Source organism: Podarcis melisellensis, assembly GCF_964234715.1.
Source record: "Podarcis melisellensis genome assembly, chromosome: 17".
NCBI lineage: Eukaryota > Metazoa > Chordata > Lepidosauria > Squamata > Lacertidae > Podarcis > Podarcis melisellensis.
In genome coordinates this window covers 12,096,949-12,150,527 of record NC_138534.1, presented here as the reverse complement: position 1 = coordinate 12,150,527, position 53,579 = coordinate 12,096,949, and the positions used below count along the sequence as shown (strand labels likewise).

Genomic DNA, 53,579 nt, shown 5'->3' with positions numbered 1-53,579 from the left:
TGGAAGATGGGGAAAGAGCAAGAGCAAATAGCCATGCTTCTTGAACTCATTGGCTATGCCCCCAGGATTACCTAGCAACTCTGCCAAGTACCCTGGGCAACAACCACCACTGCGTTGGAACGCCATGACTTTTGACTGTGAGCAGAGAGCACGGAACACATTATGTCAGGTTATGTCATTATGTCAGCAGAGACATCACCTTGCCAACAAAGGTCCGTATAGTTAAAGCTATGGTTTTCCTAGTAGTGATGTATGGAAGTGAGAGCTGGACCATAAAGAAGGCTGATCACTGAAGATTTGATGCTTTTGAATTATGGTGCTGGAGGAGACTCTTGAGAGTCCCATGGACTGCAAGAAGATCAAACCTCTCCATTCTGAAGGAAATCAGCCCTGAGTGCTCACTGGAAGGACAGATCGTGAAGCTGAGGCTCCAAGACTTTGGCCACCTCATGAGAAGAGAAGACTCCCTGGAAAAGACCCTGATGTTGGCCATACATCTGGAGTTAAGGATTGCATCATTGGAGACGGTCATCTGGAAGCGAGTCTTTGGCTATTGGCTGTCCGGCTGGCATAGGCTTCCCGACCATTACCTCTTTCAGTGCCTCTGGCGGGATGACTTTGTTAACCCGTGGGTAGGAAAAATCCATGCCAAACTTTTGAGCATCGGAATTTCCCCAGCGGACTCCTTAAAGATGAACCTACGCTCAGCCAAAAGCCTTATCGAGCAAAGATTAGCAGACATTGAAAATCAACACAACCTCTCCAGGGGTGGGGGTGTCTGCTCTCCCAGGTATCACAGAATAACCCCACCACTTGGCCTTCCATCATACATGTCATCTCTTTCATCTGCACCACACCAACTTGCATTTATTCGTGCAAGGTTCAATGTTTTTCCATCGAACCTGTTGAGCTACAGATTTTCCAAGGGTTTGGTGTCTCCGCTATGCGAGTGTGACGGGAAAACAGTTGAATCTCTTCCTCATATAATGTTCAACTGTCCCTTACATAGCATAGCTAGGACTAAATTCCTGGGTCCTGCTTTACTGCGCTTGGTTGGCAGGCCTGTTGAGTCGCATGCCGCACTGCTCTTGCAGTCCCTCTGTGAACCGTCCCTTGGATCTTTCCGGGCCCCAAGCCGTTACTGTCACTGTTCAATGACCACCCTTGCATCGTGGTGTTCCCCTTCTGTTGTTAGATGTACCAGTTTTTATGCTTCTGTGCTTTTATGTTTGTACATATTTTATGGGCTAATAGCCGTAAATAAATAAAATTGGAAAAAAAATTAAATTGACCCTGATGTTGGGAAAGATGGAGGGCACAAGGATAAGGGGACGACAGAGGACGAGATGGTTGGACTGTGTTCTCGAAGCTACCAGCATGAGTTTGACCAAACTGCGGGAGGCAGTGGAAGACAGGAGTGCCTGGCATGCTCTGGTCCATGGGGTCACAAAGAGTCGGACACAACTAAACGACTAAACAACAACAGGACATCATCATGTCCCCTTCAGGACAGAGTAGTCATTGGTTGATTGCAAGAGGGGTCAGTCATGGCCACTTGCAAATATGCCTCAAGACTTGCTTTTGAATTAGCGTTGGTATCTGGCATTTTGGGTGGGCTTTAGCAAAATCATCCAAACTTAATTCAGCATTTGGCAGGAGTGCATAAAGGCTTGCAGGAGCCTAAGGTAAAGGTAAAGGTACCCCTGCCCGTACGGGCCAGTCTTGACAGACTCTGGGGTTGTGCGCCCATCTCACTTAAGAGGCCAGGGGCCAGCGCTGTCCGGAGACACTTCCGGGTCACATGGCCAGTGTGACATCGCTGCTCTGGTGAGCCAGAGCCGCACACGGAAACGCCGTTTACCTTCCTGCTGGTAAGCGGTCCCTATTTATCTACTTGCACCCGGAGGTGCTTTCGAACTGCTAGGTTGGCAGTCGCTGGGGCCGAGCAGCGGGAGCGCACCCCGCAGCAGGGATTCGAACCGCCGACCTTTCGATCAGCAAGTCCTAGGCGCTGAGGCTTTTAACCCACAGCGCCACCTGTGTCCCTGACCTGCAGGAGCCTAGCTCTCCCCTAACCTACCGGACCTTGGCTTTACAATGCTTTTATGAACAATACATTCAACAGGAATAGGGATAAATATATGTCAATGGTTTTCAAACGTTGAGAGAGCCTTTCCTATACCAAGGAACCACTTCATGCCTGCCACAGAATTTCAGAGATTTCTGCAGCACTCAGTTCTTGCAAAGCACTATCTAGGCCTGCTGAGCCTCATCATGTTTCAAGGAAGTTTGCCAGTCATTATTGATCTAGCTGAAGAATTTGGTGGTTTCACAGAGTACTGTTCAAAAATGACTGGCACATACAATTTTTCAAGCACGAATGTTTTCCTGCTCATCAAATATTGACTACAAAAGCCCCATAATTCAGCCAAATTTATTTAATGAATATGTGTTTCAAAACAAAAATATAAAGGCACACACTGTAATTCTTTTAAACAACACTTTGCAAAATTAAGGCACCTTGATGAAATGTTGTTACTCCCTTCACAAAGATTCTTGCCTAGTTGACATACAAGTATGGGAGAAGACGCAAATAAACTAGTTATAAAAACGACAATTTACAAACAAGGCCCACATCAATAATGGAAATTGGTAGGGCTTCCTTTATGCAAAGACTTCTTGACCAAGTACCAGTTGATATATATCTTTCTGAACAAGAATAATTTGTTGCATGCATTTCATTGATTGTTTTAGAATTCAACAATTCAGAGCAGGCTTTTTAAAGGCTAATGTTTCACAAACCTTACAATTGTCTCCTGTACTTATACGCTATAGTGGAGATATATTTCTTTTGATTTTTAGATTCATGTGGGTTACTTAGTACAATGGCTCATGAATAAGACCTGCTGAATTCACCAGGGCTCACTATCTCCACAGGAATACACATTCCATAAAGCAGAGGACTTCAGCGAGAGAGTCAAATTCACAAATCAGACAAGCCAAAGTTCTTAAATATAAATTGTTTTAGTCTCACTGAAGTCAATAGCATATCTTTTTCCAAATTCAAAGCTATCAAATAATCATACCACAGGTCAAACGTTCTGTTTCTCAGGTTTAGTTTCAACCAGAGGGAAGTGGCGTCAACTATAAGCATGCCTAAAAGCTAATTCAGTTAACATCCCTGGAATGAAGGGCCACTTCATATTCTGTACTCAGCTACAGAAAGTACAAAATGTAAATGAATGTTGCTTCATTGGGGATATGGGGAACGTACATATAAACAACTGTTTTCTCCAATAAAATACATACGAGGCTAACCCCACTTGCTTATGGATAAGCTCCATTGAATTCTGTAAGTCAGGAAAGGCTCTGCCCCCCATTTCTATACATTTTAACAAAAAATAAGTGTTTTTTTTCCAAATTCAGTCTGCCCTTATCAATGAAAGGAAGGTGCATGTATTTTATACTTTGGTATCAGTATGTGAGTACACTGTTTAAAACAAAAGAGCATCTCTTGCTTCTAATCAAATTAGCCTGACTCATAAACAGATTTTGCAATCTGGTTTCGGGCTGGTTCCTATATGTACAAAAAATGATAGTACAAAAGAATATACAAAAGGTAGAACCCACATTCAACATCCCCACATGTACACAGTTGAAAATATGGGGAGTTTAAATTCATACAATGTCCGCCACCTTTTGCACCTTGAACAGGTGAACGGTAGCACTGGTGTTTAAGTATGTAGTGTCTGCTTCTTCATTCAAGCATCTCTGAATGGAAGCTAATGTGTTTACTGTATTTTAATTTGGGACTTTAGATAGCCAGTACAGTAATCGATCCAAGAACATTCCTGAACGCTCGCGTTTGGAGAGAGTTATCTTTGGAGAGTGCAGGAGAGAGAATCTATCAGCTTCGCTAGCAAATGTTTTACGTAGTGATGAAAACCAAGATCCTATGTCATTGCTTAAAGTTTATTATGATTTCTAAGGTAACGTCTGTGTCATAATAGTATTTAATAACATAAATCACATGATTTTGCTGATCTAAAGGTGATACATTTACATAGCTTACACTCTTGGATTTTCTCACTTTAAAGCTTATTTACTTGCAGGTGGAATGCATTTAAATTATAGAGTTCGGATTCATAGAAAAGGGGTACATTTTGAGTTGCTCCCTGCTCTTTAGGGTCGTACCAGCTAATGCATCTTTTAGGAAGTGCTTTCCTCCCATATATACTCCCATCTGCTTTTATGGGGTAGAGGATGTTAATGGGAACAAGTGATTTGGTTAATGTTTTTCCTTATGATTTTTCTTTTTGCTTTTCTTCAGAGCTTCAGTTCTCTTTCTGTACAGTCTGCTTTTTCGCAGGTCTGACGAGCCTTGTTCTTCTCCGTGGTGAGCCTGTGGACCAAAAAAGTGAACAGATGTTATTAAGGTAAACTTTCCTTTCCTATATGTTGTTGTTGCTGCTGCTATTTTAAAATTTTGCATACAGCCCTTCATCTGAAGATCCCAAGGGGGTTCACAACAGAAAAATACAAAAGGAGAACACAAAATACACAATAAAACAAAAGCAAAAACAAACCATCGCAAACTACCCCAAAGACACAATTGATTGCACACAATATAAATGCCTAAATAATTAAGAAATAAATACGACAGTGTTATGTTCCTCCTCATACCTTGTGTTCTTCTGGATGTTTGTACTTTTCTAACAGGTGCTTCTGAAAAGAAGAAACAGAAAACAGTGTTGCGATCTTGCATTATTTATTGTAGAGGTTTGAAACAGCGCAGTAGGTATCTTCCGAAATGTCAGAAATTTAAAGCTGATGAATTCTTTTTCAGTTTAAGACACTGGATGAATAATAAAAGCTTTTTACTATGCAATATATTTCACATGCTCTATAGATCACTTGCTGTTTTGATGGCAGATATTATTCAGTGATCAGAGTACAGTACTCTCCAAAACATGTTATCATCTGCACACAGAAAAAAATGGCATGTCAGGCAGAAGAGCTCTAGCCTAGTTTTGTCCCTGATAAGCAACATTTCTACGTGTAGGGTTCCCCTCCCTCCACCAAGGAACACTCAGTGATTTTGAGGTCTCTGCCTCCTGGCATGAGGGGATGCTGCTTCAGAAATACACACACACACACACACACACACACACACACACACACACAATAGTACATGGCACTAGTTGACCAGAGCTTTGGGTTCTCTATCCACCACAGTCCTAGAAAGTTGAGATACGGAGCTATGAGCCAAACAACGTTAAACACCTGTAAATCACTCCGAATGGAAGAGACCATAATTTGGAAGAAGAAAACAAGATACAATGAAGTGGAAGCCAGTGCTTTTAAGTTACTGCAAGCAGGAGTGTGAGTACATGCAGTTTCACACTGTAGCATCCAAGTATTGTAGGGGCAGATTGCTACAGTTTTAACCGGCTGATATTAGAAATAAAAATTTATCAATGGCGATGCTGTCAAAAATACCAATTGCCCACTCGTAATGCTGAGACTCCCCCCCCCCCTTCACAGTACTGTGAAAGTTCCCACATTCCCCCCACCCATCCTTTCTGGGTACCAGCTCCAATGTTTCTAGTTGGTTTAGGCTTATGAAACACCGGCATATTTTTGAACAGGCATTCTGCATAAGTTTCAAATAAGACCTGGTCCCCACCCCCCCAAAAAAGCAATTAGTATTCTGTTTAATCATGCAATATCTTGAACAAATCCGTGACATGACATATTCAGTGAGCACAACTTAATATACACAGTAAAGTAGATGACAGGTATGCTGTAGTCTTGTTGGAAGTTTAAAAGGAAAGGAACTATGAGAAATGCTTAACATCCCTTTATGGTGGTTAGAATCATTGAAACGGATTTTTGTTTGTTTGTTAATGACTAATAAATTATTCAAGTTGTAAATATACGGAACACTGCAACTTTAAACTGGTGAACAAAACAAAGTCATTTCATGCCAATAGGTTACATAAATAACTGGGTTAGAAAGTATAGGGTGGAAATAAACAATTCTGTATTCTCTAGGTCTGGTCCTGATTTCCATGCAAGTAATTCACTCACAACAATTGTTTGGATAAGAGGGCGGTTCCATATTACTGCATAACTAACCTTCCAGATGAATTTTCTTTATTTCTGTCTCGATAATCTGTGGCTCTGCCTCAATTACTTTAGTAACTTTAGTGTACTCAGATCCAGCTACAACAGGCATTAAAAACAATTGCCAGTTAAAAGTGGGTAGGTTTTTTTTTAAAACAGGAAAGTGGTCCATATTTGAAAGAGGCTGTGGATGGGTACAACATGAGCAAATTCCGAAATATTTTCTTAGAAGTGACAAATCCTCTGTTCTGTGGCTGGTAGCCAAGCATTGCCTCAACACCTGGGATGTTCTCCCAAATGTGCAACCAGCACGCACTGTTGTTAGTTTACATTGCAATAATCTTAACAGTGCGGTTCACAACTTGCTGTGTTACCATAGGCAATGGAAGAATTTTTGTACCAGTTTGAACTGGGGAAAGACATCTCCGGTTAATGTCCAGAATATCTGTGGAGCCATCGCCATCATGATCGCAGTGTGCAAATCATGTGTTTTTTTATATCTGTGTATGGGGGTGGGGTGGGTGGGGGTCTAGGCAAGTCTCAAAGAATTATATGGGTCTCTCATGGCAGTCAAAGGAAAAGAAGGGCTGGAATAAACGAAGCAAAGTGAGAAAAATAAAAAATAAAAACAAAGACAAATAAACGAGTCAAGGGTTCTGTTTCCAGTAGCCACTTCACAATTGCAAGAAGAACAGGAAAGAAGAATTCAGTGGATCACTTTTTGATATTTCAGGTTTTATGCCAGAGATTCTAGCTACTTTCATGTGGTCTGAGACTCACTGCTTGACCATCTGACCCAGGACCCTATTCTGACTATCAGAAGTTTCCCAGGTCCCAGACAGGGACCATTTCTCAGCCCTGTTACTGGAGATGATTTTAAATTGAGATTCTGTGGAATGTGTCTGAGATCTTCAGCACCCATCGCATGCACTCTCCCACTGAGCTAATTGTACTCATGATTTATCACTTGGAATATTTGAAGAAGAAAAATGGCAAAGAATTGAGATTAGAAACAATGGATTGCACTGTTGTTGTTGTTTTTTTAAAAAATTACAGCGTAAGTTTGAATAAGCCATATCAACTCCATGAAAAGTGGATTAGGCAATTCTTACGTTACAGTTTGAAGGCTATTGTCTTCAAATGCCTGCTTGCTGTTAGATCCACATCCTGCAACCTACAGCTACTTATCCTACAGTTTTTTTTTAAAAAAATGGGAGATTCCAGTCTTCCAGATGCTACTCTTCTCAAATGCACAATTGTGAAACCACTATTGGAGTCACCTTTTGGTTTATGGAATGCCATAAAAATGGATGCTTTTCAGTATTTCTTTTCTCTACAGTTAGGTCCCTTAGATAAAATTAATATGTTATCACCCGTTCTTATAGTTTTATTAAACTAAAGCTATAACCCTAATCCCACTTCCCTGAGAATGAGCCCCATTGAATTCAATGGGACTTTCACAGCTGGATTTTTGTGCTCTAAGATGACATTTGCTAAATGCTTTCTGAGTTCTTTAGGCAAGAAAGGCTTTCCTGGTTAACTTCATTATATAAGGATTTCAAACTGTAATCCAATGTAGAGCCAGTTGGACTGTAATTCTGTGAGGTAATCATAGCAGAAGCTGATGTGGTCTCACTTTAACTTGAGCAAGAATAAAAATATATAGTTTGGATTTAGCGGTCGGGGTTACTGTTAACTTTGTCCAGATACTTGAATTCTTTTTTCCCTTCACTTCTTAAATATCCCACAACAAGCAAAACCATTCAATCGAGGTATACAGATTAATAACATAAGCATTCGATTTTTTAAAAGTTGCCCGTCAGTTTCTTCTGGTTATTTCTTGGCGATCAGTAGATTATTAAGGAGAATAGAGAGGATCAGAATGTCATTTCTGGCAATACAGTGCACCCGACTAATACTGTATGGCAGTTTATTATGCTCAGACGCAATTGGCTGGCTGGCAACCATATGGTGGCGAAATCCTCATCCTACAAATGGGCACCCCCAGGATTGGGCACAAAACAGCATGCTGTGAGTTGAACATCCATTGAAAGGTGTTACTTGTATCTCTCAAACACATGGGATTGTCACAGCACCAAATTGGTTGCCTCTGTAGTGTAGCACACATTTTCCTACTTCTAGGAATCACTGCCCAATTCTACTGCAGTCATTCCTGATTTGAACCAACCATATAGCCATTTTGCATGACATTTGTATGCCATATCTGGCAATAGTACCTGCTACTTCCACAGTTGCACTGAGAACTGCTTTGCTGGCTAGCATTAAGTTGGCCAGTGGCGCCAGGTCAAGATGGTGCTGCACATTATTGCAATAGGTGTTCAGACTGCGAATTCTGCACCTTTTTATTATTAACTGAAATGAGTTTGCATCAACATGCTCATCAGTACAAAGATGAGTGCACTGTACTCTTGAAGATAATTACAAAGCTTTAATGCACAGAACCAAAAGTCATTTCAAAAGAAGGATGCTGTACATGCCTTTGACAGTTAAATAGTGAGCAATGAATATTCATTTTTAAATGAGCAATGCAAAAAGATTTGGACTTTTCTCACGTGTTGCACTTCTTTTGGAAGAATATCTTAAAATTCAAAAGTGATCACAGAATATTTATAATGCAAATAAATCTTCATTGCTCATTTGGAACTTTTTAAAGACTGGACAGATTCACACAAATAAAGCTTTATTGTACTCCAACATGTGTGGAGGCAATTGGATTGCTCAAAGTTCATCATTTCATGCATTGGGCTTGGTTTTTCTTCCATAAATTTGGCTTAATTGAATCAGTCTTTAAAAAGTTTAAAAGATCAGTTTGTCAGCTCTTGGCACTCATTACGATGAGGTTAGTTGTCTCACACTCACTAACCTCCCTTGAGGAGTCTTTTGATTTCTTCATCTTCAAGTAAATGACCGTCACCTTCAATGAATTTGGTCACCTTGGTCACCTCTGACAGAATACATGTTTATGGCATGATGCGGAACATTGAGAAATTGGTAGTTGCAGCACATTTAACGAGCTTACTTTATAATTACACAATTATCTATTGCAGTGAAAAGCCTCCTGCCAAACATCTGGTTGTTTTCATTAAAAGAAATAAATGGTTGCAGTGTGTTCCTGATCTATAATATACAGTATATTGGCTGTTTCACTTGAACAAGAATTAAAATATCAATGTAGTACATACTGAATTCAAGACAGATTACAGCTAAGATATGCCTTCCATTGAAACCAGATAGCAGACTAGAAAGTCAATTTTGAATACTGCCAATTCCAGATGGATTTTGCTAATTTCTAAATGCTTCAGAAATTTGCAAATGAATGCTGAAAATCTTGTTTAGGTGACTGCCAACATTAAATGGATGTGTATCTGAGTTTTCAGACATTCACAAAATTCATTTTAGACATTTGAAATCCTGTTAATCATATTTAGAAACTGAAATCCTGTTAATTTTGTGCATATCATTCCCATGGTCAAATGTTCAGATCTAGTCATTTCCAGACTCTGCCTTATATAACCGCTATTCATGTTATGGAGCTGCTAAAATGAGCATTTTTATCCTTAGAAAATAAACCCTTGAGCGTGCCAGATCACAGTCCATACTTCCCCCTTTGACATAGAATACTAACCTTCTTCCAGCAATTTCTTAAGCGTCTCCTCAGTATCTGCCCCACCTCCTGTAGTGATTCGAGTATATTTCAGTTCAGGACCTGAAGTGAAAAAGATCCAGTTAGGTACATGCGAGGTGGGGGGGGGACCCTCCCAAATTATCGTTGTTGTGCTGTAGGTAACCATATCTTCCTGTTCAAAGTAATGATCTCAGAGAGTAATAAAAAAAGTCATGGTGGAATAAGGTCTGAGTAGAAGCTTAGGTGCGCTGAGCGTAACTTACAGGAGGGTGGCATGTTTGGTGGACGGTTTGACAGACACATAGCTTACAACAAAGAGAGCAGGGCGGCTTTTGAAAGTGCAGGGAAATATGTTGCAAGAAGTGCTACAAGTATCCGACCAATACACACAACCACATTCTTCTCAGACGCTGATTTTTCACACAGATTTCCTGAATTTGTGATGTGGTTTGAAAGTGCCATGCAGAGGGAGCTTGGGGGCAAGGTGCTGTCGCTATGCTGAAGAGACTCAGCTCTATTTTTCAATAACATTTGGATCAGGAGAGGCTCTGCAGGCCCTGAACTGATGCCTGGATGCAATGGTAGGATGGATGAGGCCAGGGCTGGATTTAGGTTTGATGAGGCCCTAAGCTACTGAAGGTAATGGGGCCCTTTATATGGCCAGCTGTCCTTTGCCAACAACAAATTGACGCTGCTTTTTGTGAATATATGCCATATGGTAATTTGTGGACCCAATAGGTATCTAAAGCCATTTGCACATAACAAAATATGTATTTTATCAAAGTAATGGTTGAACTTATCTTATATTTTGGAAATGTACATCCAGTTTTTTCCCCTTTAATTTTTTTTGGGGGGCCCCAAGAGAGTGGGACCCTAAGCTATAGTTTGTTTAGCTTATAATGGGCAGGTACAAATAATACATTACAATTATACATAAATCTGGCACTGGATGAGGCGGTTGCTGCCAGGGGTAAGGTCCTGTCAGCATAGTACATCTCTGCTCAGAGAACTACACTGATTTGTTGACTTACAGTGGTGCCCCGCAAGACGAACGCCTCGCAAGACGGAAAACCCGCTAGACAAAAGGGTTTTCCGTTTTGGAGGCGCTTCGCAAAACGAATTTCTTTATGGGCTTGCTTCGCAAGACGAAAATGTCTTGCGAGTTCCTGCGAGTTTTTTCCCCTTCCCCCCTTTTCCTAAGCCGCTAAGCCGCTTATCAGCTGATCCGCTGATAAGCCACTTAACAGCTGATCGCTAAAAGCCGCTAAACCGCTAATAGCGCTAATCCGCTAAGCTGTCAATGGGCTTGCTTCGCAAGACGAAAAAACCGCTATACGAAGAGCCTCACGGAACGGATTAATTTCGTCTTGCGAGGCACCACTGTACTACCATGCCAAGTTCAAAATGTTACTATCAGTGCTTTCTTTCTGATGGTACGCAATGGTACCCAGTGCAGCGACTTTTGGGAGGGAAGGAGGCAGGGGGGCTCTCGGATCCTGTCAGAGCATCGCACCTCCTTCCCCCAATCCGGAAAGTGTTTGCCCAACTTAGGGAAGGAGGTGCGATGCTCTGAAAGTCCTGGAGTCCGTCTGCCTCCTTCCCAAAGCAGGGGAGAGGCCTCTTCACTGGGGCAGCAGTGCCCTGATACTTGGGTAAGTGGGCGAGGGAGCATCAAGCAGCTAACCCACCCTTGCCACCCAGCTTTGGCATTAGGTCTTCCCCCCACATGCTGGACACTTCCCCTGCTTGTTGGTGAGCGCCAGCACTTTTTGCCTAGGAAAAAAGCACTGGTCTGTATTCATATATAAAGTCCTTAACAGCTTGGGGCCAATTTACCTCCAGCATAGTATTACCCTATACATGCTCATTGGACCTCTTCGTTCTGCAGAAATGGCACTGTTAGAGGTGCCACGTAACGCTTGTTCTGCAAATAGTATGAAATTAAGCTTTTAGTGAAGCGCAGCCTACACTTTGGAACTCCTTGAAGGTTGAAATTAGCCAAGCACTGTCACTGAACACTCTTTAAATATTTACTTTAATATTTACTTGAATACCTACTTTAAATATTTTTGTTTAGGCAAGCCACGCCTGACATATCTAAGTTGGATGTGCTTGCATCTGTTTTTACTTTATTGATGTTTTTAATTAGTTTTTGAATGTTTTTCAGTATCAGTTTTCAACTATCTTTTTTAAAAAAAACTGTTTTTTTAAAAAAATTAAGCTACTTTAAGGTTTTATTATAATCAAGTGGTATATAATTTTTTTTATACAAACAAACGAACAAATATGCAGCAAACAGATAACAAATAAGAGGAACATGAGATGGCAATGATGGAAAATGGCAATGAACGTTAAGGTGGGAATGGAATTCCTTGACTGAGGGCTGTTTCTTCCTCCTCCTCAGGTATTTTCTCAAGAACTGAGATTATATGGCCATTCTATGAAAAGGTTTGTTCTGCTTCTGGTAACCATCTCAAATGGCCCAGAATCAGAAGTGAACTCCATCAGGAAACCTTTAAAACTGTGCATATTATTTTCATTATAAAGCTTTTGTTTTCAAAACCGGGCGTATTTTTGACGCATGTTATCTTTTTTTACCTTGAATGATTCTTTCTTCAGTCACTTCTTTTTCAGTCACTTCCACAGGGTAACCATCAATTATTTTCGTGTATTTTTTAATTTTAGGCTCTATAAAGATGTTTTAAAAAGTTAGAGACGGTCAAATCACTGGATCATTTCGATGTTTCCCCATTGTCTCCTTTATGCAGCCATTGGGGCAAGAGGGTCAATGTTAGAAATGGTTAGATTCAAAGTTCTCACTCAGGGCCTTGCAGAAGAGTGCAAAGAAAGTCATTTACATTCCCAAGCATGCCCATGTCAAATATTCACCATCTCAAGCTATGAACATAATGTATTATTTAAAAATAAATAAATATTTAGTTGAGCCTTTGGGTAGACTGGCAGGTAGTTTTCATTGACAAAACATCAACTTTCTTCAGGCTCATTCATGATTCTGAGAAACATGCTACCTATGTTAGAATACAAAGGAATCGAAAGAGCTGGCAAAAGAATTTTTCCACATTTCATCTCATGGGTACAATTCAGAGGGCAAGGTGTGAAAAAATAGAGAAAGCAAAAATTCAGTGCACAAAATGAAAAAGAGAGAGAAAACATTCCAAGAAGAAGGGAAAGCAAGGCAAAGGGTTTAATAATAAAACCGTATAGTTGCAATACATCATTATAACACATGCTAAGAACAAATCCAGTAGTTTAAGAGAACTGGGAACTGCCTCTTCCAAACCATTCTGGTTAGTAATGCACAGTCCATGAGACATATTCACCTCCATGAATAACTTTAGTGACTGTCTCGCCTTCCCTGACCAGCTTAAATTCTGGGTCCCCTTCAATCACTTTGGTGAGCCTTGTAATAGTTGGCCCTAGAAAGCATTATTTCAAAATGGGAAGGTGTGTTATAAATATGACGTACAAAGCGAACAATGCTTAATGAAAATGCCTCTGACAAAATTAACTCCTACTCATTTGTGTCAGAGCCAATCCTAAAGCTATTGGGACTAGGGTATATAATTATTCAGAGTGATGCACCATATCTCGAATGGACTCTTGTATCTAGTGGTTTTTTTCTGGGGGTATGCATACCCCTAAACATTTTGTGAATTTAATTTTGGCCTCATTGAGGGGCAGTATTTCAATATGAGTAGGAAAAGTACCCCTAAACATTTTTAAAGGAAAAAACACACGACTTATATCACTTTCACAGTCATGGCTTCCCCAAAAGAATACTGGGAACTCTAGTTTGTTAAGGGTGCTGAGGGTTGTTCAGAGACTCCTGTTCTTCTCACAGAGTTACAATGTCCCTCTTTCCAGAGAACTCTGTGAGAAGTCTCCTAGTAGCTCTCAACACTGTTAACAATGTACAGTTAACCGCCTACACCTTTAACGGTCTATATTTCTTTAGGGGAAGCCATGACTGGTACATATGAGGCCGCTGTTGTGGACTGGGTTGGGATTCCAGAGCATGAATATGTAAAGGTAAAAAAGGTAAAGGACCCCTGGACAGTTAAGTCCAGTCAAAAGCGACTATGGGGTTGTGGCACTCATCTCGCTTTCAGGCCGAGGGAGCCGGTGTTTGTCCACAGCTTTCCGGGTCATGTGACCAGCATGACTAAACTGCTTCTGGCGCAACGAAACACCGTGACAGAAACCAGAGTGCACGGAAATGCTGTTTACCTTCTCGCCTATTTATCTACTTGCACTGGTGTGCTGTCAAACTGCTAGGTTGGCAGGAGCTGGGGCAGAGCAACGGGAGCTCACCCCGTTGCACGGATTCAAACTGCCGACCTTCTGATTGGCAAGCCCAAGAGGCTCAGTGGTTTAGACCACAGCGCCACCCGCGTCCCGAAATATGTAGAGTGTTTGATCCTGGTGTGAATTGATATACATTCAATGCAACTGTGTAATCCAATGTGTCGTGGATTAAGTAGGCCTGCAAAAATAGGAATATATGGAACATGGGAGATATCTGTTTGCAATAGCTGTGCAGGCGGGTTCAAGGTTTTGACATTTCTGATTCCCATCTGCTGCTTTTGTACCTCTGCTCTTTCGTGGCTATAATATTTTGGCTGCAAACTCAACAGAAGCACATTGGCCACTTGATGATGTCATAGAATCATAGAGTGTACAGCTGGAAGGGACCACAAGAGTCATCTAGTCCAACCCTCTGCACTTCAGGAATCTTTTGCCCACTGTGGAGCTCGAACCCACAACCCTGAGGTTTAGAGTCTTGTGCTCTCTTGACTGAGCCATCCCAGAAGTCTTACATCAAAAGTGGCAGCGGCCATTTAAAGAACATTAATAGGAAATAAGGAAGGAAGCATTTCCCTCTTCGAGGTCAAATGAAGTACAAAGATTCTGTTTTCCAAATTGCTCAAGGACCAAATTGCTCTTGGTCCCTGGCTCCCTGACTTTGTGATTTTTCTGCCCTAAAAATATATTTTTTTGGGGGGGGGGAAGGCTTGCTGCTTTGCTTCATAGCTGGATATTATGAAAAGTCTATTAGTTATCCTCTTTCATGATACATTACCTTCAATCTCTTTTCGAACTGTGGTGCCACCAACTACTTTTATTTCTGTGATAATGATAAGAAATATTTCAAGAGAATCAGATGGTTGAAGTTTTTAAAACACTTTTACGTTGTGCTAGGCTACATAATCTAAACATAAGAAAACATTTGACCAACTCTGATAAAAAGCTAAGGGCATAATCTAATCCCATTTAAGTACCAGGACCTGTTGAGTTAAACACATGCCCAACTTTTCCAGTGAAGTCAGTGGTGCTTAAAAGTGCCTAACTATACTTGAATTGTATCCACCGTTGGCTTATTTGCTTATTCATGCTAGCTGTAAAATCTCTTCTGTGTTTCCACAGCATTGTGTCTAAAATACATGTTGAAATACAGAGCCAGAGCAGAACAACCGCTGAAACCAGTGTTGTCCCGTTATAACCGCTGCCTTTTCCTTTCAGCTGTCAGAAACAAAACAGAAGTAAAGTTGAGGGGAAACATGGCGCCCCAGAAACATCACCAGAACCTCCTTACACAGTGTGTTCACAGCCATGTAGCATTTCGTATTAGGTTTACTTTCCCTCTTTGGGTTGCCAGTTGGATGAGAAGAACATCATGCACACAACACAAATTAAATGGGAAGGCGAACAGCAGCACGTACACATTCGGCACTGGTGTGGACAAGCCCTTTCCTTTTGAATGAATGATTGGAATATGGCTTCCTAAGACATTTCCTGGCCCAAGTACCTTCTGGTCTCTCCACACATTTGGGAGGCCCTGTGAAGAATGCTTCTGTGTTCTTTTGTGGCTGCCAATGTTGCAATTGTTGGCATATAAAGAAAAGCTGGAATTGGCTTCTAAAGAGGACTGTTCTTGAGTCATCAGAGGTGGGATAGTGAGCAACGTCGAGAAGCCTGCCCAACACAAATCATACCCTGGGGCGAAGCCAGCGGTAGGATGACGAGTCTGGCAGCCAATGACAAGTTGGCTGCATAGAGGGCGTGATTAGCACTCACTATTTTCTCTGCTTATTTAATCTCCACTCGGGGAACTGCTTTTCTAACCTATAAGCCTGGCATTACTGAACGTTAGTCATTGCCTTTGGCATAACTCAATGTGAGTCACTGCTTTTGGCATCTTTCTAGAATCCTGGGATCTGCATTTAAGGCTTGTAACAATTGTAGACCTTTGAGGGGTCTCCTAACAGCCCCCATAACTAGCTACAGTTTCCTGCACTCTTGGAGAAAAGCCATGGCTGTTAAAGTGGTATCAGAGTGCTTTAAATACATGGCATGGATGCGACCGTGTGATGAAGCAGACTTACTCTTTCAAGCCACAAATACAATCATTACAGAACTTAAAGGAGAACGGTAATAAAGAACATGCTTTTTCGGTTAAGTTATACCTCTATATGACCCAGTCTGTGCTTGCGGCAACGTATTATTAAGCCCACTCTATATTCCCCTTTTAGAACACAAAATGAGCATGGACTTGGTTGCCTAAGTAACCCTGATCTTATTAAGTTTCCCCTGCATTCTTTCATCGCCAGTCTGTAAAGTCACACATTGAATTCAAGGTTAGAGCATTTAAAACATTTAAAACATTTTTTCCTCAGTGTTCTTCTAAGGTAAAAATTGGAAGTGGATTTGTTGAGAGTTGCAGCTCGGGAAGTCCAATCCATTGTTATAATCATTTGTTATTTGTACTGACAAATTTTAAAAACCCACGCGATCCACTTGCAAAAGTAGCAGGAAGTTCTCCAATAGATACCATCAGGTAAAGGGAGCGTAGCGGTTGTTGCCTCCACCTCAAACTCAAAACAGATTGTTTTCAAATGGGTTATGTGGATGTTCTTCTAAATTAATCTGTTTTAATTGGCCTCTTTCTGATTTGGATAGGCAAAGGCCCACCCAGCACTAATTTTTTCAATTGATTAAATTTTGGTGGCATCTCTCGCTTTTACCTCACAATTTCAACACGTTGTGGGCTTTTTTTCCTTTCAGCAAACTTAAAGTTTCTGAGTTTTATTTGGCTATATCTGCTATTATTCATATTACTCCTTCCAACCAACCACTTTTACCTTTTCGGATGCTGGGCTCAAAGCTGCTCTCAATTACTTTAGTCCCGGGGTCAACAACTTTAATAATTCGGGTGGCTGAAAGTAAAAGAAAGCAAAAACTGGTGGATTTAGAAACGGCTACCCTATACTGTCCTTTTTAATGGGATTGGGGAACTTACTGGGATTGAATGAGTTTCATGGGAGATCGCCAAAACAGGAAAGCGATGCCCTCAAGAGGTGCAGACTGTACATGCTTTTTGTTCCAGAGAACAAAAAACAATCTTCTTCAGAGTTGAACTAAACATGTGGGGAGGGGAGGGGGACAGCCATGCTATTTCTTCTCCCTGCCACTGTTCTGATCACCCTCCACACATTGGAGGGAGAATTTCTGAAGGAAGGAGCTTCCTGTACTTGTGGAAGTTCCCCGTGAACGAACTCTGAAAAAGAATCTGTGAAGAGAGTTCCTGACACATATACAGTGGTACTCCCATTAGCAAGACAACTGATGTGGTATCAGTAAACCTGTGGCCACCAAAGTCCTTTTTTAATTTTAAAAAAGTGATAGCTCAGTTGTTAGAGCATGAGCCTCTTGATCTCTGGGTCGTGGGTTTGAGCCCCACATTGGGCAAAAGTTTTCTGCATTTCAGGGGGTGGACTAGATGAGCCTCATGGTCCCTTCCAACTCTAAAATTCTGTGATTCTGTGATGCTATACCAATTAAGCCCTTTGCTAACAGATACCACCTTTCTGACTGAAAGACAACTCCGTACCACATATATATATATATATATATATATATATATATATATATATATATATATATATTTGCTTTCGTAGATTTTCACGGGTACAGGAATGTAGGTTTTGGTGTCCTCGGGTGTCTTCCCGTGTAAAAGTTGGGGTGTCTAGGCGACGTTTCGACGAGGTCTCACTCGTCATCTTCAGGCTGGTGCTTTCGGCTTCTTGTTACTGGAACAGAGCTCTGTTCCAGTAACAAGAAGCCGAAAGCACCAGCCTGAAGATGACGAGTGAGACCTCGTCGAAACGTCGCCTAGACACCCCAACTTTTACACGGGAAGACACCCGAGGACACCAAAACCTACATATATATATATATATATATATAGACGCGGGTGGCAGTGTGGGTTAAACCACAGAGCCTAGGCATTGCCGATCAGAAGGTTGGAGGTTCGAATCCCCATGATGGGGTGAGCTCCCGTTGCTCTGTCCCAGCTCCTGCCACCCTAGCAGTTCGAAAGCACGTCAAAGTGCAAGTAGATAAATAGGTACCACTGTGGCGGGAAGGTAAATGGAGTTTCCGTGCGCTGCTCTGGTTTGCCAGAAGTGGCTTAGTCATGCTGGCCACATGACCCGGAAGCTGTACGCCGGCTCCCTCGGCCAATAAAGCGAGATGAGCCCCGCAATCCCAGAGTCTAATGGTCAGGGGTCCCTTTACCTTTACCATATATATATATCCTTTTTAGACTGAAAGCAATAATTTAAGCTATATTTTCCAGAATTATTTGTGCTTCTTTCACCAGCACAATAACTATATAATTGGGTGAAAGAAATGCAGGGCACGATCCTGCCGAATTTCAGTACTTCCAAGTCCCATGTATTCTGACTGCCTTTGCTTTTCCACATTAAAAGTCCAGTTGCACCTTTTAGGAAACGATTTTGCTGAAGGAGTCAGCTGAAATCTCTGGTTTGCATCTCACAGTAGCAACAACAGCAACTCTTTTTCAAGCCATGAACATCCATGAATGGACGGTTAACATTAATGGACATTCGTGAATGGAGAGTTATCTCCAGGCTTCAAAATGGGTGATCATCTGCTAATGAATGAGTTTTAGGGACATTTGTTTTAGTGTCCACTCTGTGCCACACATGCAGTATTGCCCCCCAATTTCCTGACCATTATTTGACAGTTCTAGTTATCCAAAATGGACATTCAAATCCCTCCATCCCATCAAACATCAAACCTTTAAAAATACTTACTGTAAAATGTCAATGGAATCTCTTTGAATGTGCTGCCACGGACATACTGTGGAGGGGAGAGAAAGATGAGTTAAATCTAGTGGTACCTAAAGGGAAGTGGAAAACAATACTTCACATTTCACAAGGAAGAAATGACCACCACACTGGCAGCACATGGGGTCAAGTTCACATGGCGAGAATGTCATCTGAAGCATGCAACACAGAAGAGCAGAGATCCTTGGAAGTTAATCTAGGACTCACATTAAAAAAAATAATAATCCCATTTTTGGCCAAGAACTAAATGTTCCCACAAAACACAAGGTTGCCAAAACTCCCCTCTAGTAAACATCTAGTAAAACTCAGCCTGTAGACCAAACTCGTCATCAAAACTGAGCTTGCATCCTGATGTTTTCTACCTCCACAGCTGGGGGCAGTATCCCTCTGAACAGCAGCAGCTGCAGGGAATCACAAGTTGGGAGAGCAGCAGTTGTGCTCTGGTCCTGCTCAAAGGCTTCCCACAGACATCTGGTTGTCCACTGAGAGCAGGATGCTGGCTCAGGATGCCATTGGCCTGATTCAGTAGGGCTGTTCTTACATTCTTACCACGTTGTGCATTTTCTTGCAACAGCAGTCAATAAGGTGGAGTAGAGGAGGGGAAACCAGGGGCGAACGAAGGCTAACTGACACCCGAGGTGGGGCAAACCATCGGCTGTGCATGCGTGGCACCGATAAGTACAACGCATGCACTGCACAGATACATATGACACATGTGCGGCGTCGCTACGTAGGGGGCATGTGCGGCATTGCTAGGTAGGGTGCATGTGCCATACGTAGCAACGGCGCACATGACCATACATAGAGGTTTGCAGCCAGCACCACTCGAGCGCCGTACGGATGGTGGCGGGATCCTCTGCTTGCAGCTGCAGCCACAAACGGAGGATCTTCCATGTGCGGCTCAAGCATAGCTGTCAACCTTTCCCTTTTCTTGTGAGGAATCCTATTTGGAATAAGGGAATTTCCCTTAAAAAAGGGAAACAGTTGACAGCTATGCCCTCAAGGCTCTGTCCACAACCAGATACCTTGCCACATACCAAATTATTTCTGTTTTCTTTGCCATTGGTCTCTACTCATTCCAGTTCATCTCTGTGCTGTCCTCTATATTTGCTATTCTCCTGAATAAAAAGCATTTGGGGAATTAATTGTTACTAAGGGCTCTTGGCCCCCATGTCAAAGTCGAGTTTATGGACAGCCACCCCAGCTTGCTCCTTCAGGTGCACCAACTCCAGTCTAAGCAAGGGGCAAGTGTGCAATGGGGTAATGTTCATCACGTAGCCAGGAGGATGTCCCAAAGTGGAGTTAAGAGCATGCATCCCATTTGCAAAGCCCTCTTTCCACCTCACTGTCAGGGTTGTGGCCATCAAAGTGTATTGATGCTTAGTAGGCAACAGGAAAAGAACGTCATGGAATTGATGATCATTAACATTTGGTGAAGTAGATATGCTTTGTGGGATAGGAGTTATTGATGTGTCTCTGCTTTGGGCATCTGCTGGGTGGTTAACTGCCCCACATCTCACTGACATTGCTGTTCTGTAATGAACGTATTTTCTGGCCTCATGGACAAAAAGCTGTGGAAATAAACCCACCAGTGTGATTCAGATTTGGCTCTATGTGTATCACAGATCACAATCTATAGAACATACCTTGAGCTGGATGTACTTAATCAATTTTTTCAGAATTGTGAGGAGCTGATCATTTCCAACAGGTACATCTACGTTTTTGTTTATAAATAAAAAAATAAAAAAGGATGGTGAGATAAAGATAATTTTAACACAGAGAGAAAATCCTAAGCAATACTCTGGTTTGTTCAAAATGGAAAGTCAGTAAAATGTTTCGGCTATGCCCTATATATGAATAACTTGAATTGGCAAACAGGAGAAAGGGATTGTAAAGTTCTCAAATGCACCACCTTTCCTCAGTGTAATTATAAACATAAATATTGTGTTTTTCAAGTACTTCTGTCCCAGAGAGCTAAATGCTTCATTTATTTCTTTTCGATATTTATGTACTCTATACCATCTAAATTACCATCTCTGAGTAATTTTAAAGTAAAATTAAAACCATAAAATGCAACATGAAACAGAACTCGAAAGTGAAAGAAACCCAGCTCTAAACAGGAACTAAAATATAATTAGCAGCAGAGAATTATATCAGTACAATAGTGTGGAAACTGCTAAAATATTTAAGAATAAAAAGCCTGGGAAATAGAAAAGCTCTTTGTGTGCTAAAAATACCATAACATAGGTAACAGCAAAGCTTTTCTGGGGCACCACTCAGAGATAGGAGACGAGTATAATGTTCATTCATCTACCATCAGGTGAGATTTGTGCAGATGACTGAATGAATTTACCAAATGGTCAGATGCTACAGAAAACCTGCTTCCCTTTTGATTGGAAAACAGCGCATGAATGGTCTAAGGAACACAGGTGAATACATTACAATAATCCACAACCCACCTGCGGGATACAGGAGCTTGTCAATGACATGAATCACACCATTGGTTGCCATGAGGTCAGATTCCTTTGCTTTTAAATCATTCACCAGAAGAGTGTCATTCACCTATAGATAAAGGTAAACAACAAAAAGAGAGAATACATTTCCAAACAGTTGAAATAAATATTATTATAATGTTTAGTATCTTATATAGTGGAATACACGTGGTAAGGCAATGTTAGAAAATCCTCTTCTGGCAAAACGCTTTAGGGACTGCAAGAAAAGCCAAAAGGGTTCTGACAAAATCAAAGAAATTTCTTGGCAGGTTTTGCACATCTCTCGGAATACTGTCTCCGTCCTTCAACTTAAATTACAGGGTTAATCATTCTTGTTGAAAGGTTACTCTGAATACTCACCACTTTCAAGTACAATTTGCCACCTTGGATCGTTTTGAGGATGTTGGTCACACGAGGTTCAAATCCGCTTCCAATGAAAACTCCTCGAGTTAAGTGATAAAGCAGAATATTCCTGAGAGCATTTTGGTCCCCTATGGAAGAAAACCAGAGATGGACGTAAGTACGGTTGGATCAATGATTCACCAAGCTTTTCCATTGGCAAGTAAAGTTTCCTACAAGGGAGCTGTTTATTTTTATTTTATTTTTTGTGCTACAGAGAATCTGTTTACCTTTTAATGCCCTAAATTCAAGATCTGTTTTTTTTCCCCCACATCCACAAGGAAAATCAGAGAGTTGAGCTGGGATCAAGAACCTCTGACAAGACCAGAGGCTCTTTCACCCTTGAAAAAGTAAAAATAAAATAAATACACAGTAACAAGGTTGTTGCCTCTAGTAGTGTTCAGAGTTTCATAGAAAGCATAGTAGACTGTGAATAATCCAAGAGATTATCAACTAGGGCTGGATTTTAGTGTATTATTGATTTGTTTATTTCAACAGTTTGTGTATATCTTATTCACAGGCCCCTGAAATTCAACATGGGTATCAACTGGATATGGAATAACTGATTAGTTCAAAATTGGGAAAGGAGTACGACAAGGCTGTACATTGTCTCCCTGCTTATTTAACTTATATGCAGAATTCATCATGAGAAAGGCTGGACTAGATGAATCCCAAACTGGAATTAAGATCGCCGGAAGAAATATCAACAACCTCAGATATGCTGATGACACAACCTTGATGGCAGAAAGTGAGGAGGAATTAAAGAACCTTTTAATGAGGGTGAAAGAGGAGAGCGCAAAATATGGTCTGAAGCTTAACATCAAAAAAACTAAGATCATGGCTACTGGGCCCATCACCTCCTGGCAAATAGAAGGGGAAGAAATGGAGGCAGTGAGAGATTTTACTTTCTTGGGTTCCATGATCACTGCAGATGGTGACAGCAGTCATGAAATTAAAAGACCCCTGCTTCTTGGGAGAAAAGCAATGAGAAACCTAGACAGCATGTTAAAAAGCAAAGACATCACCTTGCCAATGAAGGTCCATATAGTTAAAGCTATGGTTTTCCCAGTAATGATGTATGGATTTGAGCGCTGGGCCATAAAGAAGGCTGATTGCCGAAGAATTGATGCTTTTGAATTATAGTGCTGGAGGAGACTCTTGAGAATCCCATGGACTGTAAGAAGATCAGACCTATCCATTCTTAAGGAAACCACCCCTGAGTGCTCACTGAAAGGACAGATCCTAAAGCTGAGGCTCCAATACTTTGGCTACCTCATGAGAACAGAAGACTCCCTGGAAAAGACCCTGATGTTGGGAAAGATGGAGGGCACAAGGAAAAGGGGATGACAGAGGACGAGATGGTTGGACAGTGTTCTTGAAGCTACCAACATGAGTCTGACCCAAACTGCAGGAGGCAGTAGAATACAGGAGTGCTCTGGTCCATGGGGTCACAAAGAGTTGGATACGACTAAACAACTAAACAACAACAACAAATCATTCAGGAGTAGGTATGGTGATGAAGTTCATTTAATGTTCATGTGCAAACCAGGCAGAGGGCCTTCTCAGTAGTGGCACCCACCCTGTGGAACGCCCTCCCATCAGATGTCAAGGAAATAAACAACTATCTGACTTTTAGAAGACGTCTGAAAGCAGCCCTGATCTTTTACTGTGTTTTTAATGTTCTGTTGGGAGCCTCTCAGAGAGACTGGGGAAACCCAGCCAAATGGGTGGGATATAAATAATAAATTATCATCATCATCATCTTCCGCCATGCATGTGATCACTCACAAGCAGTCTTCAATATGGATCTTTTCATAAACTTTTCACCACCACTCCTTTCTCATCACTGTTCTCGATCTTCAAGCTTAAGGTCGTAAATCTGCCTGGCTCACTGTCATTGTTTTTTTGATTCCCTTCCAATTCAGCATGATTGCATGTGTATTGGAATCCTCTGCTGTGTACTCTGCCTGGTTTTTAAAAATGCATATTCTGTCTACTCCTGCTGTGTCTGTCAGAAGCGTGTATTCTCAGAAAATATCCACTTATTAATTGAATACACTTTGTCTGTAGGAAGTGGAAGTTTTTCCAAGAACAGTCAAGGATCTTTAAAGGCTTAAATTCTGGTCTATGAACGCAGTAAAGATCCGTATTGTATTGTAACGGCTTAATGGTTAGTATCAAAATGTCCAAACAGGAGCTTTGTTGTTTTATTCTGCAATAGACAACCACAGCTGCTATAGAACTTGGTAGAATAAAGAGGTGTCGTCCTCTTTTCAGTCCTAGAGACTTCGGGAAGCTAAAGTGGCCAAGAGAAATCACACAGCATCTCTCACAACCAGGGCCGGATTTAGGTTTGATGAGGCCCTAAACTACTGGAGGTAATGGGGCCCTTTATATGTCCAGCTATCCTTTGTCAACAACAAATTGTCACTGGTTTTTTGTTGTTGAATATATGCTATATGGTAATTTATGGACATAATAGGTATCTAAAGCCATTTGCACATAATATGTATTTTATCAAGTGATTGTTGAACTGAAATCCAATTAAGAAGAAGTATGTTAATAGTGAAATACAACCCTATATATATAAATGAGCAAACCAGTGATATTTTAGGGAGCAAGCTAGTAGGCAGGGCCCATTACTTACATCATAGGAGCCTACACAACACAAAACACTGTTGCTGTATATAGGTTTTAGTTTGTTTTTTATCTTATATTTTGGAAATGTACATCCAGTGTTTTTTCCCTTTAAATTTTTTCGGGGCCCCCAAGAGAGTGGAGCCCTAAGCTATAGCTTGTTTAGCTTATACGTAAATCCAGCACTGCTCACAACATTGAAAAGGACTACTGCAGAGAAGCCACGGCTCTGTGATCTTCTTTTTGTGACCTACTTACTTATCAGGGTCTGTTTCTCCTGCTCAGTCAAGCCTTTGAAAGCATCATTAGTTGGGACAAACAAGGTCCAGTCACCAGGTTGAGAAAGAACCTCTTCTAAGTCTGCTGCTTCCACTAGGCTGAGGAATGTGCTGAGGAAGAAAAGAGAGCACAAAACAATTAACAACTGCCCAGGTTCTGCATGAAGATTCTCCTATTGTTTGAGATGAAGGTGTTCACAGGCAGAAGAGTGTCCCTAAAGACAGATGCATATTATGAAGGAGTGAAGGGTGGCAACTCATCAATCATCATCATATTCACCATCAAGATCTTTTAAAAGCGTTGAAAACTGAAAAAAAAAATCTAAAACCAAGTTTAAAATGTTTCAAAAACATTTTCAGAACAGTTTAAAACTGGTTAGGGAATCTTTTAATGTTTGATGCATTACTGTATTTTAATATTTTGTTGGAAGCCGCCCAGAGTGGGGAAGCCCAGCCAGATGGGCGGGGTATAAATAATAAATTATTATTGTTGTTGTTGTTATTGTTATTTAAAACCTATTCATGCAACTAGTGATTTCAGGGATTGCCAGGAACACTGTCTTTCAGCCATCAAATGCCTGGATAAACAGGGATATTTCTGAATTCCTCCTGGAAGTTAGTAATGAAGGAAACAAGGTACACTTCACCAGGAATTGCCACAAGAAAGTCCTGTCATGGGTCAACGCCAACTAGGAAGTTCCCGGTGGTGGCAACGCCACCAAGGTACCACCTGCCAATTGTAGGGTCTGAGATGGTTGACACTAGGTAAGTTGCTGCTTGAGTCCCAAAACATTTAGAGCTCTGTATGCTAATAATAAGGGGTGTGGGTGGTGCTGTGGTCTAAACCACTGAGCCTAGGGCTTGCCGATTGGAAGGTCAGCGGTTCGAATCCCCGCGATGGGGTGAGCTCCCGTTGCTCTGTCCCTGCTCCTGTTCACCTAGCAGTTCGAAAGCATGTCAAAGTGCAAGTAGATAAATAGGTACCACTCCGGCGGGAAGGTAAACGGTGTTTACGTGTGCTGCTCTGGTTCGCCAGAAAGCGGCTTTGTCATGCTGGCCACATGACCCAGAAAAATCCAGACAAACACCGGCTCCCTCGGCCAGTAAAGCGAGATGAGCGCTGCAACTCCAGAGTTGTTCGTGACTGGACTTAACTGTCAGGGATCCTTTACCTTTATGCTAATAATAACCCCTTGAATTGGACCCAGTAGCTCACTGGCAGTCAGTGCAATACATTCAGGTCTGATGACACGTCCCTTTGTTCTGCCTCCATTGCCAGTATAGAAACCACATTCCACATTAGCTCCAGACCATCTTCAAAGGCAGCCACACATACAGCACATTACAGCAGTCCAGATGGGAGGTCACCAATATGGTGTCCTCAGTTTGTTGTAGGACTCCAATTCCCATCGGGCCCTGCCAGAATGACCAACTTTCAGGGATTCTGGTAGTGATAGTCCAACAACATCTAGAGGGTGCTATATTGGCTATATTTAGGCAATGTACGTGACTGAATTCTACTGGGATGTTTCAGACATAAACAGCAAGGCTGCTGCTTTTCCTCTTTTTCCTCTTTTCCTTGAATTTAAAGAAAGAAAAAGCACCACAAGCATGCTGGGATAGGAGCAACCAGCAAGAAGATACGAACAGCAAGGCGGTGAAAATATAGTACTCTCTTTTTCTGATATACCCTCCGACATTTCTGGCTGGAAAATGTGGAAAGCAATAAATGATTCATTCTCCTAGTCAGATTTTTTTTCCTGGAGAACATTATAGTTGTTGTTTCTTTAAAAAATATTTTGCAGTCTTGCCTCCAGCTTCGTGGACTTGATCATGATAATAGTTGACATTCGCATGCATACGCAATATATCTGCCAAAGTACATTTAGAGGTAGTATATATTTAGAACTCCAAAATGCAAGTACCAAGACAGTTCCTGTATCTTTGCGCTACTCATAAGGAAAATTGGCACAGATGCTGCTTCTCCTATCAATACAGCATTAGAACTGGAATTCTCCCTTCCAACTGTGGTCTGAACTTTATTGTATTTGATTCCTTTGCTATGGCTTGTGGCTGATGCAAATAAAGATTCTATCATCTATCTATCTGTCTATCTATCATCTATCTATCTATCATCTATCTATCTATCTATCATCTATCTATCTATCTATCTATCTATCTATCTATCTATCTATCATCTATCTATCTATCTATCATCTATCTATCTATCATCTATCTATCTATCATCTATCTATCTATCATCTATCTATCTATATCTATATCATCTATCATCTATCTATCTATCTATCTATATCTATCTATCATCTATCATCTATCTCTCATCTATCTATCTATCATCTATCTCTCATCTATCTATCTATCTATCTATCATCTATCTATCTATCTATCTATCTATCATCTATCTATCATCATCTATCTATCTATCATCTATCTATCTATCTATCTATCTATCATCTATCTATCTATCTATCTATCTATCTATCATCTATCTATCTATCTATCTATCTATCTATCTATCTATCATCTATCTATCTATCTATCTATCTATCTATTGTCTGAAAGGTTTGGAGGATTCCCTGGGATCTAGCCCCAGCTTTTCTTTTAAAATTTCATTGTGGACTTATGAGCCACTGTTTGCTTTTTAAATTACTAAGTATTAAAATAATTGTTTCATTTTATGATCCCCCAAACCTCTAATTACAGGTGGCAGGCTATTCACTAAAACTGGTGACAAGAGTCAACCACTCACGATACTTTACGGATTTTATTGTCCTTTTAGATCATTTTAACTCCAAGCCTAAAACAACAACAACAGTTAAACTGAGGGTGGGAATTTTTAAAAGAATGATTCTCAACATCATTCAGTATCAGCATGTATAACTGAAATCTCAACTTTCTGTTTAGTTTGCTGGGGGGGGGGAGTTTTGATACGGTTAAAAATCATGGTTTACCTGAATCGTTTATCCGATCTCAATACTTCATGTAGAGTTTTCTCTGCTGGATCAATTAATTCCCTGAAAATGTGGATAAATCCATTTCTTCCCTCTTTGCTTCCTCGAACCATGCATGAATTCTCAATACATACAGCCTAGTAATGAAAAAATAAACAAAAGTATCACAAAATGCAGCCTTGTGGGTAAACATATTAAACAAGCTCTGGATTATGCAACCTCTCCAAACTTTTGTGCTATATAAAATGTAGTTCACCCAGTTCTCTTGTGGGTGCTTAATTTCTGCTCTTTTCCGGAACCAATGTTCCCTGTTGGCTGTACAAAATGTGCAGTATAGCAACGAATGGCACAGCTTTTTTCTAGATGGATGGAGTTAAAAGAGAATCTCTTACTGATCATGTTTGCATGGGACCAAGAAGTTTGCTTTGGTCCACAAAACTTTTTGAGCTGTTGTGCGACTTTTCAAGGGAAGAAGGGAAGCGAATGTGAAGGAACATTTTCCTACTGTGGCTATGGAGAAACCACAAAAATGTTTTAATTTTTTTTTTTTACTTAAAGCCAGCCATTTGTTTGTATTTGAAATATACCGTTCTCCCCAAATGTGTTTACAAGCTAAGCTGGATGGATATGAAGAAATCCAAGGCAGGAACAGGAAACAGTTTTAAAAGTATCTAAATGGTCTTCAAACATTCTCAGAACCCAAATTTTGCACTCTGGCTCAGATTATTCCCAAGGTTGCGATATCCTGAAAGGTCTCCTTCCCTTTTAAGGCTCACTTTCTCCCCAGATAGCCTTTCCCATCAAACACTTGGATTGATGGGAGAAACTGAATCTGGAAAGATTTCGCTTTCGGTACCGTTCTTTAAAGTACAACTAGCAAAGGAACAGCTCTCATGGTTCAGGCTAGGCCACTAGAGATGGGCAAATTTTGCAAGTTCTCATTTTTCCAATCTTAAATTCAGTTCTCACTGATTTCCCCATCAGTCTGTGATTATTATTTTTAATCCACATGAAAATACAGTGGTACCTCTGGTTACGTACTTTATTCGTTCTGGAGGTCCGTTCTTAACCTGAAACTGTTCTTAACCTGAAGCACCACTTTAGCTAATGGGGCCTCCCACTGCCGCCGCGCCACTGCTGCACAATTTCTGTTCTCATCCTGAAGCAAAGTTCATAACTTAATACTACTTCCAGGTTAGCAGAGTCTGTAACCTGAAGTGTTTGTAACCTGAAACGTTTGTAACCCGAGATACCACTGTACACCAGAATTTCAGTGTGAAGAACTCCTAAGATTTACATTCTTGTATGCAATTTCCCCAAATATACACATTTTTTTTTGCAAAGCAATTCTCTTAATGCATACTTTTGTGTACACAACGTTAGCCTAGCATACATGTTTTTGACATTACTCAGCTGGAGAACTGTACTGCAAAATTCATAAAAGTGTGAATTTTTAAGGATTACTCTACTTTGCTTCATGTATTGTTTGGGAAACATCTAGTTAGGTAGGCTTGCCTTTAAATGTAAGATGAATCAAGTTTCTTCCCCCTCCCTAATGGCAACCCATTTCCAAGTTTAAAGCCTTAGTTCCTCAGATTCTCAGGAGCATCGGGCTCACTAGTCACCTTTCCAACAAGTGAATTTGATTGCTGGCATTAATCCTTGCTCTCTGAAATCACTTTTTTTTTTCATTGATGTACTCAACACATGGAACTGCCTTCCAGTCTTATTCTTCTAATTTGTTAAATCACTGGTCTTCAGCTGGTGGATTGGGACTCACTAGTGGGGCACAACTTGTCCAAGGTGGGTCACAACAGGAGAAGAAGAAGAGTTTGGATTTGATATCCTGCTTTATCACTACCCGAAGGAGTCTCAAAGCCACTAACATTCTCCTTTCCCTTCCTCCCCCACAGCAAACACTCTGTGAGGTGAGTGGGGCTGAGAGACTTCAAAGAAGTGTGACTGGCCCAAGGTCACCCAGCAGCTCCATGTGGAGGAGCGGTGACGCGAACCCGGTTCCCCAGATTACGAGACTACCGCTCTTAACCACTACACCACACTGGCTCTCACACATAGCACTACCTCTATGCAAATATATGGTAAAAAACTAAGAAATGTGTCCCCAAATGCAAATATATGGTAAAAAACTAAGAAATGTGTCCCCAAATGCATTTTGGAGTTAAAAGTCGGTATTGGTTCCCAAGATTCTTGCTTTAAATCATGCACTTTCCCAGCTGCTGTCAATCTCGCAGCTAGACATCATTAAAAAGTACAACTGTGAATAATTCACTACACCTCTCTGTAAAACCATATACAATCCTTCTTTCCCAAAGGCCACACACTGCCAAAAGCTCATGGACAAGATTGCTAACCAGAAACACTGGGGAGATGAAACAATGGACTCATTCCTTATAAGATTTATCTTCAGATACAGAAGAAAAACATTTCAGATCCTGGCTCTTTAGAGCTTGTTCCTGCCCCACTTTAAATCAAAGGAACACTAAGAACACAAGCAGAGCAGGGAAAATCACTGGGCAACTTTCGATACTGGATTTCCATGGAAAATCCAATTTCTGTTAAAACAGGGCAACATAATTTACTCTTATTCTCAAAGGGCATTGGCTCTCTCCAACTGTAAATATTGAAAACTATACAGTCATATAGATCTTGAATGCCTTGGCTCCTGAACAAATTGGCTCCCGAACGATCGAAACCCGGAAGTGAGTGTTCCAGTTTTCAAATGATGTTTGGAAGCTGAATGTTCAACAGGGCTTCCACGGCTGCCAGTTGGCTGCAGGAGCTTCTTGCAGCCAATCAGAAGCCGCACTTTGTTTTTCAAATGTTTTGGAAGTCGAACGAACTTCAAGAATGGATTCCGTTTGACTTCCAAGGTACGACTGTACTGTGTAAAGAATACCTTTCAAAACCAGTACCTGCCAGGTTCCTAGCACAGTCACATATTTAACTATAGAACTGGTGGAGATGGTTTAGCAAGGATTCCAGATTTAACTCTGGGGTCCAAGAATTACATGGATTATTTTTTTTAATAAGGCACACTGAAGTAACTTAATAGTGTAGTGGAGAACCCTATCTCTTTTCCAGAAGTTCCAACACATTGCAATCTTTTGCTGTCATAAATGTTTCCCGAGTTTTAAAATTCACTTACTGTACGATACACAAATACTCTGAGCTTCTTTCCTCCCAGGGTCTCCAAGAACTGTCCATTGTAGAGGTCATTCAGGCCAATTTTCACTTTCAAAATGTGATTCTGCAGAATCAATCTGAGGACCCTCTGGTCCGTAGTTAAGACGTCATCTAACAGTTTGGATAGAACATAATGCCTAAATTAGGTTTTGTTCATGTAGTTTTACATATAATCTCAGATATAATGGGAAATGATAGTCACCTCCATTCAGCTTTGGCCTCATTCTTTCACATCTGTTATTTACCAAAAACCAACAATTGCCTCTTTTTAAAGCATGCAGTAGCTTGCATGATGCACTGTCCTCCACTGAATTCAGATGCGTGAAGAACTATTTGAGTGGTCAAATAAATGCATAGGTGCGGAGAAAGACTGTGTGGAGGGAGGTCCTTTAACTATGTCTCTGGCACAGTGATGGCAGTAGTAGGTTGGGGTGCAGTGACAGTCTTTTCTCTTGGTCAAGACGAGCCTCATTATCCCATATTTGTACCCATCTGGAGCCTCTCCAAGCTCCAAGCTTGGATGTGGATGTGGTTTAGTCATAGACCTAATTGGGAATTTGGGGGGATTGCTCTTACATAATTGGGAATTGGGGGGGGGATTGCTCTTACACTTTTTAAAGCAAGTCCAGACACTTCCATACCAGGAATTTGAGTTAACTGTTACTGTCCTCACAGGCTGTAGTAATGACAACTCAGCCAGGCCAGTCTTGGTGTATATATGTGTGTGTGCATCAAAGAACAGAGCAACAACTCTCCTCCTCCAGCATTTGTGCTTCCACCAGCAGTTGATAAGACTGGCTCCTCAGGAATGCCTCTCCCTCTGAAGCCATGAAAGGTAAAGGTAAAGGACCCCTGGATGGTGAAGTCCAGTCAAAGGCGACTATGGGGTTGCAGCACTCATCTCACTTTCAGGCTGAGGGAGCTGGCGTTTGTCCACAGACAGCTTTCCGGGTCATGTAGCCAGCATGACTAAACCACTTCTGGTGCAACAGAACACCATGATGGAAACCAGAGCATACAGAGCCGTTTACCTTCCTGCCACAGCAGTACCTATTTATCTACTTGCACTGGCATGCTTTCAAACTGCTAGGTTGGCAGGAGCTGGGACAGAGCAACAGGAGCTCACCCTGTCGTGGGGATTCGAACCACCGACCTTCTGATCGGCAAGCCCAAGAGGCTCAGTGGTTTAGACCACAGTGCCACCCACGTCCCATGACAGTGAAGCAACCATAGCTGGAACTACCAGGCACTCACTCCTAGCCATGGAGGTCCTATGGACTTCCAGCAACAGGTCTCACAGAGCTATCTTCTTGTATTGATCAAGACTTATTTGTAGAATCTGAGCATCCTAAATCTATCAAGGGGATTTCAGTTTCAGTGATTGTAAGTAGTTTCAACTCTATTGTGTTGGACGTCTTCACAAAGTTCTTGAAGAAGATATTTAAGAGTTATTTTTAGTGCCACCAAGTCTGTCAGTCTACCTACCGGAGAAGGCCCCATTCACTGGAGCTAGCAAGGTATATTCTTCCTCTGGCTTTAAAGCTGCGGCCAAGCCAACCTGAGACACCAGGTCTTTGAAGGTGGTTTGTTGAGGACCAGCAAGCTCTATAACTTGCTTAGCTGAAATTGAGGAAGAAATGGGTGGACATTAGGTTTCGCTCCAAAACTCTTGCCAAACAGAGAAATATTTTTAAAAGGATACACAAGGAATATCCATAGAGTTCATAAATGGGTTACTTCTTCAAAAGAGACAATTAGTTGAGACTACCTTCCTATCTATTCCAGGGGTCAATTAGTACTAGAGAAAGTGCATAGGATTGGAAGTCGCCTGTGTGTCACTCTCAAGTCAAATCTTTAAAAATGTAGTATAAACACAGACAACTGGGAAACATTGGCCTGCGAGCGCTCCAGTTGGAGAACAGCCTTTACCAAAGGTGTCATGGGCTTTGAAGACACTTGAACTCATGAAGAAAGGGAGAAATGTGCTAAGAGGAAGGCACGCTTGGCAAACCCTCACCGTGACCAACTCCCGCCCAGAAACCTATGTCCCCACTGTGGAAGGATCCAGAATTGGCCTCCACAGTCACTTATGGACTCACTGTTAAAACTGTGTTTATGGAAGACAATCTTACTCGGCTATGAGTGATCGCCAAAGAAGAAGAAGAAGAAGACTCACCGGAGTCAGGAATAAGCACTTGGTCTACTAGATGAATGACACCATTGCTTGTCACAATGTCTTTTCGCTTCACCATTTTGACGCCATTGATTGTCAAGCTTTCGCCATCACAGCCAACTTCGACAGTATTGCCTTCCAAGGTCTCGTAGACACCTCCACTCATGATGGCTTCAGAACACTGGAGAGTATTCAGAATGTGGAACTTCATCAGAGCTAAACAGGGGAAAGAACAGAAAGGACTCAAATGAAACCTGAGGCGATGTTGCAGCCATCTAAAACTGGTACGTTTTAGAAAATACAATGCCATTATAAACAGTTAATGTAATGAGTTTTGCTTTTGACATTCATTTCCACTAGAGATTGGAACAATGTTCTTAACTATTTAGGGGGAAAGAGAGACTCCCACATACCTTTAGTAGTACCCATATTGAAACATTTGCTATGTGGTGGTTCCAGCTAGAAAAGCGAGTGTGGGCTGCACTTGAAAAAGACTTTTACAAGCATCATATGCCTTTGGACAAGGGCTTAGCCCTTCAAATGTACATTTCATTGTGAATTTTATTTTGTACCTTGCAACTTATTACACTTACATTAGAATCAAAATCATGAGCAGAAAAATAGCAAAACCATTGAATAGCACATATAGCTAGGGATATTTGGAACATATATTTAAACTGTTTCATTAAAAAGAACAACCTGTACATTATCTCTTTGATGGCAATATGTGACATGAATCAGTAACTTGCTGCTTGTGGGAGGGGGGCAGAGGGAGAGGCAAAAGTTGCCAGTGCTGCTTATTTCAGACAGTTCATACTCAGCTGCCAGAACGGTGCTGGTTTCACATATCAATCTCTTAGCCATTCCTGCATTGCAGGGGGTTGGACTAGATAATAATAATAATAATAATAATAATAATAAGAAGAAGAAGAAGAAGAAGAAGAAGAAGAAGAAGAAGAAGAAGAAGAAGAAGAAGTAGTTTTATTTATATCCCGCCCTCCCCAGCCGAGGCCGGGCTCAGGGCGGCTAACAACATTAAAACAGTACAACATTATAAAACATTATAAAAATGAATTAAAATCAAAATTGATGGCAACCGTAAACTAAAGTTTTGTAAAGATTGCCAAAGGAAGGAGTCAGGCTGCGCCCTGACCAAAGGCCTGGTGGAACAGCTCTGTCTTGCAGGCCCTGCGGAAAGATGTCAAGTCCTGGAGGGCCCTTGTCTCTTGTGACAGAGCGTTCCACCAGGTTGGAGCCGCAGCCGAAAAAGCCCTGGCTCTAGTTGAGGCCAGCCTAACCTCTCTGTGGCTTGGGACCTTGGGGTCTCTTCCAGCTCTACAGTTCTATGATTCTGTGATTCTACTATGTTATGCACGAATCTCAAACCCAATCGCATTTAGCCAATAACCCTACACTAGGGGTGAGGAAACTTTTTCAGCAGGGGGCCGGTCCGCTGTCCCTCAGACCTTGTGGGAGCCGGACTATATTTTTTGGGGCGGGAAATGAACAAATTCCTATGCCCCACAAATAACCCAGAGATGCATTTTAAATAAAAGGACACATTCTATGCATGTAAAAACACCAGGCAGGCCCCACAAATAACCCAGAGATACATTTTAAATAAAAGCACACATTCTACTCATGTAAAAACACCAGGCAGGACCCACAAATAACCCAGAGATACATTTTAAATAAAAGGACACATTCTACTCATGTAAAAACACACTGATTCCCGAACCGTCCGTGGGCTGGATTGAGAAAGCCATAGGGTCGGATCCAGCCCCCGGTTCTTAGTTTGCCTACCCATGCCCTACACGTTCATACCACAGGTTTCCCAAGTAGCAATGCAGTTCTCCTAATGAGCTGTCACAACCCAAACATACTATGATGAACCGAGCATCTGAATTCAAAAGCAGAAGCCACAGGAGAAAGCAATATGCAGCAACCCCACTAGCCCCTGTGTGGCATAAAAAGTCTTCGTCCAGTTTCTGGAACACTGTGAGGGAGCCAGTTTAATGAGGTTCTTTGGGCAGGGAGACCTATAGTAGAGAATTTTAAACTTGGTTGTCTCTCAGCAAGGCTGTTGAAACTATTCTAACCGTTGCCACTATCATAACATAATAATAGCTCTGGATTATAATAATAGGTTATTACATCTATCATGACTGCAAAACTCATGAGCCCTTAATCAAATAATATGATCCCTATATTTAAAATGTGAATTGGAGACCAATATTTGACCTGAACTTTTATTTACAGTGCACTTAAAAGACAGCGATGATCTAAGATATTTTAGTACTTGAGGAAGGAAGTTCAAATTCCCCCTGCAATTGTAAAAATGTAATAAGCACACTAATTGACACCTAGCTCTGCCTCACAATAGAGGCAGCCCTAAAAAAAACACACACACCAAAAAGTGGTCACATTTCTCTTTGTGCTCCCCGACTTATTCCTTTTCAATGGACAAAATAGGCTAGTGGCCAGTCAGTCGGTAACCATAGAATCAATTTTGTCCCCCAACCACATCTACCTATTTTAGTGCGAAGCTACACACTCTTTTTTCTTTAAAATATCAGTCTGCTTCTGGTGCACTGTGATAACATGGAAAAGAAAGCTTCACTCTTCCCCCCCTTTTATGCAGCATTTTCTGCGGTGCCAAGTGGGGTAATTGATCTAACAGGCTGGTTGGGAATTCCCTCCCGGTAAGACGGTTCTCAGCTGGCATGCGGCAAAGGTGTTACGAGAGAAGCAGTAAGTCTAAAGGCATTTCCAGCCCTTTCCTGCCAATCTTTCACAGGCGCATGGTCCCTCTGAGGTAAAAAACCAACTGGAGTGAGTTATAAAATCGACAGCCAGACCAACAACTAGACCTGACGCCTAGGTAAACTGCCAAGGAACTTCTCTAACTTAAACATCTGACTTTGTAGTTTCCCTTCCTTACCAGAAATTTCCCTTTTTTTATCAGGGACAATGCTTTGGTCATGGTCAAATACCCCTCAATTTGATTTGGAAACGGCTCTGCTAGAGAATTCTCCTGGGAGAGGTTGCTTTCTCCTCAGAGAGTTCTAAACTGAGGTCTTACTTGAAATACCAGGTTTCTTGAAAGACCACTTCCTTCCAAATGTACCTTCTTCAAGCTTAAGAAATCCTGCTCCTGGTGAAGTCAGGAAGGTACCGTATTTTTTGCTCTATAAGACTCACTTTTTCCCTCCTAAAAAGTAAGGGGAAATGTGTGTGCGTCTTATGGAGTGAATGCGGGCTGCGCAGCTATCACAGAAGCCAGAACAGGAAGAGGGATTGCTGCTTTCGCTGCACAGTGATCCCTCTTGCTGTTCTAGCTTCTGAGATTCAGAATTTTTTTTCTTTCTTGTTTTCCTCCTCCAAAAACCAGGTGCGCCTTACTTTGCATGACTTTCTATGGGAAAGTGTGCCTTGGTTTTGGAACGCTTTGGTTTTGGAATGGACTTCTGGAACAGATTAAGTTTGAGAACCAAGGTATTATTATAAGCTGCCCAGAGAACTTTGTGTTATGGGGCAATATGCAACTGCACCCAATAAACAAAGAAATTACACATACATAGTTAGACGCCAGGGGAAGGGGAAGGTTATGACATGATTAAAACAATTGGAGCAGAAATGTTATTTTCAATCAAATGAGATTGTCGTAGGCTTATAGGAGGAAGATAGCATTTGAGAGATGGTTTCTAGTGAGCACTTCCAGATATCCTGTTGCTAAAGCTGAGCACGACTCCCTCGAGATCCTCCCTTTCTTTTTCCTTTGACATATGAAGCAGGGAAAATTCTTACTCCTACACTGTCTATGTATCAACTGCCCTTTCTTAATGAGAAGAACAGATGCAAGCTGTAACTTGCAGTAACCATTAGCTGTAAAGATTCTAATGGGACTTCCCATTTCTTTTATAGAATGTTTATGGGATACAAAAGTATACCATTTGAGTAGTTCTGAGCACATTTCAAATGCAGGAAGTTTCATTTACTAGAGCTTAGTTGGTTAGGTTTTGTATCCTCAGCGGTCGCACCAATTACACTGAAAGGTGCTGTTACAGCTTTCTCAGTTTCATCTGCTCAAAGCATAATGATACATAAGGCATATTCAAGAGCTGAAGCTGTTGTGAACATTAATGTCTCATTGCTGCTATTATTTTCCTTAAAAGGGCATGTATGAAAGGTTGTCTTTCTAAGTAAGCTGAAGCGGACCACATGTGCTCTAGGTACAGTTTTTCAGATACCCATAATGTTAGAAAAGATGTGGGAAGAGAAGGAGAAGCCACCCTTCCAATCATCATTTGCTGTTGTTTGTTGTTTAGTCGTTTAGTCGTGTCCGACTCTTCGTGACCCCATGGACCAGAGCACGCCAGGCACTCCTGTCTTCCACTGCCTCCCGCAGTTTGGTCAGACTCATGTTGGTAGCTTCGAGAACACTGTCCAACCATCTTGCCCTCTGTCCTCCCCTTCTCCTTGTGCCCTCCATCTTTCCCAACATCAGGGTCTTTTCCAGGGAATCATCATTTACCTGGTAACTTATTTCAAACTCCTTACAGGCTTACACATTATGCAGTGACGGGCTAATGGGAATACAGTGGTACCTCGGGTTAAGTACTTAATTCGTTCCGGAGGTCCGTTCTTAACCTGAAACTGTTCTTAACCTGAAGCACCACTTTAGCTAATGGGCCTCCTGCTGCTGCCGGAGCACGATTTCTCTTCTCATCCTGAAGCAAAGTTCTTACCCCAAGGTACTATTTCTGGGTTAGCTGAGTGTGTGACCTGAAGTGTATGTAACCTGAAGCGTATGTAACCCGAGGTACCACTGTACATTTATGTGATGAGCTGCAGATGCAAGACACTGATGACACTGATAGTTTGGGAACAACTTGCAGAAAGGTAATGAAAGGAGAATAAGTAGCAGAAATTCCCACCCTATGGGGGGGTCCTCCTCCTCAATGGGTTCATCCATACTTTCACTTGACCCCTACTTTGATTGTATTGTATACCAACAACCTCCCCCCCCCCAGTTCTGAGAGCTGAGAGCTTTTCTCATTTTTTCCGCAGCTGTGCCTTGTGAAAATCCGATCTCGCCCGCTGAATTGAAGATTGGCTGAGCAAAATCTCCCTCTGGATTTTTTTGCACATCTGATAAGGTTCATTTCAGCAGGTAAAATTGGGTTTTTGCAAGGCACAGCTGTGGAACAGCGAGAAAAGCTCTCAGCCCCTGGGGAATTCATCGGTACACAATACGACCAAAATACTGGTCAAGCAAAAGTGGGAATGAGCCCTGAGTTTTGAAGAGGAAGAATCTGAAGAATGTGTTGGGTTGTGCTGCTGCAAATGGGAGGGCAATACTCCAGGCTCCCCTACAAACACGGCAGATTCAACAGCTATTTATTCCTTTTCTAGGGTTGCCATATTTCAAACAGTGACAATCCAGACAGAAACGTTGTTGAGCTTTTTGGGCAAAATCGCAACATGTGGCAACCCTAACTTATCTCATTTATTAGAGGCAGTTGTCATGCCTCCTGGAACAGAGCTGGATTCAAAATAATTGCACATGGACAATTTTGTCACACTTATTTACAGCAAATGGTCTAACATGGTGGGAGACATATCATGCTCTTAACTATTGCTTTCCAAAGCTGTGAAATGGATTGTCTCTTTTTCTTTTTCCACAACATCAACTTTACAGAAATACCTTTAGCTGCCACCTTGTCGTTCATAATCCTGTTTAAGACTCCACGTGGAAGTTTCTCAAAAGCTTCGTTGGTAGGAGCAAAGAGCGTGTATTGCCCAGGCTTCCCAAGAGTTTCCATCACATCTGATGCCATGGCAGCCGTCTTGGAAAGAAAGAGATGCCGTTATTAAACACCTTGATATTTTAGGTACAGAAAAGCAATATTTTAAATGAGCCGAGTACAGTAATACTCTTCCCATGGTCACTTAAGACCGGTATTTTTTCATAGTCACCCGATTGGGCAACTCATAATATAATATGTAAGCATTATAGAGTTGTTTTCCTAGATGTATACTCACAAAAGTAGGAAAATGCCTGCATTGCAAGGAAGCTTCCCCTACCCCATGTGCTCATTTGGCAACTCAGCAATTAGCTAGAAAGCCAGATGCATATATTATATTTACATGTATTTTTTTGGTGTGTGTGTGTATAAAAGGTAAAGGGACCCCTGACCATTAGGTCCAGTCGTGGCCGACTCTGGGGTTGCGGCGCTCATCTCGCTTTATTGGCCGAGGGAGCCGGCGTATAGCTTCCGGGTCATGTGGCAGCATGACTAAGCTGCTTCTGGTGAACCAGAGCAGCACACGGAAACACCGTTTACTTTCCCGCCGGAGCAGTACCTATTTATCTACTTGCACTTTGATGTGCTTTCGAACTGCTAGGTTGGCAGGAGCAGGGGCCGAGCAACAGGAGCTCACCCCGTTGCGGGGATTCGAACCGCCGACCTTCTGATCGGCAAGTCCTAGGCTCTGTGGTTTAACCCACAGCGCCACCCATGTCCCAGTGTGTGTGTATATATAAATAAAATTAAGGCTGCAGTAGCACAGCTCCCATTGGAGTATTTGTAGTGGCCCCTGCCAATCCAGGATTTGCACAACAGCAGTGGCCATGGAATGGGAGCTGGGAGGGCAGAACACGGAGAGCAGAAAATAGTGGGAGAAGCCGGAAGAGATTGGGGAAGAAGGGTTTCTTTATAAAGAAGTTTTTAACATGGAAAAATAGCAGACAGGTGTCCAACACAAAAGCTAACTGTGTTAGATGTGTGCTTAAATCAGGATGCAGTAACTATCAAGGCTAAAGGACGTTCATAATTATGAAGGGAAGCTTACTCTGAGAGATGAAAGATCATCTTCCACGTCAAGGAAGTCTTGAATGGTATTTCCAACAGGGGTCAGCACACGGTCGATGACATGCACAACACCATTTGTAGCAATTTGGTTACCATGGATGATTCTAGCGCAGTTAACCGTAACAACCTGCATTTGAAGAATGATGCCAGAGAATATTAAGCACAGAACTCGCTGGCAACCAGAAGATTATCGAGAAAGCGTCACACATTTCTTTATTCTTCTAGCGCCTTTATGGGATGTGTGATGAGATGTCTCCTATAAAACATTCTGGAAGGAATCTAGCTAGAACACACGTTGCAATGAAACTTGTACCAGATACATTTCATGTCCTATATTTGGTAGCAATAATGTTTTTAAATTCTTTAAGGTGAACATATAGAGCGAAATTTAACACTGTGTTAGTGTTAAACGTAGACATTGTTTTTAACCTGCTGCTAGTTTGGTACATCTTTGGTTTTTGTAAAGTGCCTTGAAATCATTGATTAAAAAATGACATATAACTAATAAGAATAAATAAATAGCCATGTCTGACTTGACTGCAGCAGGACCTTAGGTCAACTAACTGAAGCTGCAATCCTTTACCACTTCCCTGGGAGTATGCCCCACTGGGACTTACTTCTGAGTAAACATGCATGGATCACTGCCTTCATAGATCACTGCCTTGCCATGGCGAAGGGGCTTGAATAACTCAGAGAAGCTATGAGCTATGCTGTGCAGGGCCACCCAAGATGGACAGGTCATAGACCAAACATGTTTGACCAAACATGATCCACCTGGAGCAGGAACCGGCAAGCCACTCTAGTATCCCTGCCAAGAGAACTCCATGGACAAAGACAACTTTGACCAAACTGTGGGAGGCAGTGGAAGACAGGAGTGCCTGGCGTGCTCTGGTCCATGGAGTCACAAAGAGTCGGACACGACTAAACAACATCTAACATACATAGAATCGTGCTGCATCTCTGGATCCCACCAAACATCTATAAAAATGAAATTCTATCTAGAAATTGAAGTTTACAGCTCTTTCCAAGTTTAGAGCCACATTTATAACATAAATATCACATTCAACATTACAATGTCCTCTAGTCCAGGGGCTAAAGTTCATGGTACTATATAAGAAAAAGAATAACTAAACAGACTTACACCATTGGGGTAGTGATTTATATGCAGTTTTTGGTTGTCGTACATAGACACCAGATCCATGCCATTCCTGAGGTCCTTTGTCAACATGCGCTTGTTCACCATGTGGTTATGGAGGGCATTGTACAGTTCAATGTTTACATTTTCAATCAGGCCTTCATGGATTTCCTAGGGGAAGAGATTCAGTTAGACTTTCCATGGCCATCATCCCAGTCAGCTTGATATACACCAGATTACTCTGCTACAAGTGAAATAATCCATGCTAATGTTTTTTTCATGCTGATATTCCCTTTGGCAAGCTACAGTATTTCATTTAGCATCCAGCTGCTAAGCTTCTAAGTTTCTTTCATTTGAAAGTACAGCGGCTCCATGAATTACAACATTCATTTATTCATGCAGTCTTGGACATCTTGCCTTCTTTCACATCCCCCTTTGCTTTTCCTTACATGTTACCCACTATTCCACAAACATTCTTCCACACTATTTGTGCAGCCAGCATATTCTGCTCCTCAAACCCGACTAAATTTGCAGAGCCTTTCTAGGATCAAAAGGCCATTTTCAGCACTGCTTGCCATTTGCCAACCCAGCCAACGTTCTTACGTTCTATCAAGCCCTATCCTGGTCCTTCATCTTTGACCTCCTGATCTTAGCCTGTGCTCAGGTTCTTACGTTTACAGTCATAACTCAGAAGTCAAATACCTTGTGAGTTGAATGTTTTGGCTCCCGATTGCCGCAAACCTGGAAGTGAGTGTTCTGGTTTGTGAATGTTCTTTGGAACCCGAACGTCAGTCACAGCTTCCGCGGCTTCTGATTGGCTGCAGGAGCTTCCTGCAGCCAATCAGAAGCCATTGCTTGGTTCTCGAATGTTTTGGAAGTCGAACGGACTTCTGGAATGGATTCCATTTGACATTCGAGGTATGACTGTATTACTTTGGTGGCCTGTGAGCCAAAGTTGTGTTGTTGCTGCTTCCTCTGCCACTGGGCAATGTGAGAGTATATTAACTTATGGTCTGTGTGTGTGGTTTGGGAGCTGCATGGTCAGGGAAAAAGCAATGCTGTCCAGGGTTGTAAAGAGAGAGAATAATTGGGTGCACTCTTGGATAAATCTATGCTTCCATGTGTCATAAGAAAGCTGCAGAGATAGTGCAGGATAGTATGCACCCCGGAAATGATCTCTTTCAGCTTCTGCCTTCTGGAAGAAGGTATAGGGTTATAAAGACTAGGACTGGCTGCCTGAGAAACAGTTTTTATCCAAATGCAATTTTTATTTTAAACACAATGTAAGGTACTGTAGTCTCTGTGGGAGTATATTGTATTTAATTATGGGGTATCAGAGTTTTTAGGCGGTTAACCAGGCTGGGATAGCTGGGATAGCAAGCAGGCTTGTTGGTTGATGTAGATTTTCTCAATTTCGTTGTTCTGTATGGGACAATGACAATAAAGATTATTGAGATGCCCAAGACCACATGGGAGGTATTCAACATCATGCTAAGGCAATTGGTCTATCAGAGCAAGCAGTTTGGCTTCCAGACAGAACAATTCCCCATTTCCTCCCTGCACACTCTGTTCCTGACACCTGCCCCCCGGTGAGCCAATCTGAGGAGATGGGGGGAGTGGAAGTCCCTGTTGCATAAGCGGAAGTCCTTGCACAGGTTGAATAATGCCAAGGGGCAGCACCTTTCAGTGTTTCCTTTTCTCATTGCCCAGCAGCACCCAGAGCAGTAGTGCGAGATGACCTAGAGCTTTTTAACACCAATTGTTGTGTGGCCCATATAAAAGGGTTGTTTGTTGCGAAAATGTCTGTACATTTTTAATTACTATATTAAAATAAACTGCCTCTGAGGATTTGCAGGATTTCGCCACAGGTTCTCCCTTTACATTTGTAAACCTGGCATATCTTCTACCCTTTAAATCAGGGCTAGAAAACCTGCAGGCTGCGAAATTAGAATCATAGAATCATAGAATCATAGAGTTGGAAGAGACCACAAGGGCCATCAAGTCCAACCCCCTGCCAAGCAGGAAACACCATCAGAGCACTCCTGACATATGGTTGTCAAGCCTCTGCTTAAAGACCTCCAAAGAAGGAGACTCCACCACACTCCTTGGCAGCAAATTCCACTGTCAAACAGCTCTTACTGTCAGGAAGTTCTTCCTAATGTTTAGGTGGAATCTTCTTTCTTGTAGTTTGGATCCATTGCTCCGTGTCCGCTTCTCTGGAGCAGCAGAAAACAACCTTTCTCCCTCCTCTATGTGACATCCTTTTATATATTTGAACATGGCTATCATATCACCCCTTAACCTCCTCTTCTCCAGGCTAAACATGCCCAGCTCCCTTAGCCGTTCCTCATAAGGCATCGTTTCCAGGCCTTTGACCATTTTGGTTGCCCTCTTCTGGACACGTTCCAGTTTGTCAGTGTCCTTCTTGAACTGTGGTGCCCAGAACTGGACACAGTACTCCAGGTGAGGTCTCACCAGAGCAGAATACAATGGCACTATTACTTCCCTTGATCTAGATGCTATACTCCTATTGATGCAGCCCAGAATTGCATTGGCTTTTTTAGCTGCCGCGTCCCCAGTACGTTTTAAGAGGTCCTCCAACCAAATTTGTCATTTTATAAAAATAGATTTTTTAAAATAAACGTTTTGATTGCTTCTATGGGACTCCTGAACAATGCAAAAATGTTTTTTGTGACCCCAAGATTTGTCACACACACACACGCATAGTAAGAAATGTTTTTTTACTGACCACTCCAACCTATATGTCCCCTCCTGTGATTTGGTGATACCGAAAGGTGTTTTGACCCACAGCCTTGCAAGACCCACACAAAGATGTCCTTTGATTTTTTAAAAAATTGGCCATGCCCACATTCACACATAGTCCCCTGAGGGTTGATCGTACTGTAGGTTGATGTGGCCCCTCCTTTAGGCTAAAGGCATTCAGTTCTTTCAGGCTTGTCTGATATGCCCTTCATTCTGAACTTGAAATGGGCCTTCTGTATGCATTGGCAGGGGGAAATAAATGCATACAGGGCCCCAACACAGTCATATGCCTGAAATATTATAGTAATCCTCCCTGGTTTTTCCTTGTAGCAAGGATTACAGAAATCATACATATTGATTTCTCTGTACATATTGAGTTGGAGATGTGAAGGGTTCATATGAGCAGCCATGATCCAAGTTTTCAGCACAGGTAACATCTCCTGGAGGGAATATACTATAAAAACCCAACATTCTGCCCCACACACCTGCAACACAAAACTCTGGTACACTTAAACTGGGTAGTTTTTCTTAAATTTATGTTCAGCAGCTGAGTGTTACTATTTCCCCCACCAATAGTTAATTTGTATAACTTGGATTTAAAAGGTAAAGGACCCCTGACAGTTAAGTCCAGTCGTGAACAACTCTGGGTTTGTGGCACTCATCTCGCTTTACTGGCCGAGGGAGCCGATGCAGACAGTTTTTCCGGGTCATGTGGCCAGCATGACTAAGCCACTTCTGGTGAAACCAGAGCAGCGCACGGAAACACTGTTTACCTTCCCGCCAGAGCGGTACCTATTTATGTACTTACACTTTGACGTGCTTTCGAACTGCTAGGTTGGCAGGAGCTGGGACTGAGCAATGGGAGCTCACCCAGTCACGGGGGTTTGAACCACCAACCTTCCGATTAGCAAACCCAAGGCTCAGTGGTTTAGACCACAGTGCCACCTGCGTCCCTTGCATAACTTGGATTTATATATCCATAAATCCAAAAGCACTTGAAGCATTTTTAAAAAATCCATTCTGAAATACGTACACGATCCAAAGCATCCCAGGCTTCATTGCTTGGTGCAAACATTGTATACGAGCCAGGTCCTTCAATCTCTTCTCTCAGTTTTGACATGTCAGAGTAACGTTGAGTGGAGGTCGCTCCCACAATGCCCAAAGTACCATAGACATGATCGATGGGGGCAACTGAAAAAGACAAGAAACAAGCACACTGTACATTCTGCTTACAACGGGTTTGCCCTCCTTCCCTCATCTCAGTTAGTGCCACTTCATCTGGCGGAAATCATTCATGGGATTTGCTGAATTAAATACTGCTTGCTTCAGGACCCCCAAGGTAGCTCATGATTTGACTTAGGATGCAGCAGTACACAAACCACGTAACAAAGCGGATGTTCAAAGGAAGGAAACCCACCATTTCAGGTTGCTTAGGAACTTGAGCACTTTCCCCAAGGACACTACTGAAAATAGCGTAGTTAGGTGGTCCACACACAAATGGTCCACTCAAGGGTATGAAAAATGTAGTTGCCATATTTGAGGAGCAGCCAGCTTATGTCAGGGACTGTATAAACACACAAGACGTAACCGGCTGTACTTTTGAATCAATAAGGTTCATTGTGTCAAATTGTAGATTTCAACAGAAGTCTCATAAAGTTCAACGAAAAAAGCAGAAGACCCAGTGGATCAGTTCATTCTCTAGTCAGTTCATGCATAAGGTCCATACATGTATAAGTATCTACTCCACCTGTCTGTTCATAGAGTCCAACAATCTACTTATACATGTAGGGACCTTATGTATGAACTGACTAGAGAACAAACTGATCCACTGGGTCTTCTGCTTTTTTCATTGAACTTTATGAGACTTCAGTTGAAATCTACAATTTGACACAATGAATATTATACCTTATTGATTCAAAAGTACAGCCGGTTACATCTTGTGTGTTTATTGAGTATGCTTCACATAACCATAGGTTTGTTGTTGTTGTTTTGCTTATGTCAAGGACTGGGCAGAGGAGGAATGGTGGAGACTGCCTCCCCATCCTGACTCTTCCAGGGAGGAGGAAGAGGAAGACAGCATAGATTTACAACAGAGGATTGAGAGAGGTTGCAGCTCAGAAGCAGATGAGGGGGAAAGCTAGGAAATCATGGGAGAACCAGAGCAGCGGCGGAGGAAGCCGCTCGGGCGCCTGGGGCGGTGCGCCGGCAGTCCAAGCCACCCATAGGGGCCTTCGGAGTCTGCCTGCCTCCTTCCACTGAGCCACCCTACAGTGGGGGGGGGAGGGAAGCAGCAGGCAGACCATTTGGGCAGCAAGGAGCCTGTGCGCGCCCAAGCCACCGCGTCTCTCCCAGGAGAGTCCTGCCCGGCCTTTTGTCACCCCCCTCAGTGGTGACACCCAGGGCGGCCCGTCCCCACCGCCCTCCTTCCTCTGCCCCTGGCCAGAGGAATACCCGGCTGAAACATTGTCATTAGAAATTCCAGACCCTCCATCTCCCAGAACCCAGCAAGCCTTAAAAGTAGGAGAGCAAAGAACTCAAAGACAGAGGGCATGTAGCAGCACCCGTAGAAGTGACGAATGAGGAAGTGGGAGAGACAGGGGATGGAGATTCACTTGGGACAATGCCATTATGCGAGAGGCTGGGTTCTATAGCCTCTCTCTGTAAAGATTGAAATAAAAAAGGACAGTAAGAAACTTTTCCTTGTCTTTGTACTTTTCTGGGCAACCAGCCGGGAGCTGCTAACAGCATCCTGACAGATTGTCCCAAGTGAACTTTAATTGCTGGTTAAGTCATCAATCACACCATGAGAGAGTGTTTTGTCCCAAGGAGCTGGGGGGTGATGGCAACAGGTCGCAACTGCCGCCCACCCTGGGAGCAGGTGAGTGATCATTTTGCACAATATCCCTTCAGTTCCTCATTTACGTATTATGCACAAACAGATCCATCTCGTGGCCTTAAAAAACAAGGCCTAGTTTTAATGTGTGGCTCTTCCTTAAAGCAATGCTTCATAAAATAGCGATGATCTCTCACAAGCTACCTCGTATCCCCACCTGCCCCCTTCTTTTGGGAGAAAAAGTAAGCAAAATATAAGCTTCTTATGTTCTCCAACATTACCTGCAGGGCATCCTCGTTCGCCTTCCATCTTCATATAACCAGGGCAGCATTCATACAAGACAGTTCTACAATATATCAACACAATATATCAATATATCAACATTTTATTTCCCCTGCTGTTGACTTGTTAAACTGGCTTCATCATTTTGATTTCTACTTTTTACCAGAAAAGACACAAAGTTACTTATAAAAAATATTTTTTAAAACTGGAGATTTGCCCGCTGTGTTTGACCTGGTGTTTTTGTTGCTGAATCCCTAAACTTCCCTTAATGAAAGGGCTAGTGCCATGCTGTTTTTATTGTAATTTTTACTGTAATTATCTGCATAGTAGTTTTAAGTATATTAAATTTACTTTTTTATGATCCCCTCCCTATGTTTTAAAGTGTTCTTTTTTTATTTGTTAACTGCCTTGAGTCCTTGTCAAGAGGAAAAGGTGGGGTATAGGGTTAAGGCAATTCTGGTTGCAATGGCCGTATTCAACAACTTCAAGAGGAAAATGTTCAGGCTACAGTTGTACCCTTTCTGTATGAATATAAGTCTGTGCAATAGACTACATATATTTGATTGAGCATGAAATACTAGTTTATCACTTATTAGGAGACACAGTAAAACTAGTTTACTATTGGTGGCCCAGCCATAGCTTAACCTCTCGGGTGACTTTGCACTCAAAGAGGGAGCTACACAACTGAAACAATCCCTGGAAACAATGGCACTTGCACAATACAGGAAAAGAACAAGTCAGCCAAGAATACCAATTCCTAGGCTGACAGGGCACTTCAGAATGCATTGCAAAGGCCCTTTTGGACCAGGTATGTTGACCCTGGTCAACTTGGCAGCGCCTTAGCCACAGCGGAAGCAAAATGCAGGTATCTAATTCACCTAATAAGACAGGCCACTTTGGGCTCTAGGTCTTTTCAAAGGGATCATGGATGCAACAGAAAGACATTTTAAACTTCCTTACTAAATTTACGTACCAAATAGGTAAAGGTAAAGGGACCCCTGACCATTAGGTCCAGTCGTGGCCAACTCTGGGGTTGCGGCGCTCATCTCGCTTTATTGGCCGAGGGAGCCGGCGTACAGCTTCCGGGTCATGTGGCCAGCATGACTAAGCCGCTTCTGGCAAACTGGTGCAGCGCACGGAAACACTGTTTACCTTCCCGCCAGAGTGGTACCTATTTATCTACTTGCACTTGCTTTTGAACTGCTAGGTTGGCAGGAGTTGGGAATGAGCAACAGGAGCTCACCCCGTCGCGGGGATTCAAACCACCGACCTTCTGATCAGCAAGTCCTGGGCTCTGTGGTTTAACCCACAGCACCACCCCCGTCCCTTATGTACCAAATACTTATAGAATAAAATGGCAGTTTTCATGATAGATGAGACAATTGGTATGCATTTTCCAATTCAATGTCTTAACAAAATTTCCCTTGGGAGCTACAGGAGAGTGGCCAAACTCCTACAGCTTTGATTTTCCTTTCATAAAAAAATAAAAGAGAGAGGCAGAAATGTAAGCCACCCCCTCACCCCCTGCAGTGTTCTACAACAGATCCAGTAAAATAAGGGGGGGGGGAGAGAATTAGGTTAACACAAATTTGATACAGATGCGCCATAAATTTTGCCAAACTGTAATGGCTGCCACTAAAACGTTATATGAGTGTATTTTCGATTATCATGTTCCTTTAAACACATAACACACTTCCTCTGGGAAGCTCAAGGGATTCTTGTCTAGCCAGCAATTGCCTTTGAATATGCAAAGCCATATGTTCCCTCATGGTTCAGTGCATCTAGAAAACTGATGCCTCACATATCTGAGAAGCGCGGGAAAGAAAGAGTTCCAGGAGATAGATGGAACATCAGTCTTTGCCAACGTCCTTGCGGGGAGGGAAAATATGTTTTTATGTTTGATTCAGTTTGCAGCACCTAGTAAGCACACAAACATGAGCCCTAAACCAAATACATTTCAGCCTGTTTGAACACGGGAAAGGCTCTGAAGCCAAGTGGCATTCATCAATCTCCTCCTTTCGAAAGAAGAAGGGCGTTTGAGAGGGCTTAAAGCTTAACCCTGTTTGGTCCTGACTAAGCAAGCTAGGAATTCCTTCTAGTCTCATCCTGTACTCCCATACAAGTAGAGAGGCCCTGGAGAAGAGAAAGTGGGATATTGTGTTCACTGTAAACCCCACCCTGTGTACAGGAGAGGGGTTTGGATCGCACACTTTAGGACTCTCTTGCGCACTTTCCCCTTGCGTCACCACTTCAAAGTTCACATCACAGAGACGCCTATGGTTTTCTGGTTCGATATTTCCCTCCCTCACACACACGGCAAATTTGGCAGCCAAATAAAAAACCTATCACTAGTTGCCTTTCCTCAAGTACAGACAGTGCTCCATTGCATCATAGCCACACTTCCACTGTCTTCCCCCCTGGGTTGAAGGGCGAATGCTATTACTGATGAAATAGCAGCAAGAAATATGCTAGAAATAATCATTAGGAGGTCCATTCAGCGATTGCTTCTGTGACCTCTATAAAAATGGCAAACGAAATATATTTGTGTACTTATCTTCAGTAATTCTGTGCTTTATTAAGTCTGGCACACACTGCATTGCATGTGTGAACCCTCCCTGCCTTCATATACCATATTTTTCGCTCTATAAGACACACCAGATCACAAGACGTACCTAAGTTTTGGAGAAGCAAAACAAGAAGAAAAAAAATATTCTGAATCTCAGAAGCCAGAACAGCAAGAGGGATCGCTGCGCAGTGAAAGCAGCAATCCCTCTTGCTGTTCTGGCTTCTGGGATAGCTGCGCAGCCTGCCTTCGCTCTGTAAGACGCACACACATTTTCCCTTACTTTTTAGGAGGGAAAAAGTGAGTCTTTTAGAGCAAATATATGGTAATTTTTCCTCCAGGTTACCGAGCCAGGGAACTGTACCAGAGTCTGGATTCTAGGCCAGAGCAAGGAGCACATGGTTTCTTGCTCTTGCTCCCAGTGTTGCCACATGTCCTCGTTGCCTGAGAAGCTTATGTCACAGGTTTGGTCACCCAGGTTTAATAGTCATGAAAGGCAAGGGACTTACGCTTTCTTGCCACAGATGGCTCCCTGGTACCAATTCCGGCACGTGCTGAAGTATTTCTTGTTGGTGCCCACAACTTGTTGGAGAGCACAGACATTGGGGCTGGGAGAGAGAAAGAAGGAAATGTTAAGAAGTCCTAATGGTTCCCCACACATTTTGGTACTGGTGGTCTATGTTTACCTCAGACAGATCCTTCCAGTGTCTATTTACAATATTTCTAGTTGCTGCGAGTAAGTGACTGCTAGAAAGGTTAACCAACCAATTCAAATGGGGACAAGCAAAGGGGAACACCTTCACCTAGGGTTGCCATACATTTCCCAGACATATCCAGAATACTGTATAGCACTAAAAAGCAATGTCTGGACAGAAATTGCTAGAAATGTCTCGGGAAATCCAGACGTATGGCAACCCATGACAGCAATGTTGTTTTTGGCGATTTCCCTTAAAAATAGCTCAAAAACTTCATTTTTTCTGTTTGAAATATGGCAACCCTACCTTCGCAGCAATATGGTTTCCCTTTATCACATGGACAACATGGCAATGACCTATTTCCCCGCAACAGCATACAAGTCAATATGGCTGACTGACCCAGCAACCTAACACCCACACCCACACACAAACAAACAAACCACACTGAACACAACCAACCAAGCTTAGGACACACTAATCTCTCACATTATCAATCAAAATAAATAAATACATAAACAATGAACCAACCCACATGATGCTGACAGAAATCCGTACACTAATAATAGGCAATAGAACGAATGGACAATACCCCCATCTCTCTCCTGCCTCTCTCCCCTGTCTCTTTCCCCCCAACTGCAAGATGTCCATGACAAAAATTGTCTTTCACTATATGTAAACGAACAGTGAAAAAGACGGTGAATTGAAAGTGGAGACAGTAGATGTACCTTTCTCTGTTTATCTGTTTGTTTTGTAACACACACACACACACACACACACACACACACACACATTTAATGAAGTAATCTCAGGGAAGAAGTCCTAATGGCACCTAATGCGTTCATCTTAAAAAGCAAAAATTGGCTGGAGTCTCTTTCCGATATGGTAGCTTGATTAAAGTTCATGAGAGTTCATGTAAGTGAAATATTGGGCAGAATTCAACACTGGGCTGTGGTGAACGTCCGGCCAGCACAAACATTGCAGCTTGCCAGATGGAACGATCTCTCCTCTATTTCCACGGCACGCTGTTCTCTGGAGGTTCTCCCACCTGCCCCCCCCCAAGTCAATTTCAGGGATAAATCCCTCCCAACGTGTGTAAAAGTTTACTTGCACAGACAAGGCTTGCAACATTTCATACTGAAAAATGATCAGGAGACTCAGAGTTCGAATCAAACCACGTTTGACAGCTTCACTTGCAAATATCCACTGGCTTGGTGTCCCCCCCCCCCCCAGTTTATTCACATTGCACTTGTCTCTGAGCAGAAATTTCAGTCTCTATCTTTGAAATACCTTCTACTTTCCTACTTCATTTCTATTCCCCCCCCCCCTGCACTTGAATGGCCAAGGTTAGAGATGGACAATAGGATTTCCCATCCACAGTAGGAATTTTATGGTGAGGGTGCATCTAGATCAGATATCTCCCACCTTCTCAGACTGAGGACCCAATTTTAACCAAAACACGCAATTGGGAACTCATTTCTGAATCTTTCAACATGGCAGTAGTGTTCTTCAACTTGGATCAGGCCACTAGGAGATCCTGACCCACCAGTGATCTAGAACATGCTGTGCCATACACCAAATGATATTTCAAACAGCCACCTCTGGATTTCAATTCAGGAAATTTAATGTTGTTGGGGTTTTTTACAGCCAAATCTTATCAGGTCCCAAGAGATTTTTTTTCAGAGAGAGGAAGGTAATATGATAGAACTGTTGTTCTCTTTCCCTGGCAAGTTCATCACACTTCCCTCCTGTTTGGTGTCATCTTCTGCACAGCTGCAAAGCTTAATTTGCAGTTGTGGGGCAGGGGGCGATAATGGAGTAAGGCAAACATTTTTTCCCCTCTGCCGACCCAAGGGAAACTCTCATCTTCCATTGTACAATCATTTATTTTGGTTGCCACTGTTTGGAATAGCACAAGAGCAGCTAAATAAATAATCCCTTCACCAAATGAGGAAAAGGGGGTGAAACAACCCAGCCTTTTGAATATAAATAATGAATCCTTTGGATTTGAAAAAGGAAATGTCTTCAGAAGCTCCACTGAAATGAAGGATAGCTGTGCAAGAACAGGCACCATTCATTCCAATGGGGTTTGCATTCTGCTGTGCGAAACTTCCACCTTCAACATTCATGTGAAAGATAACTATGGAACGGCAGTGCTTTGTTTTAGATTAGGTTTCATTTAATTTTTTTTTAAAGTATTACATGCATTTCCATCCTTAACATTTCCATCTATATATGCAATTGCTGTTTGTCCATAATGCACTTTTAACATACCATTTTAATTAGGCAGAATATCTCATAAACTTTCAATAATGTTTATCACATTCAGAGGTTAAAGGTGAATGAAGAAACTGCTTTTTTGGGAAAAAACAACCCTCCCATATCATACTTTTGCAATTAATTGGTAACAGTTATCTAGTCTGGGCTACACCTAAAAGGGTGACAGGTTGGGTAAATCTGAAATGGAGTTCTTCATGTCTCAAAAAGAGGTGCCAGGGCTCACAGTTTTGTGCCCTCTGACCTGAAAGTCTTTTTCTGCAATCCTTGATGAATGTGGGTTCTTGATTATTTAGGGAAATGTGCTCTGAATCTGCTTGTGAGGTAGAGGCATAATCTATTCCAGAGTTGGAAAACAGATGCCTCAACTGAGCTCTGATGAGCTCTGGCACAGTTTAACCCTCCTGAAATGTCCTGTTTTATGTACATGTTTTATACTGTACATAAACTTGATTTTTTTCTTTTTCTGTTCAACAGCTAGCTAATTTATTCGGTTAGCAACCTTAAACCTTCCAGTGTACATATATAAATATATATTTCTTACAAATATTACTTTGCCAAATGTTATCCCCTTTTTGGACCCCTCCACTTTTGGCTGCACAATAACTTTGCGACCCCAGTGATGAGTTTTAGGAGGACGAAATGCAGACTTACCCTTGATCACGTGCCCTGATCCGACTGTGGGTTAAAATCTTGTCATAATAAGCAGTGGAAGATTCTGCCGTATGGAAAATGGACAGAAAGCAAACAGTGGCTGTGGCAACCCAGAGGAGCTCCATCCCTTTGTCTCTCTGCTGCTCCTGACTAGTCTGAGAAGAGAACTGGCAAGAGGCTCCAGAGAGCTCAACGTTTATATACGTGCTACAAGCACAGTGGGAGGGGAAACATCAACCTGAGACTTGGAACCACCCTCCAAGAAACAGGGACATCTGACGAGCCCAGTATGAAAGTGGAACCTAAAAGACACTCAATATCAGCGCTTGTCCTCCCCCCCCCCTCCCTTGGCCACCTGTACTGTAAGAATATAGGTATATAATGCATAGTTTATCACAGACTTGTTCC

General features: G+C 42.1%; 1 protein-coding gene across 17 annotated transcripts; it reads right to left on the bottom strand.

Annotated features, from left to right (window-relative positions):
* Positions 1 to 2,423: 2,423 nt before the first annotated feature.
* Positions 2,424 to 53,351, bottom strand: POSTN (periostin). Of its 17 annotated transcripts, XM_081893961.1 has the most exons (25): positions 53,172 to 53,351; positions 50,058 to 50,156; positions 46,985 to 47,049; positions 44,904 to 45,061; positions 41,114 to 41,278; positions 39,953 to 40,099; positions 38,805 to 38,946; positions 33,101 to 33,313; positions 32,410 to 32,544; positions 30,887 to 31,035; positions 27,721 to 27,857; positions 24,729 to 24,859; positions 21,795 to 21,925; positions 21,402 to 21,504; positions 20,589 to 20,656; positions 18,910 to 18,955; positions 16,933 to 17,007; positions 14,874 to 14,918; positions 13,114 to 13,209; positions 12,371 to 12,460; positions 9,773 to 9,853; positions 9,011 to 9,091; positions 6,139 to 6,225; positions 4,684 to 4,725; positions 2,424 to 4,402 (listed from the first exon to the last, which is right to left on the bottom strand). In XM_081893961.1, exons 1-25 carry the CDS (start codon positions 53,294 to 53,296, stop codon positions 4,335 to 4,337), a joined length of 2,679 nt encoding a protein of 892 aa, XP_081750087.1. In that variant the 5' UTR covers positions 53,297 to 53,351; the 3' UTR covers positions 2,424 to 4,334. The 17 variants fall into 17 exon arrangements, with proteins under 17 accessions (XP_081750087.1, XP_081750098.1, XP_081750097.1 ...); XM_081893972.1 differs by lacking the exon at positions 6,139 to 6,225; XM_081893971.1 differs by lacking the exon at positions 9,011 to 9,091.
* Positions 53,352 to 53,579: the final 228 nt, after the last annotated feature.

Coding starts and splice junctions, on each gene's coding strand:
- POSTN (XM_081893961.1), bottom strand. CDS start 53,296: ATGGAGCTCCTCTGGGTTGCCACAGCCACTGTTTGCTTTCTGTCCATT. Junction 9,854..12,370: donor TGAAGAAAGAATCATTCAAG/GTAAAAAAAGAT, acceptor TTTTCACTTCAG/GTCCTGAACTGAAATATACT. Junction 6,226..9,010: donor CAAAAGACTCCTCAAGGGAG/GTTAGTGAGTGT, acceptor TGCCTGTTGTAG/CTGGATCTGAGTACACTAAA.